The sequence below is a fragment of the Lacerta agilis genome, chromosome 2 (assembly GCF_009819535.1).
Source record: "Lacerta agilis isolate rLacAgi1 chromosome 2, rLacAgi1.pri, whole genome shotgun sequence".
Taxonomy (NCBI): domain Eukaryota; kingdom Metazoa; phylum Chordata; class Lepidosauria; order Squamata; family Lacertidae; genus Lacerta; species Lacerta agilis.
The window spans coordinates 26990003-27050950 of record NC_046313.1 but is presented as its reverse complement, the minus strand read 5'-3'; the positions used below and the strand labels follow the sequence as shown (position 1 = coordinate 27050950).

Sequence of the window (60948 nt, the reverse complement as noted above, 5' to 3'; positions counted from 1 at the left end):
TGGCCAGGGTTTCATGCTTCTATTTCTGCAGTCTGCTCAGAACAATAGTGATAACACATGGTGAACTGTTAGTTAAAGGTTGCACTAAAATTTTAATCTATACACGTCTCTTTGGACTACAGCATGGCTGTATCTCCTAGACGAGATTATGCTTTTGAATACTATGCAACTAGATTTCATGTCCCCTATTTCGAGTATATCTTTATTGGAAAACTTGTATTTCTGTTCCATACTCATGCTGTGACTGAGTTATTCCAGAATTCTTCTTTTTTAAACCCAAGTATATATCTAGAAATACGCATGTGCAACATTTATACCTGAGAAATTGAGTTTGTAGAAAATTGAGTTAGTACCCTCTGACCACCACTTTGTATGTTAATAATGCTCAGCAATTCCAAACCTGTTAATATAAACATTTTTGTTTGAGCATCAGAAGTGAAAGGAAACTCAATTCCATGATATGCTGTTGAGTTGCAGCAAACCAGAGGGACTATACATAACTAAATCCAGTAGCTAGCAAGAGATGATTCTTTAATATTTGGACAATGTAGAAATACTATGTGTGTTTAATGTGTGCTTCTGTGCTGAAACACAATATGCCACAGAGCAGCATGCATCAGCAACTACTCTGCATTCTTTTCTGGGGAAAGTACTACCTCAAAATCAGGAGTAGATTGTGGATTATTTGATAGCTACCTCCACACCTCACAATAGTCACACATTAGTAAACAAGGCAAGTTCCAAAACAAGGCACATCAATTATGCATAAGCTGTGATGTGTTGAATTCCATGAAACACGAGCCATTAAGAACCCCACTAACCCGTCAGAAAATGGTCAGCATAGATGTTCAAGCTAATAATAGGCTCAGGTTTTTATTGTAACTTTTGTCCATCTTGCAAGGTCTCCCTGAAGCCACATGTATATAGCTGTCCAGAAACTCCATTAGTCCAAATATGTCCTGGGGCAGGAGAAACAGTATTATAAAGCAGTATGGACTTCATGTAGCAGTTCAAGCAAGTTACAGTTAAAGTTAGATGTCTGGACTGCAACTGGTAGTGAAATCGGCAACTCAACGTTAAATGCGTTGTAATACAGAGAAAGTGCAGGCCGAAAGAAGAGCCCAAAGTTCTGCAACCAGATTCTTGACTGCAGATGTTTTATTCTAGCAGTGACAACTGCATTCTGCAATGGATAAGCTAATGTTACTTGACCCAAGTTGACTAATTGGGAATCAGCGACAGCCCTCCTCCGAAAAGGGGGTTGGGATGCAAGCATTATCATCTCCATTGCTCTGTCATACCTGCAGCAAATGAACCAAGGTAAAATTCCACTGGTTAATCCAAGTTCTCCTAAAGGAAGTTCAAGAGGAACTTTATTTGGCGAAATAAAAAAACAATTAAAAAATCCAAAGTTGCTTCTTCAGCCTCCCGGGTTCTTTTGAGAAACTGTTTTGACAAACTGTTCCCATCACAAAACGTGCCTATGCAAATCCTCCACTTCCAGCTGCCACATGTCCTTGTGCAGGGGGTTGCCTGAAAGGTCTGTCATCTTCACAGCTCGGATGGTGGGCTCTGGGCTGCAAGACACCACCAGGCCCATCACCATCACGTACTTCCCGGCGCTGAGGCAAGGCCGCCCCTTGGGGATTTTCTCCACGCCTTGGGCCACGAAAGGGCCGCTGTCGTCCCGCAGCCGCACCGTCGAGCCACCTTCCTCCACGGCCAGCACCGTGCCCTGAAGCCACACCAGCGACACGGCGAGAGCGGGGCGCCGGTACTCCTCCCGGTCCAGCAGCCACGGGCCGCCAGGGACCCGGTGGCACCGCCTCAGGTGCGCGGCCAGGACCTTCACAGGCGGCGGCGACTGCGCGAGGCGAGAGTCTTCCGACATGGCCCTGCCTTCTTTCCCGCCAATTTTCACGTCGCGAAAAGGATGACGGGCCGGAGGAGCCTTCCAGTAATATCGCGAGAGTTGAAGGAGTTAAAAAAAACAAAACCCAGCAATACACGCACAGGTTCGTTGGCCATAGAGAGAAGAAAAAGAAGAGTGGACTCAGAAAGTTCTCCATAGATTAAAACTGAGCTGGTATTCCTCCCTCCTAAAGTTTACTGCAAAAAATATCTAGATTACATCTAAATGACTCAGCTTCTGCGACCATAAAGAAGCTCAGCCAATGATGTATTTCAATAGATATATTATCTTCAGTTCATGCAACGTGTCACTCTACACTTTTTCATTTGTCTTTGCCTCCTGCCGCTCGATATGCATGTCTCTTAAACCCGGACTAGGGCACGACGGCCTGAAGCACAGAAATGGTTCGGACCATATTTCCATTTCCCCCTCCCGCTCCCCGCAAGTGGTATCATCCGAGAAGAAGCCGGGGCGGGGCAGGAGAGAGAGAGAGAGAGAGAAAGGGAAAGGAAGAGAAAGCGCAGGTTGTGTTTAGCGTCGCCTAGCAACGGAGGAGAGGATGGAGCCCAGCGGCAGCCGGTGAGCGCTTAAGGGAGCGGGATCAAGGCACTTGGGTTAGAGAGGGGGCAGACACAGGGGTGCATTGTGATGAGGGGAAAGGGTGCCCCAGAAAAGGCTGCTTCCCTTCTGTGTATTGCATTAGTTAAGCCCTGTTAGTATCTCGCCTCTTGCGGGGAGGGGACAGCTCCCCCCCTTTTCCTTTTTTTTTAAAATAAAATAAAATAAGATGAGTTTCTGGTTGTAGATCTACATTGCTGTGCCCTCATTAACAGCAAACCCCCCCCCCAACCGGCCCCGATTCAGCTACTCAAATCTAGGGCTGTGGTCGTATATCCACAAAGCTTGAATTCAAGGAAGAATTCAAGGGCATATATGTGAATAGGAATTTCAGTTGCTGGTGGGAGTGGGTGAAGAAAAGGAGCCTCATAAGACAGACCATTGCTTTCCCGCCGCCCCCACCGCTTCACTCCTTGTTTGCCCTACTCACCAGCTCCACTCTCCATTTCTCAATATTCCACCTCCCATTGCAAACAGTCGACAAATACCCCATTCTATTCAATGGACCATAAGGCGCTTTGTTGGGAGATCCCTGACGCCGATTCCCTTTACTTTTCTCCTCAGTCCTCCCATATTACCAGCTTCTAGGATCTCCCAAACCTCTCCTCTGCCCCCTTCCGCCAGCTACAATTCTATGTGTGCTTACTTAGTCCCGGTGAATTTATTTCTGAGTTGACATGCATTGGGGTGAACTGCATGGCCCTCATTTCCCCATGCCCGATATCCATTTCAAACATTACTTTGTGTAACTCGTCCTCCCATCTGGTCTTTGCTCAAGGAGGACCAAGAGCCTCTCCCTATGCACAAGCCCAGATACCTTCTAGTTGTTGTCATCAGCTTTGTAGTCCCCTTACTTCATATTTCCTCACACTTTGCATCTCGGCTCTCTTCCTAGGGTTTCAAGGCCATTTTCACCACTGTTTATATAATCAGTAAAAGCTCAGTTCCTCACAACTTCCAGCCTCTCAAACAACTGCATTTTGTATCTTTCTCTTCTCAAATGTAGGGCTGTTGTTATCTTTATTTATTCCATCATTTTATTGTAATCCAGAGCTCCCAATTTCCCATCCCTATTTTAGCACCACCTGCTCCTGTGAACCCAGAATCTCCATTCATCCGCTTCCTATTTAGACTGATTCAGCACACATGCATTATTAAAAAAACATAGCTCTCACCTTTCAACTTGTTGTCTGTTCTAGTCAACCAAGCTTCACATTTGCATCTGAAACTTACTGCTAAAGTCATCATTGGAACTTGCAGTAAGAAGAAGCAAAGAATCTTGTGGAAGCTGTATCACCTTCCACAAAAAACTCTTCCTTATTTTTAGATTTGTCATTCATATTGATGACATTATTCATTTACCTCTTGACTCTTCAGGACTTTTGGACTACAACCATTGCTATGGCTTTAACAGTGTGTGTGTGTGTGTGTGTGTGTATGTGTAATTGCTTTTTAATGTCCACCCCTTTTCTTATTTTTATCTGTAAGCTGCTTTGAGTCTTGTCAGGAAAAAAGGTGGAGTATAAACAACAAACAACAACAACCCTATATAAACTTGTTTGGACAGAAGTCCCACTGAACTCAACTTCTGAGTAGGCATGCATAGGATCGCACAGTAAGACCTAGTACAGTATATATCTGTAGCACTAAGATATCAAATTGGGTTTGCCAAAATGAAACAAAGGCAAATTACTACTGTTGTCATTCTGTATTGGTGCCCTGCCTTGCAAACTGGCCTGAATATAAAATTCACCAAAATCTAAACTGCTTTTTCAAAATATGATTGTAATGTTATTAAAATAATTTATTTTCTCTAAATTTAAAATAAAGGGCTGGATCGGAGCATGGCGAAATTGCAGAAGATGAGAAAAAGGAGCTGCTTGCAAAAGATGAAGAGGTAATATAAATGCAAGGATTTTGATGTGCTGGATAATTATAGTTATATATAGAAATTGAACCACAGTTTTAAAGACACAGTTTCACTTGAACTGCACACATTTGAACCGAGGCAATCACTAGCACTAGTTTGATTATTGCAATATGTATATTTGTATTAATTTACAAGGCCTTTAAGAACTTGAGTCCAGGGTACCTTAAGGATCACCTGAATCATTATATCCCAGTCCATTAACTGAGGGTGGATTCTCTGTTTGTGGTGCCCCATGACTCAGAACCACGGCTAATGTCCACCAGGAGCCATGCATTCATATGTGTCAGACTCCGTAGAACTGCTTCCCAGCTGAGAGCAACAGGTACCCTCCCAGTTGAACTTTGGCTGCTTGACATAGACTTTCTATTCCAGCAGGCATTTCAAGTATGTCGTTTTATGCTTATTTGTGAATTTATGTTTTTGTACCTGTGGTTTTTGTTTGTTTTAAACACCGTATTAAGTGACTGAAGAGTTGTTTCATTGATTGTTCTGTAAATTGCTTTGTGACCATCTATGATGAAAAGTGGTCTATAAATATTGGAAATAAAAATAAATAAATAGAATGCTATTTTCCTCTATGTGTATGTTTCACACACATTGAATAGACAGAGCAGCTGCAAGATACAAGTGGCCAAAATCAAGATGATGGGGTGACCACAGAGGTAGGTATTCATGATTCTTCAGTAGGAAAACAATCCAGTTAATTTAAATGGTTTAAGGAGAGCAAAGCTGCTTCCTTTTTGTGGTATTCAGTAGTCAAATTATTTTGATTCTTTTCTAGCACTATCAATGCTTTGCTGTTGCTCTTGCAGTAGCAGCTTACATGATGAGGTTGAGCAGCAGAGCTCCCCTACTGCCACTGACATCCTTGCAGCTTACCTGGATGGGGCAGGGTGGCTGTGAATTTGGGGCTGCACAGGTACAATGGTGGGAGCACTCGGTTGGCCCTGCTGACATCCCCATGTAGCCTTGACTTTGCTACCACCCTAACCTACCCCAGCCCCATCCAGGTAGGTGGCATCAGTGTTTGGAGGGCTGCTCCACCTCCCCACACAGGTTGCTATTGCACTCTTGTCTCCAGTCCCGTAGATCTTATAACATAGTTCCAGTTTTCACTTTTTTTAAAAGAATCTAAATCTAAACTTTCGCTGAAAATAAACATTACACAGTCATTGCCAAAGCCGTGCTACAAATCGGTGAAGAGAAATACAGATCTAACTTGTTTCCTAACTGTCTTTAGACTCTGGATTCTCAAATTATCACACTCAAATCTAAAGGATGGTTAAGCATGTCCTTTAACATTTGGCTGAATCAAAACAAGTTTCTGTGCTTTCTAGAGGATGAAACGTGAACTACCTTCATATTATTTTCTAGTGTTCAGGTAGTGTTGATTCATTCTAATTTTTGCAGCCAGAAGAAAATAATCCCATGGAGGAAGGAGCAGAAGGTGCTTCTGGAGCAGCCATGGAGGAAGGGGCAGAAGGTGCTCCTGCAGTGGCTACAGAGGAAGGGGCAGAAGGTGCTCCTGCAGTGGCTACAGAAGAAGGGAGAGAAGGTGCTCCTGCAGCAGCCACCGAAGAAGGGGCAGGAGGTGCTCTTGCGGTGGTCACAGAGGAAGGGGCAGAAGGTGCTCCTGCAGTGGCTACAGAGGAAGGGGCAGAAGGTGCTCCTGCAGTGGCTACAGAGGAAGGGGCAGAAGGTGCTCCTGCAGCGGCTGCAGAGGAAGAGGCAAGAACTGCTCCTATGGAAATCTTGGAAGAGATACTCTCAAGAGTGATGAGTGAGCCCGGCGCACCAATACCGGGTCTTCCTGAGAGTGGCACCCCCTCCTTTTTGCAGGTGAGTGTGACACTGAATGTGGCACAAAGGAGCTTTTCTTTCCTTAGGACATGTTGGCCTCATTTGGATACAATACTGCTAAACCACATTAGGGGAAGACAGGAGAGTTCTAAAGCCCTAGGCTCAAGCAGGCTTATTCCCATAGTCTTGTGTTATATCTGATTTAGGCCATTCTGTTGTATATACAATGTCAGGTCTCTATCAAGAAGTAGTCCTGTTGAAAATGTGATTGAGTCTAAATGAATAAAATGTGAGGAGGAGCGGGTGGAAGTGGATAATTTTTTTGGGGGGGGGAGTACTGATTAAATCCATGAGTCAATTTTTACTATTATTTTTCCAAGGCAAGGTTGATTTACCACAGCCAAATCCAGCTCAGCAATTCACAGGAAGTGACCTGTCATCCTCCTCCAGCTTTATCTTACAATCTCAGTGCTGTAGGGCTCAGCACTGAGATGGGGAAATAAAATCCCTCTGCCTGCTTGGTATAGCAGGACAGCACCAAGATCGGGAAATAAAGGCCTCTGCCTGCTGCTTAGAGAAGAAGAGGTGTTTCCTCATTGCCCATCCCAACACTAGGGAGAGATGGGTTTTTAGAGCCCCTCATCCTGACTTAGGGAAGAAAGGCTGAGTGCTCTATGTGTGTGTGTAATGGGGGGGGGATATGAGCTGTACTCTCCCGAGGTTGCACTAGCAATATGTTTCCAACCTTTACTTTGCAATCAAACGGGTAATTTTTTTTTTTAATGCAGACTCTCATAGGATTTCAACAAGGGTGTGTGGCTATCTGCCATCCACCCCAGCTATAGTCTTTAAACTGCTTCCTAGGGTCTTTGTGAGGTAGCTTCATTCGTATTTTGCTATTACCAATTCAAGTAGAATTTGTATAAGAGAAGCCTTTCTAAGCATCAACACCCTTTTCGGCAGCTCTCTTCTAATAGTAGCCTTTCTTTCAGGAAGCGTTTGACACATTCAGCCTACCTTCCAGATTGCCCAGTGGGCAAGTGCTATCTCCTGTATCTTCAGGGACCAGCAGCCTGAGATTGGATACGCCATTGGGACGCCGTGTGTTGTCAGGTATCAGTCGCCATCCTACTGATGAGGACTTTGCTTGCCACTGAAGCATGTTTTGAATCCAGTTGGTGATGGAGAAACCTTGCGTTTGAAATGTTTGATGCCAATACTAAGTCGACTTCTGTATTTCCCACTGTGGTTTTCTGCCTGATTGTTATCATTATAGCACTGCCATAGTCATTTGAATGTGCTGCGGGTATCCAAAGGATCTGCATAATAGAAACAAGGATTTTAAAAAGTGATTAATGGAGGTGACGTTAAATAGATTGGATGGAAGAGAATTATTTTGTAGAACCGAGATTGGATAATGGCAATAACAATACCATCTGTTTATAGTACTAGTATACCACTTCTCAGGCCACACCACTCAAAGCAACTTACATAAAGTTATAGAAACAACGATCAATCTATAGGAAGTTACAAACTTCCAAATAGGATAGTAGAACAGAAAGAGAACTAAAAGCCAGGTAAAATAGCACAAAAATGGCAGTAAATGAATGGAACTGGGGTAATATCCTTAATAATGTGCTGCCCAGTAGTATCAGGTGAGAGGAGGAGGAGGAGTTGTTTTGGATTTGCTATCCCGCTTTTCACTACCCGAAGGAGTCTCAAAGCGGCTAACATTCTCCTTTCCCTTCCTCCCCCACAACAAACACTCTGTGAGGTGAGTGGGGCTGAGAGACTTCAAAGAAGTGTGACTAGCCCAAGGTCACCCAGCAGCTGCATGTGGAGGAGCGGAGACGCCAACCCAGTTCACCAGATTACGAGTCTACCGCTCTTAACCACTACACCACACTGGAGAGGTGTTGGTTTAGTTTAGTGATTTTTTGTTGCAGTTCAGTTCAATTTATACCCTGCTTTTCCATGAAGCACTGTGCCCCAAGAAGGTAACGGTAAACCTTCCATGTGGTAAAGAAGTCTTCGCTACCTTCCATTTTCCGTTGCTGATGCTACTCATCTCTTCTCCAAATATAGGTGCCTCTAAGACAGTCATCTTCCCTGAGTCTATTGAGGCTGTTTCTCAGCCTTTGTCTCTGCAACCCAGTATGCTTGGGCCCATGGAAGAGCAGGAAGAGGACGTGTTGCAATTTGCTGAGGGGGATCTCGGTAGCGAAGAGGCAGAGGAAGAAGCTGAGCTTGTTGTGTTGGACCCAGAGCATGTAAGAAAAGACAGACGCTTAAGAGAGCTGTCATGTCAGCAGCTGGATGAAAACAGAAAGTCAGATACTAAAAGATATTGATGAAATTTGTGATATTTAAATGCAAAGCAGCTGACTCTTTTGAGCAGATCATCTCACACAAAGATAAATCAGGATTGCAAGTTATAACAATGTCCATCCCCCATCCCACCCAGTTCTTAGATTCCCCACACTTGCTCTCTCTCCCTTGCTGCTCCGGGATTTTTCATGAATATATGAATATGTTCAACCCACCAGCCTCCCAATTTTCACACAAGATCCCTTACTCTCAATGACTTCCTTTCCCATTTGTGTTCTATAATCACAGATCCCCACCTTGACCCCCGTTTCCCTTCCTTCCTTGACCCAATCTCAGCTGTGCCTCTGCTTCCTCCCCTTTTGCCTTTCATTTCCTTGTTCACAGAACCATTCAGTCAGCAAACAAAATTACCGTAAAGCATTTTGTTTGGACATCATTCTCCTCCATTAATTCTGTAGTTTAACATGAGATAAATGCCTGGGGCATTTCTTGAATGCAGGTCTGTAGGTGTGTCCTAAGTGGAAAGTTGGAAGGGAGGGTGGATGCCCAGCATGGACCTTTGGTAAAGCTATATGTGATCTTCTTCTTTTTAAAATTTTATCATGAAATCAGGTTGTCCCCACATTTTGTACTGAAATTTACCCAATATGGCCAGAGCAGAAATTGTAGCAGTCGTTGAAGATAAATGTTGATCCCTTGGATGATATATTAACTTGCTCTTGCTTCTTTCTATAGCCCTTGATGAAAAGATTCCAAACTGCTCTCAAGAACTACCTCAATAAACAGATAGGAAAGCTGACTGAAGAGTTTCGGGAATTGGTACAGTATCTTTGCTTCAAATTTCTGTCTCTTCTTTTTTGTCCATCCACACTGGAGTGTGCATGGTCACTTTGTCCCTCCCCTGATTGCAGACAGCAGGTGTAAAGACTGCAAAGACTGAGAGGGAAGAACTCGGTGTGATCTTGTATGGGGTCCAGCAGCAGTTGGCCCAGCTGCAGATGGTACTGGAGAAGAACCATGGTCACCATGCCCAGATTGCCATGGCACGCCGGCAGTTAGAGGAAGAGTTGCAAGACCTCAGGGGCATGTACAAGAATACATGCCAGGGCACTGAGAGTGAGCGTAAAAAAGGTGACCTCCTTTGCTGCTTGGTTGTCCCTCACCCTTTTCGTATGGTGAAATTAAACGTATCACATGCTTACTTTGCAAGTGTTAGCTCCAGTATTCAGGGGCTACGAATATTTCAGCAACCTAACTAGTTTTGCCTCCTTCTATCAGACTCCTAAATTATAGTACGATTGTTGGATCAATTGCATGCAGACATAGTTGGTGGTCAGTAGAATCACAGGTTGAATTTTCTTTCATTGTGTTTATAGTTGCTCTATTCATCAGCATAAACAAGAGGCCAATGTAAAAAGTGATATTCCGGAGAGTATGTGTATTCTGTACTGCAAAGTCAGAAGCTGATACTGGACATAAAATTCAGCATTCTGAGAATCCCAACTTCTATTTTCAGTTTTCATTCTAACTTTATGACTATATAGATACACACACACACACATATATATATATACATATACATATACATACACATATATCTACACACACACACATATATAAAAACACACATACTGTACAACAAAAGCCAAAGAGAGATAAGCAGCACTTTTGGTGGACAAAGCAACCTTTTAAATAGGCCTTTTTAAATAGGAGGAATGGATTGCTCCAGATTGCTCCTCCAGATTGCCTCTTCTTCCACTGATTTATGTGGAATTTGTTGTCACCTACAGCTATCAGATGAGTTGCTGAATACAAAGCTGGGGCTAAGGGTTGGCTTTATGAAATGCTCCTGGTTCTTTTCTTCTGGCTAGAGAAGGAGACTAAAAGATGCAAAACAAGATTAATGCATGTGATTAATTTACATGATTTACTGAGGCCATAGTATTCCAGTTTTGGGGTGGAAGAAAACATTTCCTTGGTAGGTAATCTGGATATTTTTTAGTATCGTATACACATGCCTCTAGATTAGGAATCACTAACATTCAGGGGGTCATAGGCACATCTGGAAATCAGAGAAACTGTCATGTGCACCCACCCACACTCTGCAATCAACCACACACACCACAACCTGTTATTATTTCAGGCCTAATTTCAGAAGTGAAAGGTGTCAGAAAAGGTGTGCCCATGGGTGCTATATTGGCAACTCCTGCTCTAGAGATATGATCAAGTAGATCACAGTTGGGCTGCCTGTGAGTTCCAGGCCTGACATCCTTTCACTTTAGAGAAAGCCATCTAGTTTACGTGGTTTGTCGCTTTCCCCTTCATATACTCTTAATCACAGTTTTGGCACAGGGTATGGATATATATATATATATGCATTCCGGTTTTCTTAGTTTCGGCCATGCAGACAGAAATGGAAAGTCTGTCCCTGCGCCTGTTCTACATGCAGAACATGGACCAAGATGTTCGCGATGATATTGCTGTGATGAAGAGAACGGTGAAGAAGGCTGAAGTGGACAGGATGCGAGCAGAGGTGGAAAAGAAAAAACAGGTACCTAGCGGTTGATCCTCTCTAACTCCTAACCATGAATGTACTGGTAATTTGCTTTATGTATCCTGCCAAAGCTGATCTCCTGTTGGCCCCTTTGTCTCCTCCCATCCGCCACGATGCCCTCTTTCCCGGAACAGCATTCCTTCCACTTGCATCTCCACATAAGTCTTCCTCAAGACTTCCTTTAGTGGACCATCTAATTTTCATTTGATCTGCACTTCCATGGTCACTTGTTTGGCCAGCCTCCAACAGATGTCATGATATGAATGAGCTCCAACCTCTGCCTCAACAGTCTTGTGATGTATCTAACTGGGAGTGGGGAACTGCAGGCCCAACTGCCAAATGGGGTCCTTTTTGTCTGGTTCTGGTGACTCTTCCCAGGTCACACCTTTTCTCCAAGGCCACATGCTTCACCATCCCTGCTCCATGTCCTCCTTGGCTTCTTTTGCCTGGCTGGAATGTATGATTTCATGGATGGTGAATGAAGCATGTCAGTGTGTGTCTAGAAACCTCTGACTTTTCCATGGCTGGAATATAGTCTCTTGTACAATGGTGAGAGTGACATCTGTTGTTCTGCCCACTCTTGCCTCTCATCATGTCCACCTTTGGCCTAGGCTCCCCAGCTATTGGCATGTGGTCCCCGGAAGGTTGCCCTCAGACTGATAATGGTTCACCACTCTTGATCTGCACTGGGAATGGGGAATGTATGGCCCTCCAGATGATGTTGGATTGGTATAATGTCTGACATTGATGATGTTTGCTGGGGCTGGTGGGAGTTGGAATCCAACAACATCTGGAAGGCTATGAGTCCTTCTTCCACCATCTTTACTTAGGTTGTATGTGTACAAGCAGCTGAACAGGGTGATAAAGAATCCTAGGGTGGTAGTGTGGGTTGCAGACTGCAACTGGACGACATCATTTTTGAATGCTCCCAGAAAGTTCCCAGCAAATTAGCAAACTGGGCCCATTTCTTTTTCTGAGAGTGCATAGAGAGAGCAGAGACAAAGCTGCCACCGCTAGCCTGAAGTTGTCTGATTTCACAGGACCTTCACGTGGACCGCCTTGTGACGAGAGTGGATGAGCTACAGGAGCAGATTGCTCTGTATGAAGCCCAACATATGGCCCAGGCCGAAGACACCAGAATCACACGACAAGAAGTGGGAGAGGTAATGTCTTTCTGTGGCTAAGAAATTTTCATGAAAGGGGAAGTTTCCAACCAAGGACATGCACATGTTGCATTGGCGAACTTAACCAGCCCATCTTCCAAACAAAATGTTTTATTAGATTGATAGTTTGAGATATAATCAAACCTATTGCTTTATTTACCTTTTTCATTTTACTTCTTTGCTGAAGTATGAAGTTGCTCAAGGCTACAATCCTATTGCAAGTCCCATTGAACTCGTAGGAAGTTACTCTCGAGGAGACACACACAGGACTGCACTGTTTAAACTCCTCAGGGAGAGCCAGTGATTCCCACATTGATCAAGTGCTTCTGAAGGGCCCTCTGTCTGACTGGGACAGAAGTGGGGCGGGCAAGGCAGCTCCAGGTTAGCAGCAGCTACATCATGCAGGTAAACACACACCTGCAGGATTGCCACCACCAACCTGAAGCACCCCCCTCACCCAAGAGGGTGCCTTTTCTTCTTTGCACACACACCCTGATGTAAATTACATAAATTATATACCAATTAAATTATATGACAATATTTTAACTGATTTAATGCATTTATACCATTCTTTCCATTATAAGGTTTAAAACATGTATGTATCCGTGTGGAAGTGTTTGATACATAGACAGATACATTAACTCATAATACTCTGGGGCAAACTACAGGTTACAACCCATGTAAAGGAAGACCTTTTAGCCATTTTTTAAAGAATCGATCCACAGTTTTGGGCAAGTTAAGAACTCATCTCCTCAGCAACAATCATTTGGGAAAGATCAAATTCCTTGAATTATGAATAAATCATTTGGTGTTCCTCGTGGGTTTTCTTTATTGCACAAAATGGACCTCTTTTATGTATAGTGTTTTGAGATGGCATTGGCCACTTTATTATGGCTTATTAAAATTGTATATGTTATCTTCTTCTGTCTATATTATGAAGATAACTCAAGGTGTATAAACTGGATGATTAAAAGAACAGTTTTGGGAGGATATAATTTTGAGTGGAAGAATTTCAGGGCAGGAAAAGGGAGGCACTTATCCTTTCCCCTACCAGCTGTTGTGTGTAATGTGTCATTTGCCTCTCAGTCTCCTCCACATAGCACTAGTCAGCACGGCAATTTAGGGTTCCATAGACCTTTTTAAGTCCTCCAAACTTTTCATACAAGTTTCCGATTTCCAACTCAATTTTTGTACACTCAGTTTTCAGTTCAGCTTCTTCTCACATGTGAAGAAGAAGAAGAAAGAACCAAGGAGATGAGAGTTAAGGGCCAGAATTTATAACCTTGGTATTGGGCAGTGTAGAAAAGGAGGAGGCGGTGATTAGCAGAGATAGGATTTGATTCCCATTTGTCTGCGCAGTGTTGTAGTATTTCACCACAGTGTCTTTGCAGGCAAGTATAGAAATACAAGCTATTCACCTGGAGAAAAAGCAGCTTCTGCATCAATGGACTGTCAGTTTGACTGCAATGAAGCGCCGTGATGAGGCCTACGCTGCTATGCAGGAAGCTCTAAGGTAACCGCAGTGAAGAAGCAGAGATTCTTTGGGTGGATATTATTTCTAAAACAACAACAACACTTGGCTATTGTTGCTTTTGGGTTAGATGGAGATCACCATAATTCCCAATGGCGCTCAGAACTTACCTAGGATGGCAACTATTCCAAAAGGAAATGTTCATTCTTGCTTTATCTCTTTGCTCAAATGTGTGCCAGTCACTAAAAACTGTGAACGCAATTCCCTGGTCTGTAAACAGATACCCACGTTTTGCCTCTCCATCTGATCTTCTTGGAGTTCTGCTGACAAGAGAGTTGTTGGCAGCTGTCTGCTTTCCTCTTAATATCTGCCTAAGGGAGGAAAGAGAAATGTTTTTATCCTCCTGTTCCTACCTTAACATTTTATGTTTGGATCCAGTTCTATCTTGGAACTTCATGTATCTAAGCTAGGCGGTTAGTTACTTGGTTTCTTTCTTTATCTAGGATCTGGACCTTGCCAAAGCTGAAAAATTATCCAGCTGCTGCATGATAGTGCCCTTTGCTAACGTGCTAAGAGGGATACAGTGTGAGACAATGGTTTCTCACAGAAACTTTAAGTGGGAGCCAAATGGCATGCTTCGTGCGTTTATTGCAGATTTGCAACTTTTGTATCTAAATGGCTTCAGAGTTTGTAGTTTTTGAGAATTTTGACATGGATTTGTGACATTTTTGAAGCTGCTTTCCACATGGTGATTATTATTAGTGAGAACAGCACTGACTTTTTGGGGTGGGCGGGAGGAGGAATCGCATTTCCTAGCAATAATGCACTGCAGTTTGGTGCTCATGGGTTAGGAAAGCCATCTGAATGAGGGGCAGCCAACAGGGTGCCCTCCAGATGTTAGAATCATAGAGTGGTTGGAAGGGACCAGGAGGATCTTCACTGCAGGAATATTTTTGCCCAACGTGGGGCTCAAACCCACACCCCCATGCTCCTGTTGGATTACTTTTGTCTGTATTTCCAATAACAAAGAAGTAACACCTGTCTTTTTTTTTATCTTGCAAAGAGAAATCAAGGTCCATACTTGAAAGTAAGGAAGATAGGCGACCGCTGAGATTGAAAGAGCTATTGCAATCCTCTCATATTTCTCTCACAGTTCATTTGGCAGCAGGCACTGATGTCATCTAGCCCTGTATCTTTCTTTTTCTGCTCCTGCAGAGATTCCAGGCACAAGCTGAAGTCGTTGGAGATTGAGATTGAAGTTTACAAGAAGTCCATCATCAAGGAGGAGGAAAGGAATGAGCTGTTGGCTGCTATCTTGAACCGTTCAGAGAACGATGCCAACACAAGCAGGAAGCTGATAGCCCAGAGCGTGGCCAAACAGGATGCCATGAAAGTGGAATTTGGTACCTACACCCGTACGCTTCAAGAAACAGAGCAAGCCCTCAATCGGGCCAATTTGGTGAGATCATGGGGCCAGGCATTGCTACCTCATTTACTCTAGTAAGTCACAAAAACCTATGCTCTGTTCACAATCACGTGTATGTGTGTGTTTAACATTCCTGTATCTTTCCTATCAAGGATCGAGCTGCTCGCACGAATGAATTGGTTCTCATTCGCCGAGAGCTAGAGAAAGGTTCGCAAAACAAGCAAGAACTGGAGAACGAGATCGTGGGCAAGCTGCAAGACCAGCTGATGTCCAACAAAACAGCAAAATACTTTTTACAGCTGGGCATCAAGCTGCAGAACAAATTGATGGCTTTGGTATGTACAGCACTGAAGGTTGCATGGAGAGCACAGGGTTTCCTCCCCCTTTGTATATTCACAATGTTTTCAAACTGAATAATATTTTATAATAAATCTCGCCATACCAAATAAAGATTTTAAAAATTGTGTTCTTAAGCATAGTATTTCCACATTTGTTTTCTTTTATGGAGACTCAGAAAGAATGAACCAGCAATGTTAGACCTATTTTTAAAAATCCTTCCCTGGTTCAGTTCTGGATGCCTGCTGTGAGTTTAAACCATCAGACCACAAGGACCCAGTGTTGCGAGGAAATGGTGCCAAACTTCAAGCACACCTCTTTCCTTTCTTAATGAGGGACGGAGATGTGCAGATTTCCAGTGATTACGCTTTTTAAAATATTACGCATAAAGCGCACTTATGGGCATAGTAAGTGTTTATTATGCAGTGAAAGCTATCCCATCTGCAATTCACCTCCAACTGATGGCATGTTTAGCTGACGTTCAAGGCAATCTAATGAGGCTGTAGATAAAGGATGATTCATGCAAAGAGAATACAACTGGAATAGCATTGCTGCCTTCTTGTACAACAGTTCTTGCACAACCTAGTTATGGAGACAGATATAAACTGTGTAAGAATTTATTCCTCTTAAGAACTGGTCTGGGCACAGTAACCAAGAATCACTGGCAAATGGTGCAAAGCTGGACTTGGAGATTTATGAACAGCCTGTATTGGGAATGTGTTAGGAACCTTAGCTCAGTATGATATTGTTTCTTTAGTATAAACATTCCCTAGTTTAGCTCTCACATTACTTACAGTTAAAATCCACCAGAAGCTATAATGCAAGTACATGGGTGTGTGGTGGAGAGAGGAGAAGGCATGATGTTTGAATCTAATCTTTTTGGTTCTTGCATTTTGAGTTGTGTTGCCATAGCCTGTTTTTCTAGCTTATTCCATCTGTGCTTTTTAAACTAAAGCTAATTGCTAAATCTTCCATTTAAAAAAAAGCCACACCCCAGTATTCTGATCATGGCAGAGAGATACACACCTCCGTAGTTTCTATGCTATGAAAGAACCTTTGCAAATGCTGCAGTTTCTGTTAGGACCTGATGAAGCTTTAAGAAACTGTGTGCATGTTAGCTGCTGGAATTGTTTAGAGGAGAGCATTTTAGATGCTAATCCATAGTTCCCACAACCTACCTTCCAACTGCTAGTGGCTGCTAGCTCTACAATGTCTGTCTTCAATGGCCCTGGATAAAGAAGACCTCAGGTTGGGTCCAGCTGGTGGTATACTGAAAAGCTGGTGTGGTAGTAAATAGTAGCAAGTAGCACACGTTTCAGTGAAAAAATACTTGCAAGGCTTGATCCATTTTCTGTCATTTACTCTTGGCAATAGTGGTTCATTATTAGGCTTTGGAAAATTCACAAGCTTCCCCTGAGTTCCTATTAAATGGCAATAGAAGTTTCAAGCCTTCTCCTAAGATATAAAATGTTATCCTCTAACTTTTGCCACCAAAGCATGTCAGTTGTACTTAATTCACATTTGCCTGAACTTTTAATATTGATTAGGTTTAGCTAGGAATTGTAACTGTTTTGACCAACTGTCCTTCCTGCTGTTTTATGTACACTTGATTAATAATTTTGTTTGTTATCTGTTGCTGGAGTTTTTTTTTTATTACTGTAGCCTGCTTCATATTTGAAAGTCACTGGTGTGCTTATGTAGAAAAAAAACAACAGCATATGTTTTATAAGTAAGTAAAATATTGGCTACTGCAATGCATTAAGAAAAAAGGTCTATCACACACTCCCAAACAATTGAGAAGACATCAGTGAGAGTAGTAGACAGGGCTATACCCAGCATTGTGCATGAGCAGAATGGGATTCTGCTCACAGTTTGACTTTATCTCCCTCTCCTCCCTGGCATCCTCAAAATTTGCTCCAGAACACTGGAGGACCTTCTGGAATGGATTGTGGGGGGATGTGGAGATTTGCAGCAGGAAGGAGAGAAAGGTAAAATCCACTTGTGCCCTGTTGGAGTCTGCCCGGTGAAAGATGCTGTTTGTGCAAGCACCTAAACTCATTTGACAACTGATGGTAATGAGACTCACAGGCTGATTCATGCTAAGCAGCAGACCAGCACTGAATTCTATCATCCTTTAGCCAACTTACTCTAGAACTAGACTTTCTATGTCAGTATCAGAGGCTTGCTTATAATACTGAATCAATTTCCCCTTCCCTTTCCCCCCTTGCTACCTATAGGAGATGGTGATTGCTAATGCAGAAAATGACATGGCCCAAACCGCACTGGATCTAACAAACACCCAATGCAAGCTAAATATGCTTGAAAAGAAACTCTCGGAAGTGGACAAGGAAATGGATGCTTTGAACGACCAAATCAATCATAGTGAGATTGAAATTGCGAAGCGAATCCTCCTGATTGGGCGCAAACAGGGGGTCATCAACCTGTACAACAAGAAATTGGAAATGATCTTATCTCAGCTGGGGGTATGTGCCTTATGACTTTCACAATTTGAAATCTGAGCCTCCTCACTGGAATATGACATCTCATTTCTGGCATTTGGATTCAAAGTTTTTGGCTGCCATTCACTCCAAGATTCATTAGGCTGTGTGTTGTATGTCTTCAGCCACTCTTTGTGATGCACCACAGGCCACGCTTTAAAGTAGCAGGGATTTTAAAAGCAGTTTGGGGATTAGTGGGGGCTTCCAAAGGGGAAATGGTATGATAATAAAACTCCAGCGCATTAGGGGACCTGTTATACCCTTAAACTCAGCCAACGTATCTAATAAGAAAAATCTAGAGGAGCTACTTCTTCGTTAATAGTGTAATAGCATAAAACATGTGGTTATGTGATCTTTTTTTATCAGTCTTGTCTGCTGATCAGAACGTGCAAAAGTTTCCAGTGCCCTCTCTCACAGTGAAAATGAGAGGCTGAATCTAAGCCATACATTGCTCTGAAGTGAGAAAGGTATTAGCTCTGCACATCCAGTAATTCTAGATCCACTGCATGGTGAGCTAGCTTGCTGTACTCATGCCACAGGAAAACCAGTTTTTCTCCGCGGTACCACGGGATTCTTTAGCTCAGTACAAAGAGCCTTTTAGAAGCACCCAAGGACTTGTGATGCTTGAGGGGATATGGTGCCTTTTATGTATTTTTGTACATCTCTGTACCACAACATGGACTGCAGTTGAGAAGTTTCACAGTCTTTTCCACAATCTGTGGCATGGTGGACTGCTGCTCTAGAAACACAAATCCAAAGGTCTGCTCAAAGATCAGAGCTAGTTATGCAAAATCTCTAGATCCTGATCTTTTTCATTTCAAAATTTTGTTATTATTAATAGTAACAATAATAATTTATAATATCCAAACTTTCTTCCAAGGACCTCAAGACAGTACACATGGAGTGTGCCCCGACCCCAATAATTTTATCCTCACTACAGCCCTGTGAAGTAGGCTAGGCTGAGATGTAATGAACGGTCTATCTATGGTTACCCAGTATGTTTCATGGCTGAGTGGGAATTTGAATCCAGGTCTTTCCTGTCCTAGTCTGACACTTTAATCATATGTGTCATTGTGCTATTACTTTGTGTTTTGTATATAGGGTCTCAAGGCATAGAACATGGGTGATGAAAAATTTAGAATGAGAAATTGCTTAAGTGGGTGAACCACCTGGTCATCTGAGGTCCCACTATATTCGTTGTTATGCATGCATTGTTATTCTGTGCACTTAGAAGCATTAGCCGCCAAGTCATATGTTTCCAACATTGCTGTGATATGTATAAGCAGCTGAAGTGGCATGTTAGCCCTGCGAAAGCAACGTGCCGCAACCCCCCCCCCCAAAAAACATTCATGTGATCCTGATTCCAGGGACAAGAGTTGGGGCCACTGGAAATTGAAATCAAGAAGCTCTCCAAACAGATTGAGGACAGTGATGTGGAGGTGGTGAAGCTACAGAGACACTGGCTGAACAGCCAGAAGGAATTAGTGAAGCTTACCGGGGTGCGAGAACAGCAGCTGGCATCCTTGGATATGTTAAAGAAAGAAATCACAATTAAGGAGCAAAAGAAAGTTCGCATAGAGAGTAAGTGCAGGTCCTCCTCATAAGGAGCTGTTAATAAGATCTTTCCTCACAGCTTTGGATGATTTTGAAGTCTGTTTAAAGGTGGACTGTTTAAAAGTGGGATAATCCTATTTGTGATTGCTAGTCAGTGATTGCCAAAGGCAGAACTAATGAGAGGAAAGGTAGAGAGACACATCACTCTCTTTCAGTGACATCAGTGAAGACCTTTTCAAGCATCTGGCAATGTAAGATACAGTAGTCACTTGGGTGACTGGCTAGCTATCCTGGGGTCTCATAGCATTTGGTAATTGCGTGCTTTTCCAGGAAGGTCATGTGTGTTGTTTGAGTTACTTTTTACTTAGATCGCCTTGAGCAATTTTTTTTGTCAAGCTCTCACATAACTGCTGCTGCCAAATCTCCAAAGAAATGTACTTCACAGCAATCTTTAATCAATCCCATGAAGTCAGAAGATTCTTCTGAATGCAGAATTGTGTTTTTGCTCCCATCAGGTTTGAATTTCCTTTCTGAGAGAATTTGGGATTCTCAGATGGCAGAAATTCACAGGGAACTTCTTAAAGGGCATTTTGCCCGTAAAACTCCATTACCAACCACCCAGCTACCAAGAAAGGGACTTGTAAAGTTATAGACTCTCGTGTTCCTGCTGGCCACAGTGAACAAGGCATATAAAGGTGCCGATGAAATCACTGGTATCACAGCGCAGCACAAATTTAGCAACATCAACGGGTTTCTATATTTGTGCAGCAATATTTATGGCATATTTCATGAAGTTTATGCACACACATGTTCTCCATGGCATTTACAACAGTGGACTATAATTACACACCCCATATTTTAGAGCATTGTTCTCTCTCCACTGTTCCCCTTCAGATGAAATCCAGCAGGAGAAAAATGAGTTGAAGGACACTGAGCGTCACATGAAGAACATGGCTAACGACTTGGTGAAACTGCATCTATTGATCAATAAGAACAGCGAGAATTCTGAAGGGTTGCAACAAGGCAATACTATCATGGAGAATGAGTTTGTGCGCTCTCTCAAGGTATTGCCTGTCTTCTTGATACATTTCCTCATGCATAGTCTGTCCGAGATGCTCTTGCTCTGTTTTGCTGAACCTATAGAAAGGGGCAGCTCTTGAGAAGTAGCCTGAATGCTTTTTGTGGGAGTGGTGGAGCAATAGAAATTGTACAGTGTACCTAAGAATGAAATTGGGGGAAAGGGGGCTCAGATGCACGTTTAGTCAGGGACTTGTTTGCCTGGCACAAAATAAATAAATAAATAAATAAAGCTATCCTTTTTATTGGCCCATTGTATTCCCAAGTGGATAAAAGGCATAAATAATGTCTCTCTGGCTCTAGGTAGCAGAGAGAGAATCAATTGAGATGCAAGAGAAGCTGGACCGACTTCAAGAAGAGAAAGAGAGGCTCCTCAACAGCCTACTCGAGGCAGAGTGAGTCCTGTTGTGCAATATGGAACTTGCATTCCCTGTCTTTTGGAAGGACCAGTCACAGAGTAGCCATAAGGACTGTAAATCAGATTTCCTTTTCTCACAGTCTCAGAGCTGAACAGACAGCAGCTTTCATGCCTGGAATAATTGGTTTGTTCACCACAATTGCTACTGTACTATCCAGGGTCTTCTAGATAATTTCTCTTTTAAAGCAACGATTCTACTCTTCTCAGTATTTTTGTGAGGTCCACATATCCACCTGTAGCACTTACATTGTGAGTTCATGTTACATAGACCAGTGTTTTTCAACCACTGTTCCGCGGCACACTAGTGTGCCGCGAGATGTTGCCTGGTGTGCCGTGGGAAAAACGTCCCGGCCGTTGTTGTTGCCTTCCTTCAGCTAATCAGGGTCAGCCCGTGCGTTTGTACACAGAGCCGAAAAGAGACGCCGGCTGCCTCAAAAGTGCCTCCCTCCTTCCTTCGCCCTCCCGCCAGCCAATCGTCTGCGCCCTCCGGCCTGCCGGAGTTCCCCGCCTCCTCAGCCGTCGGCGTGGCCCTGAAGGGGTCCTGCGCTCCGCACGCGCCTTGTCGCGAGTGGGGTTCCGAGGCCAATCGGATTTGGGAACTTGGGCTGCTCCTAAGTGGAGGGAGAAGAAGTCCGGTTGCAGCTTCTTTCCCAATAGGAGTGCGATCCCGTTAAAGTGACTGGGAAATGGGCCAACGCGGGGTGAGGGGCGGGGCCGGCAACGTGCTATAAAGGCGCGAAGGCGTGTGTGGTGGTGGCGCTTGGTGGCATGCGCGTGCGTGAGATTTTGGCGGCGCGAGGAGGACGAGTTGGTCTCGCTGCCGCCGCCGCCTCCCCCGCAACCTCCTCGCTCGGCTGCGCTGCTCGGCCGGCGCCCTGAGGGGACGTGGCGGGTAAGTAGCGGGCACGAGGCAGCTCTGGTGGTCAAGCGAGGGAAGAGGTTTGAAGGCGGCAAGAGGGAGGCTGGAGCGGCGGCAGCGGTTTTCTGAAGGGAGCCCTGTCGTCCCCGAGTCTGCAGGAGGAAGGAGCAGGCTCGCTTTCTGAGGCTGCCTTAGCGGAGCTTCCCTTCGGGAAGGGCTTGGCCTGGGGCTTCGCTGGAGGGCGGAATGAGGGGCGCTTCTCGCCGGCTGGTTTGTGTTTCTGACCCGCCCTGAACTAGTGCAACAGGCAAATCAACAACCATTCTCTCACCTTTTGTCCTGGCCAGCAAAAGTATAACTTTGGATGCAGCAATGGATCTGCCCCACTGCTGGAGGTGGGGCTTGGGGCTTTCTGTGTCCATCAGTGCAAACCTTATGCATTGGTCATTCGTTATAGTTTTGGAGCCTTAACAATCTTATAAACAAACATCACTAATTTTCCTAACTGAAAACTGTGGCTCTGAGATGCTTGGACACACCTGCCCAATTTGTTCAATGTTGCATCATACTGTTGTCATTTTAAAGATCATTATTTAAAGGAGACCAGGGGCTGAAGTGGATATTTTTGAAGCACATGCTTTTGTTTTTATAACCAAATAAATTATTGTGAGATGCTCAGACTCTTAAGTTTTACAGACTTCACCAGAAGTGATCCTGCTCTTTATTATGTTCTCCCCCAAAATAAAAGCAGGGAGGGAGGAATAAAAAAAAACCCAAGGAAGCCTAATTGCCAGAGGAGGAGCTAGCTGCTCCAGCACCCTAAGCAGCACACATGCTGTGCACCGCTGGGGGGGGGGCAAGTCAAGCGTCCCAGGGCACTGCCCATGGTGAGGGTCCCAGGGGGACAGCACGGTGTGGACAACCACTGCAGTGCACAGGTATGTGGACAACCACTGCCGTGAATTGTACACAAGATCATCACAAAAAAGGGAAACACCACATTGGCTGGGCTCTCAAGTGTGGCATGGCAGTTAATTATATCATGTCAGGATGTCTCAGGAGCTTCTCCACTCATGTCTTTGTCACAAAAAGTCACTCAGGTACAAGACTAGAGTCCCTCAGACCTTACTTGGGGCTGGACTATATTTTGAAAAAAATATGAACAAATTCCTATGCCCCACAAATAACCCAGAGATGCATTTTAAATAAAAGGACAGGTTCCAATTCTGTAAAAACACGCTGATTCCTGGACCATCCGCGGGCAGCATTTAGAAGGTGATTGGGCCACATCCAGCCCCCGGGTCTTAGTTTGGGGACCCCTGCTCTTAAGTCCAAGAATTATAAAATACTTTCTTTGTGTTTATTTGATTCCTATTCAAGAGAATTACTTTATATATAGTTAATATAGGCACAGAGTTAATTTTTTAAACATTTTCTAATGGTGGTGTGCCTCGTGATTTTTTTCATGAAACAAGTGTGCCTTTGCCCAAAAAAGGTTGAAAAACACTGACATAGACAATAGTAATTTAGTTGCTTGGAAAATGCAATCTCTCCTACCAACATCTCTCTGCACCCAACTTCCCCCAAAAGCATGCCTGTTGCGATAGTGAGTTTTGTACGGCGTGCAGTTTGCTTGAGGATCCAGGCTCCTCTTGGCTAGTGAGATCAGCAGTATAATTCTGTGACCTTTCTGTAACTAATTTATATTACCTTGGAAACAGATACAGATCAGAGCCAAAATAACTGTTTTAGTGCTCTGTATAAAACCTTTCCATCCCCCTCACCTTTTCTCCTTTTAGATGTCAGATGATGCAATGGGAGAAGAAAATACAGCTGGCCAAAGAGATGCGTGCAGCAGTGGATTCAGAGACCGGGCAGGGTGAGATCCGAGCCATGAAGTCAGAGATCCACAGGATGCAGGTGACATAGAAAGGGTTGGGTAGACAAATCTGCTCATCACCTAGCCTGGCAAAAGCATCAGAAACCTCAGCAAGCTGGTGGAAGCCTAGTCTAAGGCACCAAGGCAGAGAGCATTTCAGCCTAAACAACATTACCTCCTGCCTACACAGTAGACTTCTGGTGATCCTTTCCTGTTCTGCTGATGTTATCTATTGTGATGGAAGACAATGTAGGAAGGAAAGTTGTGCATATAATATATGTGTGGGGGCCTGGTGACTTTTTGTGTCAGATAGATTCAAAACTTGTAATGAGGATAACCAGTTTCTGGCAGGAGAAACACAGATCCCGCAATTGGGATAATTAATAAGTAGATCAATGGGGGTTTTTCAGGTGTGTTTAATGAATTTCATTCTGGCTGCCAACCTTCCCTTCTTCTAAGGACTGGCAGAAAACAGATAGCCCTTGGATAACAGAGGCACAGCCATCCACTGAGAGGGCACCTGCATTTCATATTGGAGTGTTGTTCGCGAGCTCCTAGCTCATGGCATTCTCCAGCCAATAGCTGAGATTCTTTGAAAACTGTAACCATTCTAAAGCCTTTTGCCAAATGCACAAATCAACACTGTGCTCCATTTCTTTGGACTTTGGGGGAAATTCTGTGCTTTATGCGTAGGGCGTGTATGCAACCCATGTCGTACAAACCTTAGGACTGCTGATGCTCATGTGTTCGCTGTGCCCTGCCTGATAGCTAAAATGCAATGCATGGAAGAGCAGCATCTGCCTCATGTGTGACTTCTAGGTGTATCCAGTACATTTGCCTCTCTCTCTCCCGCATTGTAGGTAAGGTACCAGCAGCTGATGAAGCAACAGGAGAAGCTCATGCGACATATGGAGGCAGCGGTTGCCCGCCGAGAGTCCATTGTGATTCGTGGAGAGGCACAGAAGAAAATGAGTAGCAAAGTGTTCACCAGGGGTGATTTCCATTACAAGAAGCTGGAGCTAAAGAAAAAGATCAAAGAGACCCAGAAGGTCAGGAAATAAAGACAGATGGCAATAGCTCACTAAGGCCATGTAGAAGGGATATCCTAATCACTCTTTTTTTGCGCTTTATAGGCTACTAGGAAACTGCTCCAAAGTATATTTAAAAAATCAGACTCTTATCTCACCAGCTCATTTTTAGTTTCCATCTTACCCTGTGTCCTTTTCCTAGTTAGTGTTCTGATTCCAGACTTCCTAGCATCGAAGTTAGTGTCTTATTAAAAAGGTGCCAGCCTTGTAATGTCCCTTGTCTTTATCTGGACAAACATCTCAAAACATCCCTCTGCATGGCTGCTACCATGGTCTGCCATTTCTCTAGTGGGCCCCTGAACTTAATATGAGATACTGTTGGGCTCCTGTTCATGAGGAATTAGGCTTAGGTAGGAACAGCAACTCTACAAAGAAGCAGCCAGGGTCTTCCCAAATCCAAAAGAGACTTGAGATGTAGCATCTTCAGCCCACTTGCAAAGGATAGCAGCACTAGCTAGTCTTACTTGATCACATTCTCCCATCTCTGCTCATGTTAACAGCTGCAGCTCTTCATTAAGAACAGTAGGAAGATGGCATTATATAGCTTATTAATAGTCTCAGCTGTAGGCTCTAACATACACATATACTGAATCTCACAGATTGCTTTATTGAAACAACCAAATCCCCAAGTCATTCTGTATTATTAGTTGCCCTGGCAGCAAACTAAATACTGTCTTGTATTAGCACTTCAAATGTTGTATAAACTTTGCCTTGTTCTTGCCTTTCACAAGTAATTAACCTTCTGAAATTAAATGCTAGTCAGAACAGGAAACATCAATTCTTACAAAGTTGATATAAAGGGAGCAGAATAGAAAACAGTGAGACCCTAAAGTTTGCCCTACAAGTGCAGAATCTTGGAACAAAATCTAATTTAACAGCCTTCCTGGTCCACAGCAGGCAGTTTGAAATATACATTTATTCCACACTAGGATCTCCCAGCAAGGTTTGCTTTCCTGTAATCTGCTGGAAGTTGAACTGAAACACCACGCAGTATAATACTGTACTGTATTATCCACCAGTGCCCATGACAAATATATTTCTTTAGCGTATACAGTCATACCTCTGGTTGCGAACGGGATCCATTCTGGAGCCCCGTTCGCAACACGAGCAGCGCGCAACCTGAAGTGCCACATCTGTGCATGTGTGTGACGCAATTCGGTGCTTCTGCACATGCGCAAAGCGCGATTCGACGCTTCTGCGCATACACAAACCACCGAACCCAGAAGTAACCTGTTCTGGTACTTCTGGGTTCAGCACATTCGTAACCCGTGACGAACGCAACACGCAGCATTCATATCTAGAGTCCTGTTCAGCAAAAACAAACAAAACCCTCCCGCAGCTTTAATTAGAAGCTCCCCTTTGTGCTTCTGCCTTCTTATTGCTCCCTGTCCAGTATGGCAGCAGCATTACTGATGAGTAGCTTCTAAAACTTTAATCAGTCCTTAATCAGTTCCAGGATGCATCATCTTTATTCTCAATAAAAAGTGAGTCAACAGAGGATGGCAAAAACAACTAGTATGAAAGCTGCCAGAGACTGATAAATGCCTTCCTGAAGTTGCCAGCTCCAAGCCCAAAGAGGACATACCTAGAAAGAAAATTTTAGAGCCTTTTATTCTGCAGTTCAAAGAACCTTTTCAAAACGTGGTTTAAAATGCAATGAACTAGAACAGCAACACAATTGGACAGATCCCATTAAGAGACTGTCAATAGAAGGGCCCCCAGATTCCTGCTGGCAAGATGGTAGTTAGGAAGCACCTGCATCTTCATTGCTTTTGTATGCTAAGGGAAGGCAGAGCTTGAAATATGAGACATTTCATCCATTCCATGTTTACGGGAAAGCATGTGCGCCGTTACCTATTATGCGTGGCGTGAGATTTTACCCTGCTGCAAGACGTATGGATTCTCATCAGCTATCCAATCTGCACCCACATATCAAAGCTTCTGGTGACAGTGTACGTGCATTTTCCTACCTTCAAATAGCCACTGTTTAATAAAAATGTAATACATGATGCTACCCCGAGATAGTCTCTTACAGGACTATGGCATGTGGGTTGCACTAAAAGGCATAGAATGTTTTCCCTTCCTCTTCTCTCCCTTTAGCATGCTGAGGAGTGCAACCAAACCATCTTTGAACTTGAGAATTCCCAGGTACACCTTGCTACTGCACTTCAGGAGAAGCACAATGACATCTCCCTCTTGAACATGGAATTTAATAAGCTTGAGACAGAAGTGGATCATCTGCAGGAGAAGAAACGGCAGGTGAGCAGAACAGGGCTTCTCTGTAGCACATTTTCCAGCTTCTTCAGTGGCTGATGGACGTATCCTTTCTGTTTGTTCACAGCCATTTAATACTCAGGCTGGGTTGGTTCATCCTCATATATCATATTTTTCCATGTATATGACGCCTGACATGAGTTTGGCCAAACTGCGAGAGGCAGTGAAGGATAGGTGTGCCTGGCGTGCTCTAGTCCATAGGGTCACGAAGAGTCGGACACGACTGAACGACTGAACAACAACAACAACGACATTTTTTGAGGCCAAAATGTAGAAATAAATAATTGAAACACTCCGTGTATAAGACGACCCCCAATTTTAAACTTTAAAAATTTGGGGGGGAAATATAGTCTTAAACACGGAAAAATACAGTATGCCTTTCCAAGTAAAACTTAAGAGGTCTCTCTTAAAGCCAACAAGGTTTTGTGTATCTTCTCACACAGCCTGGCCAATTAAACACACACACACTCACACACTTAAAATTTACCTTACTGCAAATATAGCTGCTCCTAGGAGAACATCAGTACAGATTAGATCTCATTAACTCTAAAAGTCCCTTCATCCCAATTTACATATCTATCAGTTAATAGATACTATATAGATGGAGGAGGGAAGGAAACATGAACCAAGTGTACTTCTTCTTTCTCTGCTTCGATAGAACATGTAAAGTGCCTCTCAGCCATACTAGTTTGCACGGTATCCTGATGCAAGACATAAATGTGACCAGCACTGTGCCTCTCCTTCTTTGTCTTCCCTAACCAGTGCAATCTGGTGTGTCCAAATGAACCAGAAACGGTCTGTGAGGATGCAGTATTGGAATTAGCCCCATAGATTATACACCGCACATATGAACTGTATATGTTGCACATACTGGACTAGACCTTTACAATAGGAAATAACCAGTAAAATTTTCACAGTTATTATCGTTCAGCCTGTTGCGCTTTGTGTATTGTGACAACTGTATTTGCATAGCAAGGTATTGAATTTGTTTTGACTTTGGTATAATAATGCAAGCATTCACTTTTGGAACTCCCTCACAGTGCCCACTATGTTGTTTCACTGTCCCTCGCACTTGGGGGCCGTGTCTGTTAAAGACCTCTAGGGACCTTGTCTATTAAAGGACTAGGTCTCTGATAGTCAGAAGGAACAGATTTTTGGGAAGCAGTTATTCCCAACCTCAAGGACCTGCTGCGGAGGTCCTTGTTCACTCTTGCTTTGCCTGTAGACTTTTGTTTCTTGTAACGTATTTGATGTTGCTTTTCTAAGAACCTTGCAGATATTGTGGCCAACCAGGGGCGCCTGAAGCACCTGCGGTCAGTGAAGGAAGGACGCTACAACCCAGTTTGCCGCGGTGAGTTAATGGTCCGCATTGAAAGGCAGAAGCTGGAGGAGCGACTTCACAGCATCCACATCATCCTCCATCAAATCGGGCAGGAGCATCCTCAGCACAAGGCAGCATTGAAGTTGCTCATCCAAAGCCTAAACCATAGGCTGGGTACACCATCAGTATAGTAGCAGGGGGCAGGGAAACTAAGACTGAAACTTTTAGATTTTGCATATTTCACAAATAAAAATGTTTTTGAGAATGATTTGGAACAATTGTTACTCATCATTTAGTGGATAGTTAAACATGAAAGAGCAAAGATGGTCACCATGGCAATAAATAAATAGAAGCGTGTCAGTCTTGAACTCTTTGGTTTTTGCTCTTACTTTTCTTTCTGTTCTGGAACAGCAGCCTGTTAAGGATCAATTTATTGTTTGTCGACTTAGGTTACTGAGGACAGAAAATCTGTCATGAATCTCTGGCATAGGCAGCTAGTGTGGTGCCCTCCTAGTGCTGATGAATTCCAACTCCTATGAGCCCCAGCCAGCATGGGCAATAGGGATGAGTTGAGTTGGAATCCAGCAGCAGCTGAAGGCCCACAGGTCCCTGATCTGTGTTCTAAACCCTTTATACACTAAAGGAGAGTTGCAGGATTTGGGTCCCGTAATTTTTCTGCTAATCAGGATACTTAAAATGGACTACCACTGGGCTGCAAAGATAGCAAGTCACACTATAAAAAGTGTTCTTCCTCATTTTAAATACACAGGTATTTATTTTTGTTCTGCTCCCCTTGGTTGAGTTTATTCCCCCCCCCCATATTGTATCCTAAGAGGGTATTTAGGTTTGGAGAAGCTAAACGGACTATGTTGCTTCTTTTATTAAAACAGTTTTAAGGAATGGATCATGCTATCCAGCGCCCCATTTACCCATCTCCATATTATCTTCTCTACAGTGTTCCAACTTAAAACATAACACCAGAACTGAAAACATTTTCCCACTTGTGCCCAGGCAAGTTGTAGAGCGGCTTACCAAAACCCACTTCCAAAAATTATCTGATTGCATGTGTGGGAGGTAATGTGCTAGAACAATGCTTTGCCTCAGCAAGAGAGCCAATAAACAAGCTTAATCTAAACAAGACTGAGGCACTGTTAGTTGGTAGCTCCCTAGACCAGATAGATTAGGACATGCATCCCCAAACTACAATCCCCATCATTTCTGACCACTGGTCCTGTTAGCTAGGGATGATGGGAGTTGTAGTCCCAAAACATCTGGAGGGCCGAGTTTGGGGATGTCTGGATTAGGAGGTAGTTTCCTCTAACAGAGGTTACACTCCCTCTGAAGGAGCAAGTGCATAGTTTAGGGCAGGGGTCAGCAACCTTTTTCAGCCATGGACCGGTCCACCGTCCCTCAGACCATGTGGTGGGCCGGACAATTTTTTTTTGGGGGGGGGGATGAATGAATTTCTATGCCCCACAAATAACCCAGAGTTGTATTTTAAATAAAAGCACACATTCTACTCATGTAAAAACACGCTGATTCCCTGACCATCCGTGGGCCGCATTGAGAAGGTGATTGGGCCGCATCCGGCTCATGGGCCTTAGGTTGCCTACCCCTGGTTTAGGGGATATTAGTGGATCCATTACTGCTGCTTGAGACCCAAGTGGTGCAGGGTGCCTTCTACCAACTTTAATACTATAGGCACTCAGCTAGAGGGATTTTCTTTTCTTTATTTTTTGCTAAAGTGTTGGTTCAGAGTTCTATACTGCAGTGTTTTTCAACCTTTTTTGGGCAAAGGCACACTTGTTTCATGAAAAAAATCACGAGGCACACCACCATTAGAAAATGTTAAATTTTTTTAACTCTGTGCCTATATTGACTATATATAAAGTAATTTTTCAATTTTTCCCACGGCACACCAGGCAACATCTCGCGGCACACTAGTGGTTGAAAAACACTGCTATACTGTATGTCAGGGGTCAGCAAACTTTTTCAGCAGGGGGCCGGTCCACTGTCCCTCACACCTTGTGGGGGGCCAGACTATATTTTGAAAAGAAATATGAACAAATTCCTATGCCCCACAAATAACCCAGAGATGCATTTTAAATAAAAGGACACATTCTACTCATGTAAAAATATGCTGATTCCCGGACTGTCCGCGGGCCGGATTTAGAAGGCAATTGGGCCGCATCTGGCCCCCTGGCCTTAGTTTGGGGACCCCTGCTGTATGTGAACACCCTTCACAAACACACACTGTGTGTGTATTTTCTATCTTGTCATCCATTTGTGGTACAAAATGTGTGGCTGAAACAGCTTTTTGTTGTAGAAAAAAAATATGCTAGTTCTGCAGGCACACCTGTATACAGTCCAGTGTGAACCTCCAGCCTGCTGCCCAAATTTGACTATCATCAGGCCCATTCCACCAAGCGTGCCTACCAGCTCTGCACCGGTTATGTGACATATACAGTAGAATGCCAGATGTGGGGCAGGCAAGGGCAGGGCTTGGGCCAAAGGCGCTTTGAAAGCACTGTTGATTGGCAGCACCCGCAAAGCCTCTCTCCCAGCGCATCTCCCAGGGCTTCAGGAGAGCTGCGTAAAGGTGGCAAAGTGATGTACCGGTAGTACCCTTCCTTATCCACCAAATCTACGCTTCGGGTAAGAGTAAGACCAATCGTCCCTTTTGCACACAACTTCCCAAACCGGCTGCAACAAGTAGCAAGCGCGCGCACGCACGCGAGGAGGCGGACTAAAAACTTGCGAACATTCGCAATGCTTTTACAGGGTTTAATTACAGGATTGGTGCTCCCCCCCCCCCAGCAAAAAAGGTAATTTATCACAGCTTGTCAATGAGGAAGAAGCTCATCGCTTGCTAATAGGAATGAGTATCCAAGCGTCCGCGTTATTATAACTACTCCAAAAGAGCGTAACAGATGTTCCTTCTTCAGGACACGCACCTTCCGACTAAATGAATCTCTCTAGAAGATACCAAAGTTCAGGAGCGGCCTCGATCATTTCCTATCAGATTTTTGTCGCTTATTTTTGTTCCCCGGAGTGGTGGTTGTGTGTGCGTGTTCAAGATTGAAGTTCTACATAGTTGGATGAATTCGGGTACAAATCCGAATCCATATTTTCCCTGAGAAAAGTATTCTGAACCCAGGCGAATCTTTTCCCATGACGCTATATGATGCCTCAAGTAACAACAACGGACTCTTCCACCACTTTAGTCTACGGAGCTTGCTTTAAGAGAAGCCGAAAGACAAACTAGAGGGAAGTCACATGATCAACTGTTCACGTGACTGTTGTGATTTCCCCCACCCACCTGGAATATTCTTGTTGGACTCGAGTACTGCATGCGGCTTGGCTGACGGCGTTTCTGAGCCGGCGGTGAGTGAAGTTTTGCAGGGGGAAATGGTCAGGATATATTTGGGTGTCCCCCATCCCGTTCTGCAAGCCTGGTAGAGTAAGCTGAAGAATCTTGTTCGGAGATCAAGCACTGTGAGATTTTCAAGGGTTCCTAAAAATTTTATTACACAAAAAGCAAAGTTAGCAGTGTTGACTCATGAGAAAAATTCCGAAGTCGGTATTTTATTAAATACGTAATGTCACCATTTTTTCATGTTATTTGCAGGGTTCCTTTGCCTTTTAACTGCTCAAAAAACCTGGGAAAACGTGCCTCCTTTCACTGTATAATAGTACTATATGTGCTATTAAAAGTCACACCTTCTGTTTTTCTGCCTGCTGCAGAGCTCTTAGGCACGGAATCTTGCCAGAAAACAGGTATTATTTGGGACTGTGATAGTTCCCCTATAGAATTGTACCCCATTTTCTCCAGAGAAAAAAAGAAGGGAGCATAGGACTTTAAACTTAATCACAGGCAGAATGGAGACCACAAAACTAGAACAAATGCATGGATGTAGCCAGGATTTTTTAGGGGGGCAGGATCTCAGATTTCTTTGGATTTTTATTGATTGAGGGGAGGCTGCTGGCCCCTGCCCCCCCCACTACACCCATGAATGAATGCTCCATTTTAACCCTAATCCATCAATGTGAGTAGTCTAGTAAACCCTCAAAGGGGTGTCTGGGGGCCCATTAAGTTGTTTGGAGGCAGCATTAGGCAGAAAGGGGTGGGGGTGGGGGGGTAGGCAGGAATGCACTCTGGCTATTATATAGAACTGACTTGCTGGGTCCTTAAGTCAGATATAACTAATGAATGCCAAGAAGCAGACTGGGAACTTCAGACTACACAATAGGACTCTTGGGCAATGCAGCCTGCAGAAAGTCTTAAGTTCCTTGTCTCTTCCATCTTCTCCTGCAGGTGGATGCCTTAACCAATCCTATGCCAGCTGAGGAGGGCACACCTGCCTGTCTCCTGAAAGTCTACTATGCCACTGACTGAGAAGCCTAAGTGGAAGGGTCTCTGCATGATGCTGTGGGCTTCTGGCATCACAGCTGCAATTGTTATACTTTGTGTTTCTGGGGTCCATGATACCTTGAGCCCTGGAGCTGCTCTAGAAGCAGCGAGCGCCTGCAGAGATAATAATAAATACAAGGATGTGAGACGGAAACCCATAGAACGACTGGAATTGCCCAGAGGGTTCATCGCGCAGCCACAGTGCGACGTTCCTCCAGACAGCCGCTTTGACTGCGCTCCAGAGAAACTGCTCTCTCAAGCAGAATGCCAGGCTCGGGGCTGTTGTTATGTCCCTGTTTTGCCCAAGGGCCCTGCTACTTTGCAGCCGTGGTGCTTCTTCCCTCCTAGCTACCCTAGTTACAAGTTAGCAAACCTGACCACCACTGAAAGTGGCTACACTGCCCGCTTGACCCGTGGTCTGCCCACTTTCATGCCAGACGACGTAATGACCTTGCAGCTGGATGTGATCTTTGAGACGGAGGGTAGGCTTCACTTCACGGTGAGTAGGGACTGTGCCTGTTTCATTTCATTTGTATACTGCTCTTCAAGGGAAAAAAAAGATATTTGCAGAGCAACATGCAAATTGCATATTATACATGCAATAAGAAGTAATTAAAAACACACACACACACCCAAACAGCACAAAAATCTCAGTGTAATGTTTCAAAACAACATCAAAAACCAAGTGGGCCTGTGATACTCCAGGAAAATACACAATGATCAAAATCAGGTGAAAATTGGGGTTTTTCGCTACTTGGATCAACTTAGTGGCTAAGGGATGTAATAAAGAGGTACTGTATATAAAGTCAAATATTTTGCTAATTGGGGGTGGAGAGATGAGTTGTTTCATGAAAAACACCTGGTTCCTTTGACCCATACTCTGACTATGACATGCCCACCCCCAAATTCATGAATGATCTCCCCCCCCCCTACTTTTCTCAAGTAATTTCACTATAGATGCAAAGTTCCTGACAGCCTGACTAGACTTCTCCGATTTGTAGCATCTTTATTTGTGATGCAAGAAACTCTTCATAGGCTCCATATGGCTTAAGTCAACCCTGTAATGCTGTTTCTGTTGTCTTCTCCAACACAGCTTAAGGATCCAGTTAACAAGCGCTATGAAGTCCCTTTAGAGACCCCAAAAACGAGCAACCGGGCATCCTCAACACTGTACTCTGTACAGTTCTCTGCTGATCCCTTTGGCCTTGTTGTTGTCCGAAAATCCAGTGGGCGGGTTCTGTAAGTTACTCCTGATTTTCTTTACTCAAATGTTCTCCTTCTGTCTAACAGAGGCTGAAAAGCTGTATGAAAATAACAGAGGAATGAGAGCATGTGGGGGTGAAGGCAGTTGCCCCATCTGAGACCCATGTTGTAGCTAATATATTCCGGGGATAGAATTCAACATTGTGCTCTTTCAGTCATTCCGTCTGTGCAAGCATTCCAGCTTGCCAGACAGAACGATCCCTCCTCTCCCCTGTTGCATCACACTGCGTTGCGCAGAATTGCATGAGTCCAAAATAAACAGACAAAGAATTTGACCTGCAAGCTCTGAGTGGAAAGTGCATCCCGCACCCCAGCCCTCAGGCTGTTTTTTTACCGTATTTTTCGCTCCATAAGACGCACTTTTTTCCTCCTGAAAAGTAAGGGGAAATAGCTGTGCGTCTTATGGAGCGAATGGTGGTCGCTGGAGCCTAATTGCCCAGGGGCCAAAAGAGGACCATGCTTTTTATTTTACAAAGAGAAAAGGGGGTGTTGAAAGGACCCCGCTCAGCAGCTGATCAGCAGATCGGGAGAGAGATAAGAGTCCCTGACTCCCTTTCAGCCCCACCTCCTTGCCCAGGCCTCCATTGTTGAATGTGCTACAGAGGGAGGTTGTTTGTTTCCCCAGCGGCATGTGACTGACTGATTAGATTATCTGTCTGGAAACTGTAGAAAAGGCTCCCTTTCCTTTAGAAGCTGCAGAAATGTGAGTTGAACCCCATAAAAATGGGGCTTTTCCTCTTTGCTTTTCCCCCTTTGCAAAAAAAGCTGCAAAACTTTTAGCTGATCCTCAAAAAAACAGGGCTTTTTAGAGGAGGAAAACCAGAAAAATATTTTTTTTTTCTTGTTTCCACCTCTAAAAACGAGGTGCACCCTATGGTCCGGTGCGCCCTATGGAGCGAAAAGTATGGTAACACAAACCATCTTGTCACAGAATTCAAACCAGCCAATCAGATTAAACCAGCACACCTCAATCAGTCTTCACATGTTAGGTAGCATTCTCATTAAAGGGCTGGCAGAGTGGATGCAACTACAAGAGGAGGACGTGTCTATATGTATTGACAGAGCATTCAGACTGAAACCAAGACATGCACGAGCTAGCAGATGGCCAGGTGACTGTCTAGTCTTTCTGAACTCTAGAATTTTGAGAGATAAAATAATGCAAAAAAGAAGTATCAAAAATTGCCACCTGGGCAAGGAGGTGGGGCTGAAAGGGAGCCAGGACTCTTATCTCTCTCCCAATCTCTTGCTGATCAGCTGCTGAGCGGAGTCCTTTCAACACCCCCTTTTCTCTTTGTAAAATAAAAAGTATGATTCTCTTTTGGCCCCTGGGCAATTCAGCTCCAGGGACCATCATTCGCTCCATAAGACGCACAGCTATTTCCCTTACTTTTTAGGAGGAAAAAGTGCGTCTTATGGAGCGAAAAATACGGTAATAAAAATAGTCTGAGGGCTGGGGTGCGGGATGCACTTTCCACTCAGAGCTTGCAGGTCAAACTCTTTGTCTGTTTATTTTGGACTCATGCAATTCTGCGCAACGCAGCGTGATGCAACAGGGGAGAGGAGGGATCGCTACGGTACATGAGAATCCCAGGAAGCCCACCACATTTTTACACATCAAAGGATAGGATAAATCAAAGGATGGGATAGATGGCCAGGAACAGGACAAGTCATAAAACAGGGGGTAAGAGGAAAGCCATAAACAGAAGAGAGAGACTAACATCCCAATGGTGTTTACTTTGCTAGCAATCTCCTCTCTAGGGTTGGGAATCAAAGAGTTTAGGGGTAACACAGGAATGCCAACGTATTATTTGGTTAGCAGAGACTTTGGCTCTTGTGATAAGCAAGATGCTATCTAAGTTCAAAGAAATGCTGGCAAATGGGATACAGCATTTGGTCACAGCAAGCCACAACTCAGACGTGACCTGCCAACCCTTGCAGAGCTCTATGGGAAACCCAAAGCCTTGTGGGATTTTATCAGAAACTCATGCTTATGAATCAGGCCCAATAATGATATGATTCATATTACATAATTCCTTATTGTAATCTCTGGGTGACTGCCACACTCCCCACCACATAGTGTGATCTGAAGGGAAAGAGAAATAAAAAATACCAGCCGACAGGAAAACCAGTTATGCTATGAGCAAGGGTACAAGCGGAACTAACCTGTTAACCAGAGGCCTTGGAAAAGGAGAGAAAGTGGTGATGGAGAGTAGGGTGGTCCTGACCTAACAACCAGAGGCCCTGGGAAAAGTGATGCAACCTCAAGTTATGGATGTGATTAGTAGGGAGGGGGGCCTTATATACAGGGGTTGGTGATTCTCACATGATATGCAAGATTAATAAATAACTGGGTATAAAATGCACTTCCATGTTGACAAGAAATATTTCAGGTAATGGCTGAATGTAAGATTATGGAGGGTAGTGATTAGTGGATATCCATGAGTGTTTACAACCCAGACAAGAATTTCAAAAAGAATGGGGGAAATGCAGAGAATACTTTACCAAACAGTGCCCCAAAATATATACCTGGACCTGTTTTGATTAATTTCTACAGGAGACTTTGCGGTTTTTAAAGACATAACTAGGGGAAATTGTAATAGTGAGCTAGGTGGACTTGTGTATGTAGGATTATGTTCCTAATGTCTGGTTCAGGGGTTTCTTTCTCGTTGTTCTCACAGTGAATTCAGACAACCAATAGCCTCCTATGGCCAACTGAGCTACACAATGCTCATGTGCTCTGGTCATGTGGTCAACAAATTCATTGGAAGTGTGGGGGGGGCTGTGGGAGTGGTTAGTAGAACAGAGATCTAGAAAAGGCAAATTCATTGCAACTTGCTTAGTGGAATTGTTCACTTTCCCCCTCAAATAGGATCAATACCACCGTGGCTCCCCTGTTCTACGCAGACCAGTTCCTGCAGATCTCCACTTCCCTGCCATCGCGCTTCATCTCTGGGCTGGGTGAGCACCAGACCTCGCTCATCCTGAATGTCAATTGGACCAGGTTTACCTTATGGAATCGGGACATATCGCCCACAGTAAGTCATGGGGAGTTTCAGGAAGGGCTGGGGGGGGGGGGACTTTAGAAGTCTACCTCTCAAAAAGCAGCAACAGCCCAATATAGATTGGGTTTGCTCAGAGGCCACACTGCATTGTGCATCCAGAGGACAGAGGGGAGTAGCATGGGAAATGGCTTGGCTGGAACCCCCAACAGGAGCACTCTACGCTACAACTTTATGTTGCAGCTCACCGTTGTCCCTTCTTGCTTTTGAATCCAGTTAAACCTGTCCTTTCCTTCTTCCCAGAGAAGTAGTTCTAGATTCCACCTAAACATTAGGAAGAACTTCCTGACAGTGAGAGCTGTTCAGCAGTGGAATTTGCTGCCAAGGAGTGTGGTGGAGTCTCCTTCTTTGGAGGTCTTTAAGCGGAGGCTTGACAGCCATCTGTCAGGAATGCTTTGATGGTGTTTCCTGCTTGGCAGGGGGTTGGACTGGATGGCCCTTGTGGTCTCTTCCAACTCTATGATTCTATGATTCTATGAAAGAAGCTTGGAATTTCCAGCAGAGAATTTTCAACACCTCACCTGACTTCAGTACCCAGAATCCTTCAGCAGGTTAAAAGTTAGTAGTGTGCATGGGACCTCTATGTATGGAGCTGTGGGCATGCACACCATCATATGCATTGCTAGGATCATTTGCCTGAGGAATGCCTTATCCTCTCATTGACTTCTGATGTGCTTTTCCATGCAGTTGTTGAAAATGATACTGTGTGCAGGAAGGGTCATTTGACCTAGTCTGGCAGTGAGGTTCTGAAGTATTCTGCTATTGCCCACAGCGTAGATCCATCATTGCACTGTTCTACTAACTAAACCTGGTGTCAAGCTTCGGGGAATTCTTTCCCTCCCCCATTGGCAGCGAGAAACAGAGAAAACAAAGAATAGTTCTTACTAGTGAGTTTATTCAATCATCCCAGCGAGAGACAAGGAATGCAGTCTGTCTCCCGTTAAGGGCATCGCTCCAATTTAGCTCCTTCCCCCCCCCCCTTGCTAACAACAGCACTTCCCCTTACAGTGGCTGACAGGGGCTAAATGTCTCGGTGAGTCCTTTGCTCTTGTACTCTCAACATTCTCCAGGTTCTGGGAGAAGGGGGGGGGGTGTGTCAGAAAAACTCTCCAATGAGAACGGATCAGCTGTCTGCTCTATCTCCGTCTCCCTCTTCTCTTCTACCAGCACCTCCCAACTCTTCTGTTCACATGTCTCTGAGCCGTGAACATCCTCAAACCATTGCTGTAATTCAATACAGCCGTACCTCGTGTTGCGTTCGCTGTGGGTTGCGAACGGCACGGGTTACGAACGCGGCGAACCTGGAAGTGTTTACTTCCGGGTTTTGCCGCACCTGCAGAAGTGCTCTGCGTATGCACAGAACCATTCTGCGCAGTTCGCGCATGCACAGAAGCGCAGTATCGTGCTTTTGTGCATGCGCGATATCACCACTTGCGATGCGGACTTTTCGGGGTGCGAACGGCACCCTGGAACGGATCATGTCTGCAACCTGAGGTACCGCTGTACCGCCTTCCACTTCTCTGGAAGCTTCAGGAGAAGGTGGGGTGCGATCTCCACCATTCCTCCTCCATCTTGTCCCCCTTCAGTCCAGTCCCTGACACCTGGCTTAGTTGTGTTGTGTAATGTGGACACACTGTCTCTGCATTTTCAGCCCTCTATCAATCTGTATGGCTCACACCCCTTCTACCTGGTAATGGAAAATGGCGGCTTGGCCCATGGAGTCTTTTTGCTGAACAGCAATGCTATGGGTAAGGTATCTCTTTAGAGTGTGTTCTCTGTTCCTTTATATCTATCTGCAAAGGGCCCTATGTCTTGTTTATTTAAAATGCAGGATACTATATATTTAATAGTCAATTTTTCAAGCATTCTATAATGCTTTGGGGCTTCCTTTTTTGGGGGGGGGGAGCTGTGGCAGTTTAGTTTCTTACCCATCGTTGCAATCCTCAGCATGTGTATTCAGAGGCAAATTCTATTGTATTCCATGGGACTTACTCCTAGGGAAGCTCCACTGTTCAGGGTGTGTTTAGGATCGCAGCCTGACAAATGCGTTGTAAGTCTTTCCCTTTAAGACGGATGAATCTATATGTAATATTGTGCGTCTGTCCTGATCAAATAAGGTGGTGTAGTGAGTGGGTAACAGCCAGTAGATGCTGTCAGCATATTTACAGGCAAAAAAATGCACATCAGGCTGGAGAGGTGAGGGATTTACCTGCCGCTGCAAGGTGATGGTTGCTTGTAAACCGTGAAGGAAAAATTGTGACCGTGTATCTGGGCTCCAAATTGGGAAGTGTTACTGAGCCCCATTTTGGGGGGCAAATCTGCATGCATGGTGAAGGTCATCACCCCCCCCCCACTACACTTTAGATTAAACTGCTATAAGGCTATGAATTTAGTAACCCAAATTAACTAAAAGTAAAAGTTTTAGGAGGGTGCGGTTTAGGGTTTACATACATGCTTTATTTAATTAATTTTATTCCCCAGTCTAATATTATTTTCCATTTATAAATTTATTTATTTTTATTCTGATTTTTCAGTGGTTGCTGAATTTGTATATTTTCATCATTTCTGTGCTTCAGTTTAAATAAAACCATTTTATTTTTATTTTTATTGGTCTTGACTCTGGTCCCTCCCACTAGTTCACTGGATCAACCTTAACTGGAACGAGATTTTGTAATCTGTTTTCAGGATGTGCCTTTGGTCTTCTTCAGCCACCATTTCCATGCCTCTTTCTGCCTTTCAGATGTGATCCTGCAGCCCAGTCCAGCCCTAACCTGGAGAACAACTGGTGGTATCCTGGATTTCTACGTCTTCCTGGGCCCAGACCCAAAGAGTGTTGTGCGGCAGTACATGGATGTCATTGGTAGGCACTTGCTTTCTTCCTTATGAGAAGCTAGCTAATAACTTGACAAAAAGTGCCTTCTTTCCCAGAACTGTTCCCATCAAAAATACCACTCTGCTCTATTGTGGGTCCTGTGAAACACTATGAGCAACTTCCAGCTTTGTCCTTAATACCACTGACCAGCATCCAGTGTCATGGCTGCAATAATTCAAGCCTGTCCTTTCTCTGTATAGGCACTCCTCTTTATTTTGAACTTCAGGTAGTGCACTGTTGGCGCTAGAAAGTTATTAAAAGGGGCAACCCCCGAGTGGCAGGAGTGACAAGGAGTGGCCTCCCACCAGAATGTCCCGCAGTTCTTAAATCTGCCTTAATGTCACTCCTAAGTTCACTGTTGTGGAATAATAATAATAATAATAATAATAATAATAATTGATTATTTGTGCCCCGCCCATCTGGCAAGGGGTGAATGAAAAACCTTTTTCATTATTCAGTTTTAGTGTGCTTGATGGCCTGTAAGACTTCCAGGAAGTCTGTATTTTTAAAGGGATTAATATATGTGAATAACATTTGTTTCTTGTGTTGGACAAGGACTCTCCATGTTGTGCAGGAGTACGGAACCTCCGGCCCACAGGCCCATGCCTGACATAGGCAACATCAGGTTGTGATAGGTGCTGATGTGGTTTCAAAGGAACAATCGGGAGCTTAAAGTGAGCTCCATTTACTTCTTTGCTGGGGCTAGGTATGCTCCACGGCCCATTAGTGGATGGGCAGTGAGAGTGTGCCTTGCTCTGGGAGCAGGAAGTGGTTTCCACTGAAGCAGCTGCTGAAATGGAGATCCACACCACCTACCCACACTTTTAACAGTGGTTTCAATGGAAACAACCCTACCTTGCATTTTGAAGCTCTGAAAACTGGAGGTCTGAAGAGCCGTGCAGGGCAGTTTGCAAAAGGGCTCTTAAACAGCCCTGTGCTGTGATTTGAAGTCTCAAATACAAAATAAACATGCCGTAAGAGTACAATAAATAAAGTACACAAATCAAGGCGATATAAAATAGGAATATACTGTAAAATAATGGCAAAGAGGCAGTGAATCTTTGGCAAATCTGAGGCCTTGGCCTTTGCTCAGACTAACTGGATTTCTTAGCTGGTTGGTAATAGAGCAGAAGCAGGCAGAACATCTAGGACCAAGGTGAAATAATAATAATAATAATAATCTAACAAAAGATTAAAAATACATTAAAGTGTCAGACATTAAAAACTTCCCTAAATAGGGCTGCCTTCAGATGGCCTCTAAACGTCAGATAGTTGTTTATCTCTTTGACATCTGACAGGAGGGCGTTCAACAGGGCGGGCGCCACTACTGAAAAGGCCCTCTGCCTGGTTCCCTGTAGCTTTTCTTCTTGCAATGAGGGAACCGCCAGAAGGCCCTCGGCTCTGGACCTCAGTGTCCGGGTTGAACAATGGGAGTGGAGACGCTCCTTCAGGTATACTGGACTGAGGCCATTTAGGGCTTTAAAGGTCAACACCAACACTTTGAATTTTGCTCGGAAACGTACTGGGAGCCAATGTAGGTCTTTCAGGACCGGCGTTATATGGTCTCGGCGGCCACCCCCAGTCACCAGTCTAGCTGCCGCATTCTGGATTAGTTGCGGTTTCCGGGTCACCTTCAAAGGTAGCCCCACGTAGAGCACGTTGCGGTAGTCCAAGCGGGAGATAACTAGAGCATGCACCACTCTGGCGAGACAGTCTGCGGGCTGGTAGGGTCTCAGCCTGCGTACCAGATGGAGCTGGTAGACAGCCGCGCTGGACACAGAATTAACCTATACGTCCAAAATGACTCCCAGGCTGCACACTTGGTCCTTCAGGGGCACAGTTACCCCATTCAGGACCAGGGAGTCCCCCACACCCGTCCGCCCCCTGTCCCCCAAAAACAGTACTTCTGTCTTGTCAGGATTCAACCTCAATCTGTTAGCTGCCATCCATCCTCCAACTGCCTCCAGGCACTCAAACAGGACCGTCACCGCCTTCACTGGTTCCGTTTTAAAAGAGAGGTAGAGCTTGTTTAAACCCCCTTGTTGTTTTTTGTTACTGCTAGGAGGTTATAGTACTGAGGTGTTATTTTGTTGTATGCCATTATCGTTGTTATTATGTTGCTGTTTCATTATTGCTGTTATTATGAAATTGTAATTCCGGTGGTTGATTTTGTATTGTTTTGCTGTTGCCCTTCTTCCGAGCCTCTTTGAGCACAGTTATCGTGTGTGGCAAGGCACCATACAAATGAAGGAGCAGTGATGGTGATGATACCAGCCTTGCCACTGCCCCATGTGAACTGCCCTGAGACTTGTGGGTATAGAGCAGGATATAAATTTATTAAATAAAAATAATAATCATCTGCACGCGGGCTTCCCTTTTCCCACATGGATGCACTGAAAAATACATATGGCAGCCCAGGACTATTATGCTTGAGATACCCAGCTCTGCTGCCTTAATCCTCTATGCCCCCTGAAGGAATTCTGCTGGCCGCTCTGATTAGTCCCTACAGTGGTACCTCTGGTTACGAACTTAATTCGTTCCGGAGGTCCGTTCTTAACCTGAAACCGCTCTTAACCTGAGGTACCACTTTAGCTAATGGCGCCTCCCGCTGCCGGCACGCGATTTCTGTTCTCATCCTGAGGTAAAGTTCTTAACCCGAGGTACTACTTCCAGGTTAGCGGAGTCTGTAACCCGAAGTGTCCGTAACCTGAGGTGTTTGTAACCCGAGGTACCACTGTATTTGTATTTATTACAATGCAGTAAACACGACCATCAAAATCTTTCCATGAATATTTGGAATGGGGACTGACCCCTTGCTCCTCATCCTGGCCTTAGCTGCAACAGAAAAGAGGCAGTCTTAGATTTTTAAAGGAGACAAATTTACTCTAGATTTTTTACCCACTTCCCAAAGAACATTTGAACGAGGAAGTTCAGTTCTTCAAATATTGGAGGTTGTTTCGTTGAAAGTTTACTTGCATGGTGTATTTGTGAGATGCGGTTGTTGTTGCGAGGCCTCTGAGTGTCTTGTCCCCTTCTCTCCGCCCCCCACCTATTCCCTATTTCCTCAGGGTATCCATTCATGCCCCCCTACTGGGCCCTGGGATTCCACCTCTGTCGCTGGGGATACTCATCTACGGCTGTCACCCGGGAAGTGGTGATGAACATGACAGCGTCACGATTCCCCCTGGTACGTGGCTTCCCAGAATCCTCTCCAGGACACAGCTTCTCCCTCATGTCCCTGTAGAGTTGTGGTAACTGAGCAATGGGGAATAACAGGGCCGGAGCGTCAGAGACACCACCTGTATGCTCACTAATGCCGCCACCTGTGGACTTCACAGGATGTGCAGTGGAATGACCTGGATTATACAGATGCTGGGAGAGATTTCACTTTCAACAAGGATGGCTTCGGGGATATGCCAGATATGGTGAACGACTTCCATCGTGATGGCCGGAGGTACGTCATGATTGTGGTAAGTTAATGAAGCCTGAGCTCTTCCACCAATGGGGAACTTCACAAAGGCCGGTTCTTCACATCGTACATCGTCAGCTGGTCTGTCGGGACCTATTCAGAAACTTGTCTGAATTAATTTTAAGATGTATTTTAATTAATTGGTGTCTGTTTTATGCTTATTGTGTTGTTTTTATGATTTTAGACACTCTGTGCCTGGCCTCGGCCGGGGAGGGCAGGATACAAATAATAATTTATTATTACAGTATTATTATTATTATTATTATTATTATTATTATTATTATTATTATCATCATCATCATCATCATTACTATGGCCAGGTTGCAGACTGATCTGAGGTAGTTTGTGACAGCAGCACAAGCACCATACAAATATATGGTAAAAAAATTAAGAAATGGGTCCCCCAGTGCATGTTCTGGTTAAAAGTGGTTCCTGGATCCAAAAAGGTTGAAGATAACTGGTCTAGAGTAGGAGTAGCTGACCTGTCACAATCCAAGTGATGTGGGACTCACAAATCGTCCCTGACGATTGGCCACGAGTCCAAACAATGTGGAGGGCACTTTCCTGGCCTACAGTAAGAAACAACTTGAATTATTCTAAGCCTAGCTACAATGTTTAAGCTGGAGGTTGGAAACCTGCATTTCTCCATATATTTTTGAACTCCCAACACCATTTAGTGGTCAGGGATGAGGGAAGTTTTTAATGTTTGATGTTTTATTGTGCTTTTAATATTCTGTTGGTTGCTGCTCAGAGTGGCTGGGGAAACCCAGTCAGATGGACAGGGTATAAATTTTATTTTTTTTATTGTATTGTATTGTATATTTTACTTTATTTTATTTTACGATTTTATTTTACGGACTGGTTTAAGGCTACTGCTATTGGTCTGGGCTGCTTTCTGAGCTGCAACAAGCAAGCAGCAAGTTGCTAGGACTTTCTTAAATCTGTAGATTTCATATGTTGAGAAATCCCCTGGTACATATGACCTAACTCTTTTGAGACATGAGGTGTGAGATTCCAGCCTTGCTGGTCTGACCTAGAAAATGGAAGCAATTATGAAAATGATAGACTTCATTTCAAGAGATACTGTGTATCGGCCTGGTAACTTTTCAAAAGTCGTGGAATTCCATGCTTTTCGCATTTTCATGTCATCGGACATATCCTAGCCTGCGTCTCCCTGTGTTATCTTTTTAGGATTCAGGTATCGGCATTTCCAGTCCCGCTGGCAGTTACAAGCCTTATGACGAAGGCCTGAAGCGGGGGGTCTTCATCTTAAACACAACAGGGCAGCCTCTGATTGGGGAGGTGAGTCCTGGGCCCGAGCTCTGAGCTTTGGCACACCACGAAAGAATGCCTGCTCTGAATGGCACGTGTTTTTGAGTGAAATCAAAGCCCATGATTCATATTCTAATTATACTTGAGCTGGATGGGTCAAGGAGAGGCAATAGGATGGACCATGTCTTCCTTTGTTCAAGGGGCTCCGACTTCCATTTTGGTAGCATTGCAAGCGGAGCCATGTAATATTGCATTCTCAGCACGCTATATGGCTGTGATTGTACACCTGCAGTCACCATTCCCCTGGAAACCACAGAGGATTCTGCTCTTAGACAGGTTTTGCTCTGCCTTCTTAGTTATTGGCCTTCCTCTAGTTCCATCTTTTAAGGGGTTTCATGAGAATTGGGCCATGAGTAGTGCTCTAAGGATGCAAGTAATCACAGCATTGTGACACACAAGGGTTTCCCAATGGCTTTTGACGCCTGTGGCCTTTTACCTTCCAGGTCTGGCCCGGCCGCACCGTCTTCCCTGACTTCACCAACCCAGAGACTCAGCAGTGGTGGCATGACATGGTCAAGGATTTCCATGACCAGGTGCCCTTTGATGGCATGTGGCTTGTGAGTTTCTTATGCCAGTACTTTGGTGTTGTCGTGTTCATTGAATGGAGGAGGCGCAAAGTCCCCAGAATCCCTTTGTTTCTACACTGATGGAGAAACAGGATTCTTCTCCTTTCTACCCCGCATTCTAGGACATGAACGAGCCATCAAATTTTGTGGGAGGTTCCTTGGAAGACTGTCCCATCAACAAGTTTGAGAAGCCCCCTTATGTGCCAGGTAAGAGAGGGGGGGGTAACAAAGATGGGGCTTTGCTAGTAAATGATGGGTGGAACTGGAGAATTTGGGAATAGAAGATAAAATCAATAAACCTTTTGGGGAGAGGAATCTCCAAATATGATTACTTGGGAATATTCATGACAGCATGGCCTTCATTCTGCTTGGATCACTGCACTGTGCAGCACTAGATGAGCTATTTAACAAAATCATGACGTACACCAGGGATGGGGAGCTTCTTATGGCCCCAGGCAAAACATGACTAGTGGTTAAGGATAGTGGGAGTTGGTCCAGCAACAACTGAAGGGCTTAAGGTTCCCTACCCATGATTTACACACACTGCACTATATGAAAGCAGCCAAGGAATCACAAGTCACAAAATGCCACTTAGTGCAGGGCTGGTGTGCATGAGGAGCACCAAAGAGCAACAAGTTCATCCTAGTTTGACCTGGTTCAGATCCTGAAGCAGGAGTCCTAGCAGTCACTTCCGATTGACCTCTTGGTGGTTAGACCATTCCTATAGCAGCAGCTCCCTGTGAAGCTCAAGGGACTTGTAAGTATTGAGAAGTGTTGCCTTTTCCCTTCAGCCTGCAGGAGCTCCTGCTGCTGGGCACTAGTGATCTGAAGATCCCTGAGACCAAGAGTGCTCAAGAATTCTTCACTTGCTTTCTAGCTTCTGAGTGATGGTCTTTTTGCTCACGTTCTCCCTTGCCCCCCCCCCCTGTTCCCTATGTAGGTGTGCTAGGAGGATCCTTGAAGTTTCGAACGCTCTGTGCCTCCAGCAGGCAATACCTGTCCTCCCATTACAACCTGCACAATCTGTATGGGTTGACCGAAGCCATCGCGTCACACAAGTGAGTAGGACATACAGAGTCCTTGGGGACCCTGCCCAAAAGGTGGCATGTCTCTTGGCTACAGAGTCTAGTCTTGGTTTTCAAGGACCTGTTGCTGGTGGTAAGCTGGAGCCAAGCGCCTTGAGTTTGAACTTCTGCCTGGGAATCTCCACCAGCACTTGGACTACTGCAATGTGCTCTTCGTGGGGCTACCTTTGAAGGTGACTCTGAAACTACAATTCAGAATGCAGCTGCCAGACTGCTGACTGAGAGCAGCCGCCAGGACCACGTAACACAGGTCCCGAAAGACCTGCATTGGCTCCCAGTATGTTTCTGAGCACAATTCAAAGTGTTGATGCTGACCTTTAAAGCCCTAAACGGCCTTGGCCCAGTATACCTGAAGGAGTATCTCCACTCCCATCGTTCAGCCCGGACACTGAGGTCCAACGCCAAGGGCCTTCTGGTAGTTCTCTCACTGCGAGAAGTGAGGTTACAGGGAAGCAGGCAGAGGGCCTTCTCGGTAGTGGCATCCTCCCTGTGGAACGCCCTCCCATCAGATGTCAAGGAGATAAAGAACTACACAACTTTTAGAAGACATCTGAAGGCAGCCCTGTATAGGGAAGTTTTCAATGTTTGATATTATGTTTTTATATGTGTTGGAAGCCACTTAGAGTGGCTGGGGCAACCCAGTCAGAGCGGTAGGGTGCAATTATTATTATTATTATTATTATTATTATTATTATTATTATTATTAATTGAAAGATCAAAGCTCTGGATGGACAGGGGTCAGTTTTTGACATTACCCACGACTCCCCCCCCTTCTGTTCTCAGTGCTTTGGTGAAAGTGCGAGGGAAGCGCCCGTTCGTCATGTCTCGTTCCACCTTTGCCGGTCATGGTCACTATGCTGGTCACTGGACTGGGGATGTCATCAGCACCTGGGACCATTTATACTATACCGTACCAGGTAAATATGTTTGGAGAGTCAATCCTGGGAACTTGCCATGTTCTGCTTTTAAAGATGCTGCTTTGGAGTTCTTTCTGATCTCCATGAGAGAGGAAAGTTCTTGGCCTTAGAGATGTGAATTCCCTAGCAGGGATGAATTCTGTGTAATATCACACACACACAAACACACACACACACACACACACACACAGACCACTGCAGAATCGTGCCTGCACCCAGAGCCTGCCACTGCAGAGCTTCTCCTAGGTCATTCTATGTATTTTCCTTGCCTTGCCTTCAGCGGTGCTGCTTTTTAACCTCTATGGTGTGCCGTTGGTTGGTGCGGACATCTGTGGCTTTTTTGGTGACACGTCAGAAGAGCTTTGTGTGCGCTGGACCCAACTGGGCGCCTTCTATCCCTTCATGCGAAACCACAACAACCTTAGAAACAAGGTAAGCGATGGTGGATCATCCTTGCTCTTTCCCCCTCTTTGTAACATATTTATGCTGTGGGGGGTGGGGGGGAGCATGGCTGGGATTAAACGTTTTAGACAGTTCAAATGGAAGGTGTGTGTCTCTGGGAGGTAGGAGCATCGCTCAGTGGTCCAGGATAAGGGAGTGGTGGACCATTGTGTCTGGATTGGTTTCTGGTGTCATGAACCAAGCATAAAGGTAGCTTGTTGAGCAACTCGCCCCCAAATACTTCCAGTTAGTTTAATCTTTGGAATCGGCTTCTGCTCACTACAGCGCATCCTGTGAAGCCTGCACCAAATAAGTTCTGATAATCATTTCTGTGAAGCAACAGTAAAATAACATTCAGCATCATGCTGTTGGAAGAAAGCAGACAAAGGCTCCATTTCCCACCCCCTCCGATACTGAGCAGGAAATAAAGAGTCAAAACCTAAATGCACTTCATTTAGAAGTGTCCTGTGCTCCTAAGTTCATTTAAGAGTGTACAGTGACTTGGTCATAGCCACAGGCATAGAAGTAATAAAAGAATTGGCAGGATGATGTTTTAAAAGCAGTGTTGCAATGTGGCAAAGAACGCTGTTAGGTATGGAGCCTCAGGAAAAGGTAAGGGCAACTTAACTTGGAGAAAAAAGGCCATGTAATGCTAAGCTGGTGAATCACCCCAGTAGTCTTCGTGCTGCTATGCAACTGCTTGCAAGGAACTGGAGGCCTCTATATGGTCAGATTCACAGCTTGCATGGTATGAATTGTGCAGCATGCACGACTCTTTTGAGTTGTTCTTTTTATAGTCTCGTAAATCATTAACTGGACCTCCTGAAGTGAGTCAGTTTTCAAGGCAATGCTTACTCGGGAGTAAGTTCTGATGCGTTCCATGCTGTTTTTTCTTCCTTGTAAGTGCATTTAGGATTGCAGCCTTAACCGTGGTTTAATAGTATTCCCACCCCACCCCCAGTTTTCTCCACCCGAATCAATAATTGCATGGATATGTTTTCAATTAGCAATGTCAGTTCCACTTCTTTTCACTTTCTGGGTTTTGCCCATAGCTGGTTCGGTAGATTTCACAGTGGCCCTCAAGATGCTGCACAGCTTAGGGGCAAGTAACTCCATCCCATGCAGTGACCTCTGCCCTCTCTGCTTGCTATAATGCTGCGGCTCCGTGCGCCCCTACTGCACCAAAAGTGGCCATGGGGGTCCTTGTAGTATAGGATCTTTGGCTCTACTTGCAGCAGCGGCAGCATAACAGAACTGACTGCTACTGTCGATGTAGTGTCAGAGATTGCGGTCGGCGGTGCAAGTGCCCAATCTTATGTGCTTTGTTGCTGGCACAATGGGATCATGCCTGAAGACAAGAGCCGGCAACATAGTGGCTGGGGAAACCCAAACTTGGGTCTCCAGCTGTTTTCGGACTTCAGTTCCCATAATTCCTGGCCACTGGTTTTGCTAGCTAGAGATGATGGTAGTTGTAGTCCGAAAACAGCTGGAGAACCAAGTTTGGGAAACAATGTGTTAAGAGTGTCAATGTGTCCCACAGCAGGTGTTGAACATCCTGGTGAAAAGGATGTTTGGGTATCAGGGAGGAAAGATGTTTTCTGAATCTGACCTTGGCAACCTGGCTCTTTCTGCAGGAGCCCTTGGGCCATGATGCTTCTAATTTGTTTTCTCCCTCTGCCTTGCAGCCCCAGGAACCATATGTCTTCAGCCAAGAGGCCCAAGAAGCCATGAGAAAAGCCTTCTTGCTGCGCTACTCCTTGCTGCCGTACCTCTACACCCTCTTTCACAAGGCCCACTCCGCAGGGGAGACAGTTGCCCGACCCCTTTATCTGGAGTGAGTCAGCAGACTGCTGTGCTGGCATTGGAAGGGTCAGGTGCAGTGGGGAATCTGTGGCCTTGCAGCCATTTTGACCCACGGGGGGGGGGGGGTGGCAGAGAGAGAGAGAGAGAGAGAGAGAAGGAACGAGAACGTGTGTGAGCTGGGAGCTGAGGAATTTGCTTCTTGATCACATCAAGTTTGTTGATTCCCTATAATACAGAGTGGTATGGGGGTGAATCTCTTCTCTGCAGGTTCCCAGAAGACCCCAATACGTGGGACGTCGACCGACAGCTCATGTGGGGAGCAGGGGTTCTCATCACTCCTGTGTTGGAGGCGGGGAAGACTCAAGTCAGCGGCTACTTCCCTTCGGGCACATGGTACAACCTTTTGGCGGTGAGTGTTGCTGCTTCCTTTGGCCAGTGCTGCCGTTGTTGTTGTTGTTGTTGTTGTCCCTGTGGAACGCCCTCCCATCAGATGCCAAGGAGATAAAAGAACTATACAACTTTTAGAAGACATCTGAAGTCAGCCCTCTATTGGGAGTTTTTTTATTCTGATGTTTTGTTACGTTTTTTTTTATATGTGTTGGAAGCTGCCCAGAGTGGCTGGGGCAACCCAGCTGGATGGGTAGGGTATAAATAATCAAATTAGTATTATAATTACTGTGAAAGATCACAAGTACCTACAACGTATCACTGGAACTGGGAGCACAGTGGGCAGAGAGAGTTGATAGTTCCCTGCTCCAGGTCCTTTCAGCTCCAATAAATGGAGCCTTTCCCGTGATGTCCAAGCCGTATCTGAAGCACATCTCTTGATTAGAAATTCACAAAATTGAGTTCACCTAGGTGGCCATCATTGACCTCGCACCTTCGTAACATTATTGTGCCCACTCTCTATAGAAGCCGTGGTTTCTGTGAACTTTCTGCAACGTGTCTGGTAGATGACTTGCCCTTCAGGCTTGGCCACATTCATGGGCTCCAGAAATACTTGTTTTGGGCGCTGTGGGTTGTAATGATCAAATACTTGCCACATTTCAGATTTTGCTTGACTTGAAACCGTCAAGTGACTAATCTTGTCTTAAAGCGACAGTAACCTGAATCATCATCCTGAGTGGATGAAAATTAACCTTTAGACAATGCAGAAGTGGGCTGCCCTGTTTATTCTCAATCCAAATGCTGGCTAAGCCCCAGTAAAGAGAGGCTTGGTAGCTCATCAGCTCTTAGGGCAGTGTGTGTGTGTGTGTGTGTGTGTGTGTGTGTGTAAGTAACCTTTTCTGCACACCAGCAAAAAGGAAGGAGCATTCAAAGGGCGAGGAGCCACAGTACCAGTCAACCACCAGCCAAGCTGTGTGTGATCTGCGATGTCTCGGCCTTTGTGCATTTTGTGCCTTTATACACGCCACACACAGGATTTCAAATGCCTGCTTAATGATGGGTCCTGTATCTGGCTTTTCAGGGATCTGCCATACACAGCAAGGGACAATGGGTTCTCTTATCGGCTCCACTTGACACTATCAATGTCCATGTACGAGCGGGTCACATCTTAACCTTGCAGGTGAGTTAATCCCACCACTTCGACCTTGCCTGGACATCCTATGTATTTGAATCCACCCAGTGCCTTTGCCAAAAAAAACAACAACACAGAACTACTAAGCCAAGTACTGCCATAGGATTCTCTTGGCAGGGTGTTCTTGTGTGCATGATTAGTGGGGTGCAGGGATATTTTTATAATATTGCTTGGGGGAGGGGTGAGCTATATTTCAGGGCTTTAATGTTCTGGTTATCATCTTCCTCCACTGCCTCTCTCCCCAGGAACCTGCCTTCACCACCACAGAGTCCCGCAAAAAGGGGATGTCCCTAGTGGTGGCTTTGACCCTGGAAGGGGTAGCAAAAGGTGACCTGTTCTGGGATGATGGTGATGGACTGCAGACCTTTGAGAAGGGTGATTACACACAGATTGTCTTTCTGGCAAGAAATGTGAGTTTCTGGGAGAAATGTGTTGCTCCTTTTGTTCCTAATGCCCGGGATTTCATTTGGCTGCACCTGTTTCGTGGGGGTATCATAATAATAATAATAATAATAATATTTATTATTTGTACCCCGCCCATCTGGCTGGATTTCCCCAGCCACTCTGGGCGGCTTCCAACAGAAACCAAATACAACAATATCAAACATTAAAAACTTCCCTAAAAAGGGCTGCCTTCAGGTTTTTTCTGAATGTCAGGTAGTTGTTTATTTCCCTGACCTGTGATGGGAGGGCGTTCCACAGGGCGGGCGCCACTACCGAGAAGGCCCTCTGCCTGGTTCCCTGTAGTTTTGCTTCTCGCAGTGAGGGAACAGACAGAAGGCCCTCGGCGCTGGATCTCAGTGTCCGGGCTGAATGATGGGGGTGGAGACGCTCCTTCAGGTATACAGGACCGAGGCCGTTTAGGGCTTTAAAGGTCAGCACCAACACTTTGAATTGTGCTCGGAAACGTACTGGGAGCCAATGCAGATCTCTCAGGACCGGTCATTCACCTCCCCCTCTCCTTCTCCCCCCGCCCCCGGTTACAGGGCATGCTGGTCAATGAGATTGTGCAGCTCAATAGCCAAATAGATGGGCTGTTGTTGAAAGAGGTGGCAGTTCTCGGTGTCCCCAGCCCTCCTCAGCGTGTCCTGGCAAATGGGGTCCCCGTCCCAGACTTCTCCTACCGCACAGACACCAAGGTAAGGACTTGTCTGTGGATGGAGGCCGATGCCTCTTTCTACTTGCATTGATTGCAGAAAGGTTATATATGGGCACAAGGTGCAGGACGTTTTGGGGGAGACAGCATGAGCTATTTCAGCAATGGAATATACTGCAGCCAGCTTTTTAAAAGTATGTTAGTAAAGATTTGAAAGTGCCAAATTGATTTGAGCAGAGCTTGCAGTGTTCAGGGAATTAGTTACCTATTAGGTTTCTATTCTGCCCTTGAATCTGAAGTTGCTGGGGCAGTACATTATAAAATGTATAAATCAAAACAAATACCACAAAGCAACAACAGTATAAGCTGGACATTGGACAACATGGCTCTCTTGAGTTCCTTGTGTTTCTCCCATGATTCCCAATAGTTGCCCCAGTATTTCAGCTCCTCTCTTCCGCTCCCCAAAACCCATCTAGAAACTTCCTCAAACATTCTGAATGTTGCAAATGCTATTAAAATGCAAATCAAGGGAACACAACATCATTCTCAATATACTTGGGGGTAAATGCTCTTTTGCTTTTGTTTTTTTATATCCAGCTACGCCATGGAAATAGAATATTCTCAGAAATAATTACGATGGCTGCAGTGCAGACCATACATGACTTCATAACTCAGAAGACAATTGTTGACTTGGTTTAGAAGCATGGCAGCCTCTCTGGGTGGGATTCAACTGATGAGGTCCACTCATGCAGTGAGATTTCCTCCCTTTCCATTCTCCACCCTCCCTAAATCTGCTCTGGTTTTCTCCCAACCCTCCAGAACAGGTGGGCATGGGGGGTGTATTGCTGTGCAAGTGGACCTCATTCCATGCATGCATACCCCACTTACTGCTGCATTGAATTCCACCCAGGATACTTGCCTGCAGGAGCATTGTAGGGCTGCCAACAGGCTGTCAGTCTAGAGGTGCCTGTCGCATGAACTGGTGTGTCCACATGGGGCAGCAGCCACATTTGAACCATGTGTGCCACGGAAGCCCAAGCACAAAGGGACAGCAGAACTTCCCCTCTGCTTTGTGAGATTACCCATGGTCCCACAAGGTCCCAGTGGAGATTAGCATGGACCAGCCAGCACCTGAGCTTGTACTGCTTTGCCTTCATTGTGATTCCAGGATGAAGTCAGTGAGCAACTGTCACTAACTCTACCTTGTCACTTCCTCAGGTCCTTAACATCCCACTCCACCTGCCGATGGGAGAGCTATTTCTTATCACCTGGTCCTGAGCAAAGAAGACAAGCTCTCGCCAGTTTCTTTGCACCACAACAAAAGAATGAAAAACCAATGATAACAATACACATTATTCTGTCTGTACGCAGGAGCGAGAACTGTTTCCTGTTTTCCTCCGGCACTGCAGGGAAGGGAAGGGGAACCTGTGACCCTTCTGGTGTCAAGGATGATGGAAGCTGCAGTCCAAAAGATCTAGAGGGTCACAGGTTGCTCAGTATCTGTTCGAAGGGGAATAGTCAGAGTCTTCAGGGACTTTATGTATTCTTAATTTAAGCAGATATTTGACAGCTTTGGTTTTGCTTTTTGGATGCTGGTGAAGTTCAAGACACATGGCTGTGTCTCCTCCACACACCCCAAGAAAAAAGAATGTTCATGGGAAGACAGGTGCTGCTTTGTTGTGATGAAGCTCACCTTAATGGTACGACCAAATTTGCTCAAGCAGGTGCAGAAGCTGACAGAAGCCTTTGCGGACACCCACATCATTGGCTACCAAGCTCAGCTCCCCTTGAATCAATTGGTAGCCTCCCATTGGCTGTAGTGATCCAGGACTGCGCTCCAAAAGTACTAAGGGCAGTGGGAATGGAAACTTTCCTGGCCTAGGGAGCAGAATCTTTCAGAGGAAAACAGCATGACAATTGAGTTAGTCATTCCAAATCACGTCCCCCTGCCCTCCTGTTTCCAACTCGCAAGCGCACCTTCATGAGCCAAAATGTGTATTTCTGCTGCAGTGGGCAAAGCAAGGGTTTCTCTATGCACAATACCTCGTTTTATTGCATTAAAATGGAGCTCTGTTTTTGTAGTGGTGCATCCACAGGAAAGCTGTAAAAGCTGCTCGCTTGCTGAAGAGCAGCTCTTATGAACAAAAAAAGAGAGCTCCTTTTTGGGGAAAGGCAGCTTCAACAGGAACTCAGGGAATACAGAGAGTCTGTTTGCATTTGAAGCCTGAAATGAATCCCCCCTCCCCCGCCTCTTAGAAGTCTGTCTTCTCAATAAATATTTTTCTTGAATCTTGTGCTTTACCCTCATTTGTGTTGGATCTATTTCACTGGTGGCAGAATTTTTTTTTAAAGGTTGGCTTTTGATAAAAGGCGGGGGATCAAAAAGCAACACTCCCTACTACTCAAAAGATCTTTCCCATCTCTCCTTCCTATTTGCCGTTTCCTTGTTTGTCGCGTTTACCTTTCCTCTCAGAAGCTCAGAACTGGCCAGGCATCCAACTGGCTGATATCAGGTGCATTCAGATTGTTCTCTTGTTGGGATCAAGTTTGCTCTACCAGCACCCAAATGGTTAATGATAATGACCCTAGTGGTGGTGGTTGCCAAAAACTGCTGCAGTTTGAGGGTACGGTGCTGCTGCCACCCAGCATAAGGCACAGACACAAGAGCAAACAGTAAACAACATTGCATGTAATGCAGGATGCAGTGATTATATTAAAGGTGGATTCAAGATAGAATAAAAATTGTAACAACAATACATCGCACACATACCCTTATGACTGGGTTGCTCCAGCCACTCTGTACCCCATGCATGCCCTATAGATAAATCCCTAACATCTACTCGTTTCTTTAAAAAATCAGAGAAGATTGACCTCACCCATATGTAGGGAACAAAAAGGACTAAGGCACAGAGAACTACATTAGTTGGTTAAAAGTACATTGAGACCCTGTTCCGTGTGTGTGTGTGTGTGTGTGTGTACACGCACATAAAAGTTTGAGAGATTTTCTGAGTATCTCTAAACAAATACTTCATAATTAAATTCAGAAGAACTTCCAAAGAACTATCTTCCTCAAAATATATATAAATAGGTCTGTTAAGGAAGGGTAATGCACGTGATCCACAGAGTCAAGTCATTCCTTGCAAACCCCACAAATCTATCCATTCTATATATGTAAGTACAGAAGACTGTTCATTGCTATTGTTCCTTCTAAATGGTAAACTCAGCTGGCAAGTGTTATCAAGGTTGTAGCCCAAAGGGTCTTCGGAGACACAGAAGGGGAGATACCACTGTGCTAAAGATTGGGGGGGGGGAACTACAAAAAAGTTGGGGGGGGACTACAAAAAAGTTGGGGGGGGACCCTAAGGGGTCAAAATCCACCAAACCTGCCCAGTTTTAAGGCTGAACATGCTCAAGAGCCACTAAATAGAAAGCTGGAAAGAGGGAAGGAGTGGACTGACCTGCTTGAAGGGAGTGGCTGTTTAGAATCCTGCACTGGAGGGAGAATGCATTGCAACAGTTTACTGCAGGCCCTGCTTTGTACCACTGCAATGCTGTCCTGGAGCACTTGAAATACTTGTGGGTCTCCTGATACCCAAGACCATATTTAAGGCAAGGCTGCAGACAACAATTGCCTGAGGACCGTTGTACGGAATGGGAGAGATGATCTACTAAAACCTTCCTCAAGTGACTTGAAGTAAACTTTTACTGTGAGTTTATAGCTCAGATCCTGTGGAATATTCTAACCATTGCCTGATGAAACCAAATCTGCTTTTAATACCAGAATATGAGAAGCACTGGCAGAGGCCCCTTTCCATAATCACTATACATCTAGAATCGAAGTTAAGATTTCCAGGACGGAAATACTGCGGGTGCGGGTAACCTTTTTGTTGGTGGTGGTGAGCACCACGTTCCATTGGGGTACGGGTAATCTAGTAGCAGCAGCAGAGCAAAAAATGAGCAGAGTTTCTGCTACCTCTTTTCTTCTCCTGTGTTTTTTTAGTTCTTGTCACCCCCCAGAAATTAGGAAGAGGGCTGCAGGTTGCCCACACCCCCAATGTACCAGATACCCTCCCTCTTTAAAAATAAACAAACTATTGGCTATAATTTCCCTGGACTGTCTTCGAGTCCGGATTCTTTAGAATTGGAAAGGTAGCTCTTCTGGTTGTCACTCACTGTCTCTCTATCTAAGTGCTGGCTTTGGAGACGCCCACTCGTTCCTTTTCCTTTTCTTCTGCAATCGTGGATTTTTCAGCGGCTTGACCCTCCCTCTCCAAGCTAGGTGGAGCTTCTGACTGACTCGGTTTGCAGGTATGTTGGCAGGGATTCTTCCCTCCCGTGTTGTCTGGGACAATTGCCACCAACCAAAACAAAATATTTCCCCATGCAAGATCTGCATCTGTCACAAGAGGGTTATAATAAAGCACAGGGGGTGTATTCTGCCTCTTTATTTACCTCTTCAAAGCCAAGGCTCATGAGCTCATGTAACTTGCCTTTTACTGAATCAAAAAGCTATTGTTCCATTAAGCCCAAAGGAGGTCTCCAATGTCTCAACCTTTCCCAGTGTCTGTACTGCAGCAAAACCAGCATTTTGTGGCACCTTAAAAAGAACCAGTGTACTATTGTGGTTGGAGTATTGGACTAGGACCTGGGAGACCCAAGGTTCAAAAGCTCTGCTCCAGCCATGAAAGCTCACTGGGTGTTCTTGGGCCAGTCAGTCTCTCAGCCTAACCTACCTCACAGGGTTGTTGTGAAGATTAAATGGGGAGGAAGAGAACTAAATTTTCCCAACCTTTCTATCCAAGATCTTTTAACTGGAGGTTGAGCCTGGCTCTTCCTTATAAGCAGAGCATCAACCTCTCCCCGAAGCATGAACTTCATCTCTAGTCTCCTTTTCCTCCTCTCCCTTTAGAGCCAGTTGAAATGCAAACTGCAGATGCTCCAGAACAGCCCATGTACTTTTTGTTTCCAACAATAAAAACAAATAATGATAAGTCCTACCCCCCCCTCCAGAGCAGGAGAAAACAAGCTTGTTCCCTCTTGTTCCATGTGACAGCACTTGAGAGATATTTGAAGATGGCTGTCCTATCTCCTCTCACTTTCCTCTTTTCTAGGCTAAAAATACCCTGCTCATTCAACCCCTCCTCATAAGGTTTGGTTTCCAGACCCTTGATCAGGGGTAAGCAAACCTTTTCAGCAGGGGGCCAGTCCACTGTCCCTCAGACCTTGTGGGGGGCCGGACTATATTTTTTTTGGGGGGGCGAAATGAACGAATTCCTATGCCCCACAAATAACCCAGAGATGCATTTTAAATAAAAGCACACATTCTACTCATGTAAAAACACGCTGATTCCCAGACCGTCCGCAGGCCGCATTTAGAAGGCGATTGGGCCGCATCCGGCCCCCAGGCCTTAGTTTGGGGACCCCTGCCCTTGATCATCTTGGTTGCACATGTGAGTGAATGTATTTGGTTTGATTCCAAGCAAAGTTATTTCCAAGGAAGCAATATGCTTTGGGATTTTGTCACTGTGTACCATTCATGATATTCGAAATATTGCAGGATAGTTATTTATGTGCCTTCCAGTTTTGTTCATGGGTGAGAAACCAAGGTGAGAAAGGGCAGTGCTTGTCCAAAACCCACACTGGTGAATCTACTTGAGGGAGGACTTGAACTTTGGCACCCTGGTGTTTACAACCTGAGCCCACATTGTTACGAACTCTCAGCTCCTGTAACTGGAAGGAAGTCTGATTAGCTTGCCAAGGTAATGATGCCTTGCTATGCAACAGAGCCATACACCTCTGGTGGAGTAATAGATCTCTCTTAGCCTGGCACTCTGCCCAGGAGGAAGAACTGATGATGAATATATTAAATCTCCCTGGCAAGCAGGGCTGGCCCTCCTGAAAAACCTGTTCACTGTTCTCCAGACATCACAGTCTTTCTCTAAGACATGCAACACCAATATGTCGAGGACAACATTCACCTCTGTGGATCAGCAGGAACAGGTAGGACGAGTAGGGTCTCAGCTTTAGCGTTCAGTGTTTCTGTCAGGGGATGGCTTGGCCCGAAGGAAAGGGCGGGCTGCTATCTCAATCACATCCAGGGCAAAAGAGCTGAGGGGAATAGGAGTTTAGTAGGTTGCTCAGTGAGTTGAAGGACTTAATTTGGACTTGAGTGTCCTCCCTTCTCCTCCATTTACTTCAACACCCCTAAATGCAGGCCTTTAGGGCCTTCAAGCCTGATAAACTGCTTTATACAGAGAGCCACATGGAGACCCAGAAACTAAACACCTGAGAACAGCAGGGCTTTTATTCAGTGGGAACTCGCCAGGACTCAGTTCTGGCACCTCTTAGGTAAGTTCCGGAACTTCTCAGGTGGGCACCATTGCCATTCTAAGAGAAAGAGGGAGGTATTCATGGTGAGTTCTGGCACCTCTTTTTCTAGAAAAATAACAGTGGAAAACAGGAGTTAGCTGTTCTTACCCTACAGATTCCCCACTCCTTGTTTATTTATTGAGAAGTTTGTTTGTTTGTTCGTTGCATTTTATCCTCCCTCCAAAGAAACTTGGACAGTGTGCACAATTTCTGCTCCTAAATTCCCCGCTTCCAACTATTGAAGAAGTTTGGAATCCCAGATTGTTGTTATTTTCATTGCCTCATTCTTTCTCTGCAATGGAACATTGGATTTTGAGTTCTCTCTGCATTTAAGTGGCTGGGTACCACTTCCTGGCTTTTTTAAAAAGTCAGGCAATAATCATACACACCCCAGTCTGCATTCCCAACCACTGTGGTCCAAAAGATATGTGTAACTGTGGACCAGACAACATTCTGTGGTTATGTGACATGAGGCTTGTCTTTGCAAAGAGACATGTACCTCTACAACATGGGTAGGCAAACTAAGGCCTGGGGGCCGTATCTGGCCCAATCGCCTTCTAAATCCAGCCCACAGACAGTCTGGGAATCAGCGTGTTTTTACATGAGTAGAATGTGTGCTTTTATTTAAAATGCATCTCTGGGTTATTTGTGGGGCATAGGAATTCGTTCATTCCCCCCCCTCCAAAATATAGTCTGGCCCCCCACAAGGTCTGAGTGACAGTGGACCAGCCCCTTGCTGAAGAAGTTTGCTGACCCCTGCTCTACAAGGATGGGGGACACCTGGCTCTGTGGAAGTTGTTGGTCTCCAACTCCTTTCAGCCCCAGATAGTGTGGTCCAACAACACAGAGTCCCCGCTCCTGATCGGCAACGTTGCCTACATGACATGAATGAATTAATAATGATGCATATTATGTATTTCTGACATTTTTAATGTGCCCAGGACTGTTAGGTAAATGATTGTGCAGAAATCTCAAAATAAACTGATGTAGCAGGAGACCTAGAGTCCTGTAGGGTAGCGTTGGCAGAGCCAGCCAAATATCTCCCTGTGGCAAAAGTTGATGGTGCTCCCCATTGCCCATACAGAAGCCAATTGGACTGGTAACTGAATCTTATATCAACAGACAGTGATATATTTGATTTAGGAAAGGAAGGCAAAAATAAAATTTCTACCCCGATCTGGAAAGGTTTTGCCCCCTATCAGGCACTTCAAATTATCCGAAACTTTTTTGCCCAGTATTATGGTTTCCCCCCCAACTACCTAAAAAATTCTATGCCTAAAAGGGAAATGGCTATTGACATGATTGCTCATCCAACTGTACTTTCCTTGCTTGGGCAGCCCATCAGCTTCTTGAACTGCTCCAGCTGGAATATGGCCCTGTGCTTCTTACTTTCAGATAGGAAGCCAAATCTAATTGGTTGCAGTGAGGAGAAGGAGGAAGAAGAAAAGCTTCTAGTTTTGATGGTTAGGATAATGTTCTCATCCCTGCCTACCTTACTGGAATTTTATTGCCATGTTTAATCACTGCTGCCTCTAGGCAAATGGATTGGTGCTGTTAACAGTCCATTGTGGCCCATAAGAGGACCGTATCGTTGTTGTGGTTATTTAGTTAGCACTAGATATGGGTTAGACACTTGGAACGACACAGAACGGACAGGGGAGGTGCACATGGGAATAATTCCAGCTCTAGATGTACCATAAATTGACAAGGAGCAGATTATCAGCCATCAGGCTTTACTCCAGAATTCAGCAGACATCCACACTGTAAATGTTAAAGGTGCCTGTGTGTGTGTGTGTGTGTGTGTGTGTTCATCCACCCACTTCTTCAAGTGTGGAAAAGTTCCAATGGCAATACTTCTGGGTTTAGTTTCCTTTGGATAAGGGAGCTCAGGATATATGGGATGCATTTATAATGTTTGTTGACAAATGTGCAAGCAGAGCGTAAGTGGAGGCAAAGCATGCATTTCAAACAAGACAGGAAATCCCCCTTTATATGGGCAGCAGCTTGGGCGATCCTGCAGTTTCAGTTCACTCCAACCAGAGCACATACATGCTTTGAGAAAATGTCAACTGTTGTTTTTCTGCCTTCTGGCCATCAGGTGGAGGAGTGTCACCTTCTCCAAACTCAACGCTGGTGTCTCATTCAAACACATGCAGAGATTCCTAGCCTACTAGGAAACG

At 44.9% G+C, this 60948-nt stretch overlaps 4 protein-coding genes across 5 annotated transcripts in view; 3 read left to right on the top strand and 1 right to left on the bottom strand.

Annotated features, from left to right (window-relative positions):
- Nucleotides 1-641: 641 nt before the first annotated feature.
- Nucleotides 642-1934, bottom strand: RMI2 (RecQ mediated genome instability 2). The gene has a single exon (XM_033139011.1). The coding sequence runs from the start codon at nucleotides 1889-1891 to the stop codon at nucleotides 1469-1471; it is 423 nt and encodes a 140-aa protein (XP_032994902.1). The 5' UTR covers nucleotides 1892-1934; the 3' UTR covers nucleotides 642-1468.
- A 522-nt stretch (nucleotides 1935-2456) lies between these two features.
- CCDC40 (coiled-coil domain containing 40) lies at nucleotides 2457-28823 on the top strand. The gene is made up of 22 exons (XM_033135971.1): nucleotides 2457-2491; nucleotides 4361-4427; nucleotides 5066-5143; nucleotides 5871-6002; nucleotides 6075-6299; nucleotides 7241-7373; nucleotides 8346-8530; nucleotides 9324-9407; nucleotides 9500-9719; nucleotides 10982-11139; nucleotides 12183-12305; nucleotides 13697-13818; nucleotides 14992-15235; nucleotides 15355-15537; nucleotides 17776-18021; nucleotides 19404-19617; nucleotides 20485-20654; nucleotides 20971-21062; nucleotides 23744-23864; nucleotides 24684-24872; nucleotides 27012-27170; nucleotides 28452-28823. The coding sequence occupies exons 1-22, from the start codon at nucleotides 2472-2474 to the stop codon at nucleotides 28695-28697; spliced, it is 3411 nt and encodes a 1136-aa protein (XP_032991862.1). The 5' UTR covers nucleotides 2457-2471; the 3' UTR covers nucleotides 28698-28823.
- A 3029-nt stretch (nucleotides 28824-31852) lies between these two features.
- Nucleotides 31853-54651, top strand: GAA (glucosidase alpha, acid). Its single transcript, XM_033139009.1, has 20 exons — nucleotides 31853-31890; nucleotides 32822-33416; nucleotides 34011-34156; nucleotides 37050-37215; nucleotides 38891-38987; nucleotides 39980-40099; nucleotides 43180-43298; nucleotides 43450-43581; nucleotides 44772-44882; nucleotides 45356-45469; nucleotides 45601-45685; nucleotides 46419-46536; nucleotides 47347-47480; nucleotides 47761-47912; nucleotides 49607-49755; nucleotides 49992-50133; nucleotides 51193-51291; nucleotides 51549-51713; nucleotides 52290-52442; nucleotides 53618-54651. The coding sequence occupies exons 2-20, from the start codon at nucleotides 32889-32891 to the stop codon at nucleotides 53675-53677; spliced, it is 2790 nt and encodes a 929-aa protein (XP_032994900.1). The 5' UTR covers nucleotides 31853-31890; nucleotides 32822-32888; the 3' UTR covers nucleotides 53678-54651.
- Nucleotides 54652-58259: 3608 nt separating this feature from the next.
- Nucleotides 58260-60948, top strand: part of CARD14 (caspase recruitment domain family member 14) — an 18836-nt gene continuing 16147 nt past the window's right edge. For both annotated transcript variants that reach the window (XM_033139005.1, XM_033139006.1), the window contains exon 1: nucleotides 58260-58399. In XM_033139005.1, coding sequence (XP_032994896.1) covers nucleotides 58358-58399 — 42 coding nt within the window. In that variant the 5' untranslated portion in view covers nucleotides 58260-58357. The remainder of the gene's footprint in view (nucleotides 58400-60948) is intronic.

Bases quoted from the DNA above. Each gene is read 5' to 3' on its own strand.
- RMI2 (XM_033139011.1), bottom strand. From the start codon at position 1,891: ATGTCGGAAGACTCTCGCCTCGCGCAGTCGCCGCCGCCTGTGAAGGTC.
- CCDC40 (XM_033135971.1), top strand. From the start codon at position 2,472: ATGGAGCCCAGCGGCAGCCG. The intron at 5,144-5,870 runs GTAGGAAAACAA...TAATTTTTGCAG, and splicing joins TAGGTATTCATGATTCTTCA to CCAGAAGAAAATAATCCCAT. The intron at 19,618-20,484 runs GTAAGTGCAGGT...GTTCCCCTTCAG, and splicing joins AAAGAAAGTTCGCATAGAGA to ATGAAATCCAGCAGGAGAAA.
- GAA (XM_033139009.1), top strand. From the start codon at position 32,889: ATGCCACTGACTGAGAAGCCTAAGTGGAAGGGTCTCTGCATGATGCTG. The intron at 34,157-37,049 runs GTAAGTTACTCC...CCCCTCAAATAG, and splicing joins AAATCCAGTGGGCGGGTTCT to GATCAATACCACCGTGGCTC. The intron at 51,292-51,548 runs GTGAGTTAATCC...CTCTCTCCCCAG, and splicing joins GTCACATCTTAACCTTGCAG to GAACCTGCCTTCACCACCAC.